The 71740-nt window shown below is 45.7% G+C and overlaps 2 protein-coding genes and 1 non-coding gene across 6 annotated transcripts; 1 reads left to right on the forward strand and 2 right to left on the reverse strand.

Annotated features, from left to right (window-relative positions):
• Window positions 1-3117: 3117 nt before the first annotated feature.
• snrpe (small nuclear ribonucleoprotein polypeptide E) lies at window positions 3118-10166 on the reverse strand. Its single transcript, XM_038820406.1, has 5 exons — window positions 10022-10166; window positions 8333-8359; window positions 7855-7917; window positions 6802-6880; window positions 3118-3340 (listed from the first exon to the last, which is right to left on the reverse strand). The coding sequence occupies exons 1-5, from the start codon at window positions 10073-10075 to the stop codon at window positions 3285-3287; spliced, it is 279 nt and encodes a 92-aa protein (XP_038676334.1). The 5' UTR covers window positions 10076-10166; the 3' UTR covers window positions 3118-3284.
• A 4029-nt stretch (window positions 10167-14195) lies between these two features.
• Window positions 14196-48382, reverse strand: zc3h11a (zinc finger CCCH-type containing 11A). Of its 4 annotated transcripts, none has more exons than XM_038821029.1 (19): window positions 48269-48382; window positions 44686-45151; window positions 43699-43894; window positions 42735-42854; window positions 41315-41438; window positions 39821-40036; window positions 38291-38404; window positions 37186-37269; window positions 36914-37042; window positions 35020-35118; window positions 34333-34428; window positions 28496-28561; window positions 27278-27610; window positions 25323-25535; window positions 23038-23147; window positions 20875-21187; window positions 19412-19584; window positions 18148-18221; window positions 14196-17332 (listed from the first exon to the last, which is right to left on the reverse strand). In XM_038821029.1, the coding sequence occupies exons 3-19, from the start codon at window positions 43750-43752 to the stop codon at window positions 17077-17079; spliced, it is 2574 nt and encodes an 857-aa protein (XP_038676957.1). In that variant the 5' UTR covers window positions 43753-43894; window positions 44686-45151; window positions 48269-48382; the 3' UTR covers window positions 14196-17076. The 4 variants fall into 4 exon arrangements, with proteins under 4 accessions (XP_038676957.1, XP_038676958.1, XP_038676959.1 ...); XM_038821030.1 differs by having other exon boundaries at window positions 44686-44902; window positions 48269-48366; XM_038821031.1 differs by lacking the exon at window positions 48269-48382 and having other exon boundaries at window positions 37186-37266; window positions 44686-48032.
• Window positions 48383-48905: 523 nt separating this feature from the next.
• trnak-uuu lies at window positions 48906-48978 on the forward strand. The gene has a single exon. It is a non-coding gene; the product is annotated as a tRNA-Lys (tRNA).
• The last annotated feature ends 22762 nt before the right edge of the window (window positions 48979-71740 follow it).

Here is a 71740-nt window from a genome sequence, read left to right on the forward strand (position 1 = left end):
AAATAGCAGAGGGACTGAAGGCTATGCAGTCGGGTAACGCCCTGGGTCCGGATGCGTACCCAGTGGAGTTTTATAAAAGGTTCTCTGGGATATTGGGCTCACTGTTGCTGAGGACATTCAATGAGGCAAGGGAACGTGGGGTGCAGCCCCTGACGATGCCACAGGCCACTATCTCATTGATCCTGAAGCGGGACAAGGACCCGGAGCTATGCGGGTCCTATAGGCTGATATCCCTACTAAATGTGGACGCCAAACTGCTGGCCAAAATCTTGTCCTCTAGGATTGAAAACTGCGTTCCGGACGTGATTGGGGAGGACCAGTCAGGATTTGTTAAGGGTAGGCAGTTGGCGGCCAATTTAAGGAGGTTATTAAATGTGATTATGACGCTCCAGAAGGTAGGGACGTGGAGGTAGTGGTCGCAATGGTCGCAGAGAAGGCATTTGATCGGGTGGAATGGGAATACCTGGGAGGTACTGGGGCGGTTTGGATTTGGGCGGGGCTTCATTGACTGGGTCAGGCTGTTGTATCAGACTCCCGTTGCGCGAGTACGAACAGGTCAACATCGGACTATTTCAGGCTGCATCGAGGGACGAGACAAGGATGCCCCTTCTCCCCAGTACTGTTCGCGTTGGCCAAAGAGCCGCTGGGGGAAGCTTTCGATACCTAGGCATTCAGGTGGCGCGGGAATGAGAACGGCTACACAAGTTAAATTTGGCCCGATTAGTAGACCAAATGAAGGACGATTTCCGAAGGTGGGACGTGCTTCCGTTGTCACTTGCTGGGAGGGTGCAGTGAAAATGACAGTCCTCCCGAGATTCCGCTTTGTGTTTCAGTGTCTCCCCATTTTTATTCCACGATCCTTCTTTAAACTGGTCAATAAGGTGATCTCTGGCTTTGTATGGGCAGGTAAGACCCCGCGAGTTAAAAAGGGGATGCTAGAGCGGAGCCAGGGTGCGGGCGGGCGAGCTGGTGCTGCCGAACTTTAATTATTATTGGGCAGCGAACGTAGCCATGATCAGGAAGTGGGTGGTGGGGGGAGGGTCGGTATGGGAGCGTGTGGAAGCAGCGTCATGCAAGTTGGGAGGAGAGATAGAGGATGGTGTATGGGCAGACGCGTTGAGTAGAGTCAACGCATCCACATGTGCCAGGCTCAGCCTGATACAATTTAAGGTCGTCCACTGGGCCCACATGACAGCGGCCCGGATGAACAGGCTATTTGGGGTAGTAGATGCGCAAAGTGTACGGGAGGGTCAGCGAACCATGTCCATATGTTCTGGGCATGCCCGAAGCTTAGGGGATTCTGGCAGGGGTTTGCAGATGTCATGTCCAAAGTGTTGAAAGCACGGGTGGCACCGAGTCCAGAGGTGGCGATTTTCGGCGTGTCAGAAGACCCGGGAATCCAGCAGGAGAAATAGGTAGGCAGACGTTCTGGCCTTTGCTATCCTGCTAGCCCGAAGACGGAGACCTGACTAACTGACATGGCTAGCTTTCTCTCTTTGGAGAAAAATCAAGTTTGCCTTGAGGGTCAATATTAGGGTTCGCCCGGAGGTGGCAGCCGCTTGTCGACTTATTTGGGGAAAATTAACCGTCAGCAGAAAGTGGGTGGGAGGGGGTTAGCTTAGTTTAGAGTAAGGGGTTAGTACATTAAGGTGGGACCTGTAAGGGAGGAAGACGGCTTTTGCACTATGTTTACATTTTCATGTGCATTGTTTATTTTGTTGTTGTAAAACCATAAATACCTCAATAAAATGTTTATTTAAAAAAAAAATTAGCATTAGCAGTATACAGAGTTGGGAAGCACGGTGGTGCAGTGGTTAGCACTGCCGCCTCACGGTGCCGAGGTCCCAGGTTCAATCCCGGCTCTGGGTCACTGTCCGTTTGGAGTTTGCACATTCTCCCTGCGTTTGCGTGGGTTTCGCCCCCACAACCCAAAGATGTGCAGAGTAGGTGGATTGGCCACGCTAAATTGCCCCTTAATTGGAAAAAAACAAATTGGGTACTCCAAATAAAAAAAACTGTATACATAGTCAAAATTATGTCTAAACTATGGGGAGCAAGGCGATTCATGCCATTTTGTGAAATGAAGTAGTTATGCCACAAATAAAGACGGTGCCCACCATTTTTAATGACTGTGGATGAAACATTCTAAATTTAGAGTACCCAATAATATTTGGAAATGATCTATTTGGTTCCGATGTTTGGATGTCAGACAAAAGAAAAAACATATATGCCCTCACAAGGTGGTGAAATTCAGACCATCATTTTTGGTTTTTTTTGGTTCCATGAAATGAAATGAAAATCGCTTATTGTCATGAGTAGGTTTCAATGAAGTTACTGTGAAAAGCCCCTAGTCGCCACATTCCGGCACCTGTCCGGGGAGGCAGGTACGGGAATCGAACCGTGGTGCTGGCCTGCTTGAAAAGCCAGCGATTTAGCCCAGTAAGCTAAACCAACCCCTGGCATCTTATCCAATTTATGGTGGATAATTGGAAATTATAGCAACATAAGAAACAGGAGCAGCGAGCTCCTTCAATTTAGCCCTTCAAACTCACTCTACCATTCAATAAGATCACGGCCGATTTGTTCCTTTTCGACCTCCACATTCCCATCTACCGTTGTTAACCTTTGATTAATTTGCCGAACTATAACCTTTCTAACCTCTGCCTTAAAAAAACTCAATGACCCCACTTCCAGCACCGTAACAAAACTGAAGTAAATGCAATTGTTTCGATCTTATGCTCAATTCTGGGCAGCACGGTAGCATAGTGGTTAGCATCAATGCTTCACAGCTCCAGGGTCCCAGGTTCGGTTCCCGGCTGGGTCACTGTCTGCGCGGAGTCTGCACGTCCTCCCCCTGTGTGCGTGGGTTTCCTCCGGGTGCTTCGGTTTCCTCCCACAGTCCAAAGATGTGCGGGTTAGGTGGATTGGCCATGCTAAATTGCCCGTAGTGTCCTAAAAAGTAAGGTTAAGGGGGAGTTGTTGGGTTACGGGTATAGGGTGGATACGTGAGTTTGAGTAGGGTGATCATTGCTCGGCACAACATCGAGGGCCGAAGGGCCTGTTCTGTGCTGTACTGTTCTAAATTCTAAATTCAATTGTGATAACATGGAAGAATCATTGGTGATAAGTTTTTTTATTTCAGAAAATCATTACTGTGGCTCGGTCAGTACAAAAACACATTACAACTTAATCTGAGTTCCAACAACCAGTATCCAAAAGGCGATATAAGACAAGTTAGTTATTTGCTATAGTGTATAGACAATCAAATTCCAGTGAATCCATTCTTAACTGTGGACACTCTGTAGTAAGGTGATGTTGTCCCCTTTCAGCATAACACGGCCTGAAAGAGAGAACAACCTTTGGTTAAAACAGACAACCGCTTCAACACAGGAGGCCATTTGGCCCGTCAAGCCTGTGCCAGCCCCCTTCAAGGGCAACTTAGTGCGCCTCACTCCCCCACCCTTTCCCTGCATGCCTACAACTGTTTCCCTTCAGCGGCTTATTCAATTTCCTTTTAAAAGCCACAATGAATACATCTTCACAACCCTTAAAGGTAATACATTCCAGATCATAAGCACCTACCGTGACAACATTTTTCCTCATGTCACGGTTTGTTACTTTGCCACTCTAAATATGTCCTCTGGCTATAGTCATAGAGGTTTAAATAATGGAAACAGGCCCTTCGGTCCAGCTTGCCCTTGCCACCTAGTTTCTTGACCAGTACACAAATAGGAACAGTCTCTTTTTAAGTAATCAAACAATCCCAAGGTGCTACCCCTGGACGTCTGTCTCCAGATCCACTAACTCAGAACAACTTGGGAATCAAAGCTGGCAAATGTAGTCTATGTCAACTTGGGTCAGCCGGCTACAGCCTCTACACCCAAGACAGAAGGCCGTGGATTCAAATTGTCCTCTTAAAATTCAGCACAAAATCCACTTTTCAAAGACTGGGCATTTTTGGAGCTGCATTCTTACAGATTAGATGTTAACCGATAGGTGCCATAACGGCTTGTCCCAGACATAAAAGATCCCATTACACTACTTGAAGAGCAGGAAAATCTGGCCAGCCGTTCATTCTCAATAAAACAGTGGTTGAAGTACTCAAAAGAATTTGTTGGGACAATCCAAAGGTGCTAAAAAGCACTATGTGAATGGATACAGTCAGAAGTTTTACAACACCAGGTTAAAGTCCAACACATTTGTTTCAAACACTAGCTTTCGGAGCGCTGCTCCTTCCTTTCATCTGAGGAAGGAGCAGTGCTCCGAAAGCTAGTGTTTGAAACAAACATGTTGGACTTTAACTTGGTGCTGTAAGACTTCTGACTGTGCTTACCCCAGTCCAAGGCCGGCATCTCCACATCAAGAATGGATACAGATAGCAACCATTAAAAAAAATGCTGAACATTAGTGCAAAGAATAGTTCATAGGACTATTGTGTAAATTTAGCAGACATTTTGCAGTAAGTTGAAATCCCACTTGCTTTGAGCTGTTTTTAACTACAATTGAGAAATGTGGAAATAAAAAAATGACTAAGATACTGAAGTGCTTCACAACACATCAACCTAACTGACTGTAAAGGCTTTCTGAGAACACTACACAGCAAATGAGGCAGGCAATCTGCTTATGGTGTGGTAACCACGTTAAACCAGTAAATCAGAAACCTTTCTCTGAACAGTGGCATGGGATTATTTTACCTGAACAGGGCAAATGGGGCTCAGGTTAGTGCCTCACCCCAAAGGTGGCACCTCACACATTGCAGAACTCTCCCAGAACCCATGACATTTGAACATTGTAATGTCCTAAATTGGACAAGTAGGATTTGAACCCCCAGCTTCTGACTCAGGTGAAATCGCTACCAACTAAGCCAAGCTGATAAATGATTGTGAAGTGGAAGAGGTGTTAATAAAAGACAGAAAGCTGGAAGTGACAAGCGAAAGGACTTCTATTTCAAGTCATAAAATTTAGAATTAAGACTAACATCAGCCCATTATAGTTCCCATTTAGCTGCCTGGTAAAGGCAATGATTCAATAAGCTTTAAATATCAAAAGTGGCCGACATGCATACTTCATTAAGTATCTGTGAAACCGTACCTGCTGTAAAGGTACACTGTGTACCATTGGGTAGTTATTAATAAAGTATTTTCGATATCACTACATGCTCTAGTTGAACGACAAGTCGAATTAACATTTTGGCAGGGCAACACAATCAAATTTCCACAATTCAAAAGATAAAATACACCAAACTTTCTAGATGAATTAATTAGGATGGAGTATTTTTTCCTCTTTTGTTACAATTTACCCAAGTAACTCATGCTTATGGTAGATTTTCAGTGCACTGCTGCTGCCTACTCTCCCTCTTCAGCACTTGTGGCAGAGACGGCCACGCCATTGTGGGATGGTTTTAACACAAGAGTTGACCACCATAGCACAAACCATTGTAATATGAGATGGAAGGCTGCCACTTTAATGTCTAGTGCCTTGAGTAAATGAGCAGAATGTCAGTGGACTATTTAACATTGCTGGGAGTGCAACACAATCAGACCCAAACCTCTAACATCTTTAATTCCTGTCTGAAGTTATCAATCAGGAGCAGCAAACCTAGCAGACTTTAGTATTTTGCAGCCTTCAGGAATTGAAACGAACTGTAACTATACTGGCTGTGGTTGATTAATTTTAAATGTTTTCCACTTGGTGCATTTACCGCAAAGTTACGCAGATCTATTGATGTAGCTTCAGACATTTATTCCGTTGCAGCACTTTAGGGGGTGGCACGGTGGCTAGCACTGCTGCCTCACAGCGTCAGGGGTTCGATTCTGGCCTCGGTTGACTGTCTGTGTGGAGTTTGCACTTTCTCTCCGTATCTGCATGGATTTCCTCCGGGTCCTCCCACAGTCCAAAGCTGTGGTCAGGTGGACTGGCCTTGCTAAATTGCCCCTGGTGTACAAAAGTTAAGTGGGGTTACAGGGATAGGGTGGAGGCATGGGCCTAGGTATGGTGCTCTTTCTCCTAACTGCAATCTAACACAAGCTCACCTTAATTGATTCCTTTTTCAGAAGGATGAAATCTCAGATGCGCCAATGAGAATTTTGGTGGAAGAAAGCAGAGGAAAGAGAGTGCCTGAGAGAAAAACCCATCTTGGCCAATTTAAAATAAGGATAGGTGTTTCATACACAATTTGTTCCAACTGTTCATTAATAAAATAAAGATACACCACCGGAGGAGCAGGGTCATATTAACCATATTATATCAATGGACTAGTAATCCAGAGGCTCAGGCAAATGTTCTGGGGACATGGGTTCGAATCCAAACATGGCATCTGATCTCAGCGATGGCAATCATAAAAGATCATGTAGTTCACTAATGCTCAATAGGGGAGGAAATCTGGGGCAGCACGGTGGCGCAGTGGGTTAGCCCAGCTGCCTCACAGCACCGAGGTCCCAGGTTCGACCCCGGCTCTGGGTCACTGTCCGTGTGGAGTTTGCACATTCTCCCCGTGTTTGCGTGGGTCTCGCCCCCACAACCCAAAGATGTGCATGCTAGGTGGATTGGCCATGCTAAATTGCCCCTTAATTGGAAAAAATGAATTGGGTACTCTAAATTTATAAGAAAAAGGGAAGGAAATCTGCCATCGTTAAGTGGTCTGACCTACACTTGACTCCAGCCCCACAACAGTGTGGTTAATTCTTAACTGCTGTCTGATATGGCCTAGCAATTCACTCAGTTCAAGGGCAATTAGTGATGGGCAACAAATGCTGACCTTGCCAGTGATGCTCACATCCCATGAAAGAATAAAATACTTACCCAATGGTTTTCTTGATTTTGATTTCATGTGAATTTCCTCTGCATCGTCCAAAACAAGGTTCATGTATTCATCAAAGCCCTAAAGTTGAAAAAGACACTTTTTTTTACTTTCTACAACCTCTCGGCCTGTCACTTGCCAAGCTCAGGGTAGAGGATAAATCACAAACCAGGATCAAAATTCACAATAACCTCAGACTAAAAAGGTATCAGCCCTGCACCAGAGTTGTGCAACATAAGACTCCTGTAGCTAGAATATAGACTCAGCAAAGACCTACAGAAAAGATGTTGGAACAAATTCTTACTGTGTGCAGTATGTCTTTTCTTATTTACACCCCAATCAGGTGAATAGTCAGGTATTGCGGTGATAGTTAAGTCAAATGTTGCACTCAGTATGCTAACCTTGAATTTTACTATTGTTGGGATCACGCCCCACAACTCCCTTTTTTCCACGGAAACTGAAAACCAATAGCTTGCCTAAAATATACAAATAGGATCATTTTTTTTGCAATTGGTTGAGGGGAATATTTACCAGGGCCTCAGAACATTGATCTTCATGTTGTACCATAGTATCCAATTTTCACTGCAACAGGCAGTCAGCACAGCAGTTTAACATCTCACAAAAAGGATGATGGCAGCAATGCCGATTTCAGGCACTACCCAAGTCATTGATTACACAAAATACAAAAGCACAACTGTACAGGCTCAAAATAAAAGGTAGAAATCTACTAGCAAAGGCAGAGAAACCACAAATTAATGCTCCATGTTTAGACACTCAATGCTTGCTGACTTTCTGCACCTTTCTACCAACGCTGCCTTGCAGGCAACTTCTAGAAGGCAGAAAAAAAAAGTCCTTTCAAGAATATATCACTTGATGCCAGTATGAGGTGAGGCTGTGCGCTTGGATCACTGGGTCAGGGGATGGTGGTGACAGTGGTTACATTCACTTGGTGCAACTCCAGACTTTCTTGCCAGCTGCCTGCCAGAAGAGCCTGTTCTGCCTTCCACGCTCAAATTAACAGCACATCAGGACTACAGCTTAAATTTCATACTTACAATTATACACCCTTCTATCCTCATGTTGACTTGTTCATACAGCCATACTTGGATCCTGGATCGCTAGAGTAAAGAAAAAGGTATTTTACACTCGGAACATATTATTGAAAAGATATTTGAATCCCTGTTTGAATAAAACAGCACCCCTGAACAGTGCAGCGTTCCCTCAGTAATGAACTGAAGAATCAGTCTGGAATTTGGCTCTGGAATGGAGTTGGAACTAATGACGTCTACCTCAGAAAAGAGGGTTGCCATGAAATCAATATATAAACTGATTCAGTGTTTGCTGAATTAATAATCCAGACTCGAAACATTAGCTCTGTTCTCTCTCCACAGATGCTGTCAGACCTACCGAGATTGTCCAGTATTTTCTGTTTTTGTGTCATTAATAAGCTGCATTTTTACATCAGGTTCAACAATTAAGTATTAATAAAGGTCTAATTATGCAAAAGACTAAAATTAAATAACACATACTTACATTTTGAAGGTACCTGAAAATAAGATTCTGTTGCATTTCCAGTCAAGGAACAAGCACATGCAAGTTATACAATAAACATCTCTGGACATACCTAATGCACTCTCTACAACCAGTCCGTAGCATGCTTACCATCTGGATGCAATTATGTAACTGCTACCTCTAACACAGCACGTGAGCCATCTTGCTTATAACCTTCCCCCAAACGGCTATTATTCATATATCTCAAGTGAATGGTGGCAACCTATTCGACTAAAAAGACCATCACAAATTCACTGCTACCCGAACCGAACATTCACAGACACACATTTCCAGAAGACATTCCCGAAGATCAGATCTCCTTGCCCAAAATTAAATTCAGCAGTTGTGTCTAAGCCTGGCATTGGCCAAAGTCAGCAAAGTAAGGGTGTTCCTGATTTGTATTGGATCGCCACTCTACCACCTTGGTGAGATACTTCCCAGAGAGCTAAAATTTAATAATGCCTGAACCCAATCTGGCTTATAGCTTTAGATTTGGTATGTTTAAAAACTTTCCTATCTAGCAACTCCAAGTCCACATTTATCACAAAAACTGCCCAAATAAATGTGTCAACAACATAGAAACTTCCCAAAGAAACGCATGAATACCAAGTACTAAAATAGGTGGGAAAGCAGGCAGTGAAGAGGAGATAAAAGATTTGCAGATGGATATACATGGACTAAGACATTGGGCCAGAATTTGGCAGATGAAGTTTAATGTAGCTAAGTGAGGTGTTATCCATTTTGGCCAAAAAAATAGAAAGGCAAATTATCTAAATGGAAAGCAGATTCAAAATGCGTCTGGGCAGAGGGATCTGGATGTCTTTGTTCATGAATCCCAGAAAGTCAGTATGCAGGTACAGCATGTAATTAAAAAAGCAAATGGAATGTTGCCGTTTATTGCAAAAGGATGGAGCATAAAAGTAGAGAAGTGTTGTTGCAATTGTATAGGGTGTTGGTGGAACCATATCTGGAGTATTGTGGCAGCATCAGTAAGGAGAGAAAAGAGCTAACGTTGAGTCCAGATGACCCTTTGTCAAAGCTTTGATAAAGGGTCACCTGGACTCGAAACTCCACACAGACAGTGACCCAAGCCGGAATCGAAGCTGGGACCCTGGAGCTGTGAAGCAATTGTGCTATCCACAAGGCTACCATGCTGCCCAATGAGATTAAAACATTTGGCTTACATTCGCTGGATTTTTGAAGGATGAGAGGGGATCTGATAGAGGTATATGATACTAAAAGGGATTAATAAAGTAAACGCAGATCAAATGCTCCTCCTTGTAGGGCAATCTAGAATAAGGTGTCACAAAATAGGCTGAGAGGCGGTAGATTTAGAACTGAGATGGGGAACTACTTCTCGCAGAGGGTGGAACTCGCTGCCACCTGGGCCTCCCGCCACCCGACTGAACATGTCCCAGATCATCAGCCCCCGTCTCAGCCTCAACTATTCACCGCGGAGCTGGGGGTCTGTGAACAAAAGAATGTTAAAAGCACCGGCTTCGACCGAGCTGCCAGAGACAGGCGGCCCTGAGGCCGGGATGGAGCGCGAGGCCCCGGGTCAGGCACGGGGCCCGAGGTCGAGGCTTCTGAGGCCCGGCTTCAATCCGAACCCCTCCTCCCGGCTCGCGTCCATCCCCCACTCCCGCGCCGCCGCCGCCGTGTGAAGGATACGATGGGCTGCACCATCACTTTCTGCACTTTCTGGACCTGCCCTCGGTACGCCATGTCGCCGGCTCCGTTCCCCTGCGGCTGGCAGCTAGAGAACAAAATGGCGGCTGGCGCCTGCGCGCGCTCCCGCCCGCGCGGGGCAGCCTGGGAGCGGGGCGCCCAGACCCCGCAGCCGCTGCCATGCCAACCAGGTGAGGGCGGTGCCCGGGGGAGCCCCGCCCCCTGGCGCTGGGCTCCAGGTGGCCCAGGCAGCAGCTGCTCGCATCAATCTTCAGGACACTCGCTCGGGATTTTCGAAAAACATTTTTTTTGTTAATTTTCTTGACCAGATATTGAAACTGGGGACAAAAAGTCTGATAGTAAAGCAATCTCCAGTTGGGTTAGTTTTTTAAAAATATAAATTTAGAGTACCCAATTCATTTTTTCAATTTAAGGAGCAATTTAGCGTGGCCAATCCACCGACCCTGCACATCTTTTGGGTTGTGGGGGTGAAACCCACGCAAACACGGGGAGAATGTGTAAACTCCAAACGGACAGTGACCCAGAGCCGGGATTGAACCTGGGACCTCGGCGCCGTGAGGCAGCAGGGCTAACTCACTGCGCCACCATACTGCCCTCCAGTTGGGTTAGTTAATAATAGAATCATAGGGACTTCCGGTGACGGCGGGCAGGAGGCAGCCGCACACTGGAGGGCTCCCGCTCAGGAATAGAAATTTTGGGGTTTTAATGCCCGGTCCCAGGGGCAACGGAGGCTGAAAAAGCTGTAAGAAGGCACAGGGAGGAGAAATGTCCAGGCTTGGGAAAAAAACGGCCATGAAAAAGGGGGTTAATGAAAGTCCACCGGTGAGTGGAAAAGTCAGCACAGGAACTGCCTGTAAGGAAAGCGGAGGCTGGAGCACCAAGGGAGGCCGCATCGCTCACAGCAGAAGAAATGATCAAAGTGATGGTTACAGAACTTGAAAATCAGTTCACAAAGCACATGGAAGTGATGAAGAAGGAGATGGGGACGGTATTGAAAGTGCTGGTGGAGGAGGCGATTGCCCCGGTGAAGGTGGCGGTATCAATCTCAGCGGCGGATGTGCGGGAGCCAGGTGAGACACTGAAGGAAGTGGAAGAGGTATTATCGCAGCACAGTGATCAACTCACCTTGATGGGGAAGGAGTTGCGGAAGGTGACAGAGACCAACAAAGGTCTGCGAGCCAAAACGGAAGACCTGGAAAACAGATCCAGGCAGCAGAATCTGAGGATCGTGGGTCTGCCCGAAGGGGTGGAAGGCCCGAGGACGATGGAGTATTTTGCCACAATGTTGGCAGAGCTATTGGGGGAGGGGGATGATCCCTCTCGATACAAACTGGATCAGGCTCATCGGTGGTGGAGGCCTATACCAAAGGTGAGTGAGCCGCCAAAAGTAGTAACTGTGAGTTTCCGTAGGTACAGTGTGAAGGAGAAAAACAGGAGCGGGAGGTGCAGTGGGCTGAGCTGGTATACACATATACCAGGACTTTACGGTGGAGCTGGCAAGGAGGCGGATTGCCTTCAGCCGGGTGAAGAAGGCACTGTACATCAGCAAGGTGCAGTGCGGCATAGTGTACCCAGCTAAGTTGAGGGTGACCTACAAATCCAAGGACTTTTATTTTGGGACGGCGGAAGCGACGGAGGAATTTGTGAAGGCAGAAGGACTGTGGCAGAATTGAGAAATGGTCATGTACCGATGTAGCCTTATGTACTTTTTTTTTTTCACTGCGTGTCGGTGTATGTACTAAATGAGTCAGGACTGTATGTGATTTGGAGCAGAACTTGCAGGCAGGGGGCTTTTCCAGGCACCTGCTGCCCTTGTCCTTCTAGGTGGTAGAGGTTGCAGGTTTATAAGGTGCCGTCACAGAAGGCTGAGTGTCGGTTTAGCTCACTTGGCTAGCCAGCTGGTTCATAGAATCCCTACAGTTCAGAAGGAGACCATTCGGCCAATCAAGTCTGCATCAATCCTTTAAAAGACCACCTTACCCAGGCCCAATCCCCCCAGCTTAATCCTAAAATATTATTATTATTAAAAGGTACCACCGTTTCAACTTCACCGGAGGTGTGGTGACTTCAGGTTAAATCACCACCAGTCAGCTTTCCCCCAAATAATAATAACCTTTATTAGTGTCACTAGTAGGCTTACATTAATACTGCAATGAAGTTACTGTGAAAAACCCCTAGTCGCCACATTCCAGCGCCTGTTCGGATACAGAGGGAGAATTCAGAATGTCCAAATTACCTAACAGCACGTCTTTCAGGACTTGTGGGAGGAAACGGAGCACCCGGAGGAAACCCACGCAAGCACAGGGAAAACGTGCAGACTCCACACAGACAGTGGCCCAAGACGAGAATCGAAACTGGGGCCCTGACGCTGTGAAGCAACAGTGCAAACCACTGTGCTACCGTGCCGCTCCGTAAAGGAGAAAGCAACCCATGATCATCTGGGACGATGGCGACTTTACCTTGCCTTTGGTGAGTTGCTGCAGTGCATCTTGCAAATGGTACATACTGCTGCCACTGTGCCAGGATGTTGTGCAGGCTTACTTAGTTTTGGATGGTGTCTTGAGTGTTGTTGGAACTGCATTCATCCAAGAAATAATAATCTTTGAGTGTCACAAGTAGGCCTACATTAGCACTGCAATGCAGTGTGGGCAGCATGTGGCACTTGTATGTGGAGAAGGTGCAGACTCCGCATAGACAGTGACCGAAGCCGGGAGTCAAACCCAGGGCCCTGGTGCTGTGCAACAGTGCTACCGTGCAAATGGTGAGTAATCCATCACACTGCTGCCTTGTGGACGACAGACTTAGGGATGTTACTCTTCAGAATTCCCTGCATCTCAACAATTCTCTTGCAACAATAGTATTTATACGGCTAGTCCAATTCAATTTGTGGTCAATTGCAACTCCAGGATGTTGAGTGAGGATTCAGTGATGGTAATGCCATTGAATGTCATGAGATGGTTAGATTTTCTCTCGTTGGAGATGGTCATTGCTTGCCCTTTGTGTGGCACAGCTGTTACTTGCCACTTTTCAGCCCAACCCTGAACATTATCCAGTCTTGCTGCATATGGACATGAACTGCTTCAGTATCTAACGAGTACCAAATGGTGTTGAACTTTGTTCACAATGATTGTACATCCTTACCTCTGATGGAGGACGGTCAACAATTCCGACCTTGGGTGACTGCGTGGAGTTTTCATGCTCTCCCAGTGTTGCATGGGTTTCCTCTAGGTTCTCCGGTTCCTCTCACGGCCAAAGATGGGCAAGTTAGGTGGATTGGTTATGCTACATTTTCCTTAGTGTCCAGAGATGTGCAGGTTAGGTGAGGTTACGGGGATAGAGCAGGGCAATAGGCCTAGGTAAGGTGCTCTTTCAGATGGTCGGTGCAGCCCCGATGGACCAAATGGCTTCCTCTTACACTGCAGGGATTCTATGGAAACAGCTGAAAATAGTTGGGCCCAGGTCACAATCCTGAGAAACTGCTGCAGGAATGGCCTGGGACAGAGATGATTGACCTCGAATAACCACCTTCCCATCTGCTCGGTTTGGCTCCAACCAGTGGAGACTACCCCATCCCTTAATTCACATTTTTGCCAGTTTTGCTAGAGCTCCACGATGTCACACTCCATCAACCGCTGCCTTGATGTCAAGGACACTCAGGAAAATGACATTGGGATAACTCAGTCTGGACCTCAGAATGGCAGAGCAGGTTCAAGTGGTCATATCGCCTTCTCCTTTGTATGAATAGGGAAGAGGTTTGGAATAGGGTAAAAATCCCAACGTCTGTTTCTCCTCGCATATGGTAATGTAGTGTGACATTGTGATTTTCCAAGTACAGCGGGACTACGCAAAGTCCAAAGATGTGCAGGTTAGGTGGATTGCCTATGCTAAATTCCCCTTAGTGTTCAAAAGAGGTTAGTTGGGGTTACGGGGATAGGGTGGAGGTGTGGGCTTGGGAAGGGTGCTCTTACCAAGGGCCGGTGCAGACTCGATGGGCTGAATGGCCTCCTTCTTCACTGTATATTCTTTGATTCTATTATAAGCGATCAGTTAGAAAAAGCAGTGACCTGTTCTGAGCCACATTCGCGGTTTTATCTGTGACTTTTTCCTAGATCTTCCCACAGATCCAAGGGTGTAGAGTCATAGCAAACTGCACAAGTTGAACAATATAGTCCTTTTATTACAAAGAAAATGTTACATATTCAGTGTTTACATACACTCATAAATAAAATCACCCAGTAGGATGGATGCATGTCTGAAACAATAAACTGAAAGAAAAGTACAACATAGAAGTCAAAAGGGCACAAGAGCAGAAATATTAGAAACACAGACTATCTCAAGTCCTAAACACACAAATTCTATTAGTCAACCTAAATGCAGACCATAATTGAACAAAACAAATATTTTACAATGTTTCATAAGAACATATTGATAGAATTGCCTCTGCAGAATACAAACAGAGAGGCTGCTTTAAAGAAGCAACCTAAGTATTTTACAGGACAGCAACTGCTCTGGAACGCGATGCTGCATTTGCGTAGTGACACATGCTTCAGTGAAGTAAAATACATATGCGGTGTTTTTCAATCATCTTTAAAAACATTTGTTCTTTCTCATCAGCCTTTGAGACATGTGTGGAGTCCATCATATTAAGGTACAGAAAGCCGACGGAGAAAGTTCAACCAGCAAAGTGATCTTCATGATCACAACCAGTTCACTTATTTCTCTGGTTTCCTGTATTACCAGCAGCTTAAAAGGTCTGCTTTGATGCAAAACAATCAACAGCCCATGGATTTTAAGGGGACTGCAGCACGAGAGCTTTCATACTGTTTATTCCCAGTTCAGGATCATGTTTACAGTGACTCTACAGTGCAGAACCTGCTGCCTTTGAACAGAGTTTCAGAATTATTTCTGGAGTGCAAAGACCTGGAACTGCAGTGTTCTGGCTGCAAACTTGTAATTTGCTGCTAATGGGGCGAGAGAGGAGGGGAAAGTGAGATATGGAAAAGGAATAATCCATTTGAGGCAGACATCAAAAATTAAACTATATCTGCTGAGCAGACAGTGAACCCTTTAACTTAAGGCACTACAAATATACCAGGCTTGGAAACAACTCCCTGAAGTGAATGGAACCACTTTATCTAAACCGCTCTGACTACAAAGCTCTTGCACACCATGGATATGCTTCAATGTGAACAGGCCTTCACCAATGAATCAACTGACTTTGTTCCTTGCAAATCTCTTCAAAGTTCATGTCCAAAATCCCGCAGGAATAGATTTTCTTCAGCTCTACCAACCCGTCATGCGGTGATCAGAAAGTCAAAGATTGACTTTGGCACTCCATGTAATCTGATCCAATTGGATTGCTATAGCAGATAGTTGGCTCCACAGATAAACAACAGCACAAGCACACTTAACACATGAACACTGCACATTTTAGGAGTCCTTAGGATATTCATCTTTCAACATTATGTTGGAAAGAACAGGTAGTCTAGTTACCCCTAAAGTTACCACATTGAAGCTTCACTTCCTTGGGCACTGTTGGATTCTTCATTGGTAGCATCACTGAGTCACTGACATAACTCTGGTCATGTCTCCTTCAAAAGGGTTCAACTTGCAAACCCTCGATCTTCCAGCATGTTATGTGCAAAGGATAATACACAAATGTGTCAAGTATCTCTTCAAAACCCAGCATAACAACCAATGTGGCATTGAATACTTTTGTTAGTGACAGGTTATTTCTCCCCCTCCGCAAGCCAAGCTTCCAACTGCATCTCCAATAAACACCAGTGTCATATAGCTGCCTGCGTTCATTTAGCTGGTTTTTACTTTCAGGTAACTTATGAGTACCCATGATTTCTTAAACTTGCTGTTGTACCACAGTCAGTGTGGCTGCAGTGGATTATACAAAGTAAAACCAGCTGATCCACTCCCATGGAATAGCCTGCAAACACCCAATTCTTCTACTTGAAAACCTGTATGTTCGGGCCGGAGCCTCCGATAATTTGGTCACAAGTACATGGTGTGGTGCAAGATGAACTTGGGACAATGATGGAAACATTTTAACAGTGGACTATAAACTGCTTGCCAAATATATATATTAAGAGATAAACATTATCTATGTAACAGTGATGCAAATTAACAGGGTACTAACTGTCCAGACACAAAGTCAGAACCGCCTGGGAACCAAAAACATGCAAGCTTCTCGAACTGTTAGAATAAATTTGAAGCGGTCCCAGTAACATTCACAGATTGCATCATACAGTTAGTTTGCAATGGGTATCCTGGGCTCAGACACAACATTTACCCCCATTTCAAAAATGCTTAGGAGCCCTGAAATGCTGATTTGTGTTATCTGACAATCTGATTAAATGCTAAATTTGTAATCATCTTTTGTAAGCACACACCATCAGCCCTTATGTACAATCCAAAGTTATCTTTTAATATAAATACCTAGGCTGCTCCATATACTTTCGCTTAGCCGTAGGCTAGGAATTGCTCTACATATAAAATAAACATGCAGAGAACTAGCCTTAATATCCTTACTGTTGGCAGGTGAGATAGGGACAGGTGGATGTCCCTACCAAGGAGCCATGGCCAAGAACAAAAATATTACAAAATAAGGACCAATGCAATTATCACTGTTCGTTGGTTATGGTCAAAGTCTTTGCATCAAACCCGACAGAAATACATCTCCAGCTGATAATAGGCTGTCTTACTGGGTTTTCTTCAAACGGTAAATTCAAAGGCAGGATAATAACGCACCACATTTTTCACTTGTTTTTGGGATGGCTTGGGGAAAACGTGGCCAGCAATCATAAGGTTGTAATTAATCAGTTAAATCAGTTGGTCGTAATACCAGCATGTGTTTAAAACAGATCTGGCTTCTGTCTGTACACGGTATGCAAACGTGGCTCCGTTTACAGCTTTAAAAGTACAGACAGCTCCAGTTGAATACAAAATGTAGGCCCAAATTAGTCTCCGTTTATTACGCACAAAGTTCCATTTGAATCAGCAGGTCCAAAAAATGTTCAGCAAGTCCTTCAGCTGTCAATCATTTCAGACAGTTCCAGCAACAAGTCATCCTCATCCTTTCCAGGGTCCAGGTCAATTTCTGCTTCAAGTTTATCATCTGAGAATTCTTTCATCAGCTCTTCAAAATCATCCTCAGCTGGAATAGTCTTGGATGCAGGAGAACTCAGGTTCCAAGTTTTAGAGGGCATTTGGGGAGGGGTAATGTTTTGGATCTCTGTTTCCGACGTACCAGTCGGTTTGCTTTGTCCAGCAAGATTAGCGTTCCTGGAAAGAAAGGAATAAAGTCAACTGTTCAGAGAATTACATATCTATTTTTGTAACTATCATTTAAATCGCTCCTCAAAGTTTTAAAACTCGAACTATTGACAACAATCTTGGAACTACAATAGTCATTTGTTGCCACACAGCCTCCTCAGAGAGGGGTTAATTCTGCCCACCTATCCCATCAATAAGCTGCTAAATGATATACAGCATCGAGAATCTTTCCCAAATAGCCATTCTTCCAGCCTGACTCTTAATAGTAAGCATTAAGAAGCAAATCGACTATGGTATAATTCTGGAGAATCTCCACTGCACCCCTTTCAAGGCCAATATAATCATACTTAGTGTCTAGGACTGAGTGTAGTACTTCAAGTCAGTGTTTGACCAAGGCATTGTGCAACTGAAGCATCACTTCCTTTTCACTCTGGCTCCCTTGAACTCTGTTAATTACTTTCTGCATCTGCACACTGGCGTGGTGATCCGACCAGCTTTCAACCTCCCCAGTTTCTAGTCTCTTGAAAGTAAATATTCAGATCTGCCTTTATTGGAGGATTCGCACCCCCCTATTGTACTCCATCTCACAATGTTGACTACTTGCTCCACTCTGTTTCATAGATAAATGTGAGCTCTTCCCTCCTACATTCTTTCCATTGCTTTCCATTCCAGTCTTGCCTGCAAGTTGCTCAATTGTACTGACATGCATTCGGGACTGTGCCAGGGTGCAGCCCAGGTATCTTTTTTTTTTACAGGATTATGAAACCTTTGAAGGATTATTGCTTTGAAACTTTTTATGCAAGATAATGAGGCTGAGACCTCACCTTTCCGTGGATCTTTCTGGCACCTGCAAAGTCGGGGAGTTTACCTCTTCTCCCTGAACTGGTGATGCTGTAGACTGGAAGACACAATATGCAAAAGGTTACAATGGTGTGTATATAACACCCCCTTCAGAGGCAGAACAAACATTTATTATGCCAAATAAAGTTGATGGAAAGGTTCTTATAGGAAACAACTGGAAAGCTTCATACAAATCACACCACAGGAAAAATTCTTTAACAAGGATCACCACAGTTTAGGAGACGTTGATTATCCTGGAGTTCAGAATGTGGTACAAGGGGAATAAATGGGATTGGCGCACTCAGGCAATACACCAATAAGTGCCGGCTAACCGTGGGTTACAGCACAAGGGCTCATTTTGCCCACACCATGTGGTAGAATAGTTAGATATATGCTACTACATTGGACTCGCTTTGCCCACAGCATCAGGAACAGCAGTTAGATAGATGCTATTAGATTGCATCCAAAATCCTTCCACTTCTACCAAAACATCGAGCAAATTCCTCTACAGGGTGCACACACTCGTGGATGATGTGACCATGCAGCCCTGATCACCTAATGCATGCTTTTAAAAGGGTACAGAAATTAGTTGGCTGTGGGGGTCCAAACCTTTTTTTTTTTTTTCTTTCTTTAAATTTAGAGTACCCAATTATTTTTTTCCAATTAAGGGGCAATTTAGCGTGGCCAATCCACCTACTCTGCACATCTTTGGGTTGTGGGGGCGAAACCCACGCAGACACGGGGAGAACGTGCAAACTCCACACGGACAGTGACCCAGGGCCGGGATTCGAACCCGGGTCCTCAGCGCCGTAGGCAGCAATGCTAACCACTGTGCCACCGTGCTGCCTGTGGGGGTCCAAACCTGAGCCCATAGTCAGGAACGTGCACGTTAGCTGCGAACAAGCCTCTCCAATTTTCCCAGCCTACACACAATGCTCAGTCACCCCAGAATCGCAGTACATTATATTACATGGCAGAAATAAAACCAGATTTTCCTCTCTGGCATCGTCATAATGCAGTGACCAGTGCAGCCCGTGATCCATAGAAGTTACAATGTACTTCACATTGGGAAAATAATTCTCTGACTCTTCAGGAACTGTTGAGATGTCCGCTCCTTTGTTCATTTTTGATGCAGGGAGGTTTTCCAATTGTCCAGTTAATTAGAGCCGTTCTTTAGCCTGTCCCATAAAAATTATCTGAAATGTGACAGCATCATGTACATAAAAGGTATCTGTAAAAGATTCTTACTGTAATGATCTTCCCTGCTGTTGTCTGCTTTGTCAGATCAGTAGTTACGGTGTTGAGCGGTTTAACTGCCATAATGCTGGAAGGATGGCTGTCAGGGGATTTGCGTTTCTGGCTGAGCCTCACAGGACAAGAGTTCTTCATGAATGATGGCTTCACGTTTAATTTGGGTTTCACTGTAAAAAGACAGCGCGAGATTAGAGAGCCATGGAAGTCAGAAAATACATTACCATAACTAACCAAATTAAAATTATTCATTAGAAACTAATATAACAGTCTTTAACACCCTATGTTCTTTTCAATAATCCATCAATATATTAAAAATTACATCAGTCTTTAGCAGGAACCAGTATCCAGCTTCCAGCACAGCAAGCTCAGCTAGCTTCAGCAGTCCAGTCTCTAGATACATTACTGAACTTTCCTTCATTTGTTTCCACATGGTTCCCCAATATACACGCTCCATGATCCATCAACTCGTCAAGACACCACCCCAATAAAAGGCGATTCCAGGTGCGAGTCGGAAAAGTTGAGTAATAGGTTAAAATTGACCTGGAATCAGGTACGTGGATACAGAGGAAGCTGCTGCAAAAAGGGAGCAATATGGTTGGGGTGATAGAAACTGAAAGAAATGAGAGATGCTAGAAGAGAAACAAGCAAATATAAAGCACAAAAAAGAGGAAGCAGGAAAAGAACATAAGTCTTAAGAAAAAGCAAAGCCAAATTTCTTAACGATGAAAAAAAGAAATTCAGAAGTTGTGAAACCCCAAATGTTAGATAGGATTTGACAGAGTGTCAGCAAGTAGACACAATTTCAACAAGAGCTCCATTACAGAAGCTTTGCTATCGGTTGCTGCTGTCAGCTAGAGATTGCAGAGTCATCATGGAGAATCTTTGCCAATATCAACTCTTACCCACTAGCAACTGAGTGGAAATATTTGGCGTGTACTCATCACTGGTGCCTGGAGTCGGGACAAGACGTTTAGTGGCAGGCTCAGAAGATTATCTCAACATAACTTCTGAATTAGAATGAATCGCGGATCAAACTTCCCAAAAATGTCAGCCATATAAAAGGGCCGTTAGGTGCCGGCAACACAGACAGCGGTGACTCAAGGTGAGGAACACGTCAAGAGAGAAATGCAGCAAGTGCACCAACTAAACCTTCTGTTGAATCTTCCAGCAATACTAGAAGAAAGAATTGAGACAAAAATATGTATTTTTTCATGCATCACTGAATTACATACGCATCTGTATTGAGCTCCTATGATCATTTTTGAAGTGAGGGAGGAGAGGAGGAAGAGATGACATGTTACCAAGTGCTTTTGCTTGAACAAAAAGAACAGCATATTTACTAATATGCTAGAAATCAGCGTACTGCATCACTATCAACTGCAAAAGGAACGGAGAAGCAGGCTAAGAGCATGCAGAAGCAAGCGACCACATGTAAACAAAAATACAAAGATACAGACCTTTCAGAGCAAATGGGTGTTCTGCCACTTCAGGTTTGGTAACAGCCAGCTTCTCTTCTGCCTTAATGGGCAGTTGTTCAGCCAAGAGACGGTTGATTGGTTTCTGTTCTGCTGAGGCTGCAGGCTGATAATTCTGCTCGGCAGCCTGGATCTCACAGTTCATTTTGTTTACAATGGCCTCTTCTCCCAGCGGAGTTTGACTCAGCTGTTCCGCGGTTTCCTGCAGCCGTCGAAGGTGTTTGTCCTTCAGTATTTCTTCAAAGCTTTTAACCTGCATGTTTGTAAATCTTGGACAGTCCTTTCCATTTGCAGGCTGCAAGAAAAATGGACAGAATTACATAGAATGTATAGCATAGAAACAGGGCATTTGGCCCAATCAGTCCATGCAAGCACTTATGCTTCATTCAAGTTTCTTTCCATCCTTCCTAATCTAAATCTACTATTGCAAACATCTCTCATATGCTTGTCTAGACTTCTCTGAAATACATCTACACTACTCGCTTCAATACAATTCCACATTCACACCACTCTTTGGGTGAAGAAGCTTCTTCTCAATTCCTTATTGAATTTCTGGATGACTATCTTATATCGATGTCCTGTAGTTGTGCTCTGTCCCTCAAGATGAAACATTCTCACTGTACCAACTCTCCCAAAACCTTTCAGAATTAATTTAATAAACTTTATTAGGTCACCCGTCATCCTTTCCTGATATGTATATCCATCCACTTCTTTGGAATCATCCATGTAAAGTTTCTCTGCACCATCTCCCTCTATATCCTTTTAAAAATATGGTGACCAGACTGCACACAGTGAACTATGTGTCTGGTCTAACCAAGGTTCGATGCAGCTTGAGCATAACTCCCCAACTTTTCAATTTAATTCCTCCAGAAACAACAATAATAAAAATGATGATCTTTATTAATGTCATAAATAGGCTCAGATTAACACTACAATGAAGTTACTGTGAAAATCCCGTAGTTGCCACACTCCGGCACCTGTTCGGGTACACAGAGGGGGAAGTCAGAATGTCCAAATTACCCAACAAGCACATCTTTCGGGACTTGTGGGAGGAAACCGGAGCACCCAGAGGAAACCCACGCAAACACGGGGAGAACATGTAGACTCCGCACAGTGACCCAAGCCGGGAATCGAACCCGGGTCCCTGGCGTAATGAAGCAACATTGCTAACCATTGTGCCACCGTGCAATGCCTTGTGCTTGGTTTGCTTTGAAAACAAAAGCCTTATTAACCGGCATTGCTATTTTTACTGATGTGCATGTCTCGATCCCTTTGCTCCTCTACCCCATTTAGATTCTTATTTTCAAGTAAGACGTGACCTCCATTTTTCTGATCAAAATACAACATCTCACAATTGTTGAAATTTATTTGTCAATTATATTCAGGATTACTTCTCAATCTGTGCTGCTGTTCTCTCTCAAAATATTCTCCTGCGTACACTTTCTGTCATATCTCTAGAATTTACTTGCAATTTTCTCCATGATTGGACTCCAGCCTGGATAGAAGAACAAGTACGAACTGTACTGAATGTACAATCTTTTTCGCCCCCCACTTTTATAAATTTAGTGTACCTAATTTATTTTTTCCAATTAAGGGGCAATTTAGTGTGGCCAATCCACCTAGCCTGCGCATCTTTGGGTTGTGGGGGCGAAACCCATGAAAACACAGGGAGAATGTGCAAACTCCACAAGGACAGTTACTCAGGGTTGGGATCGAACCTGGGACCTCGGCACCGCGAGGCAGCAGTGCCAACCACTCTTCTCATGAGAATCTCCTCTTCCTTAAAAAAAATATTCAAAAATTTTATTTCAAAAAAATATTTACTTCAGTTGCTAAGATGAAGAAATTATGTTTTTTTTAAATTTAGAGCACCCAATTATTTCCCCCCCCCCCCCCCCCAATTAAGGGGCATTTTAGCTTGGCCAATCCACCTACCCTGCACATATTTGTGTTGTGGGGGTCATACCCATGCAAACACGGGCAGAATGTGCAAACACCAAATGGACACTGACCCCGGGCCGGGATCGAACCCGGGTCCTCAGCACTGTGAGGCAGCAGTGCTCACCACTTCATCACCGTGCCGCCCCTTAGAAATGATGTTTAAAGGTCCATAGGATGCCTACTGTTCTAATGAATTGCACTGACCTTATTTGCTTCCATTGCCTTATTGGTTTCCATTGTGTCTCCTTGGGCGGCAACATCCATTGGTTGCATGTCTTTTGGTTCAATATCTGCCTTTTCCAACTTGACAGTTTCTGCAGAAAAGATAAAGTTCTAAATTCTCTTGAACACCTAATGCATAGAAATTAAAGTTCAGAAAAAAAGGACCTTTTGGCCCAAACGTGCAATATTGGTGGTCATTCTTTACATTGGGATTTATCCTAATCCCATGTCCTCACCTTGTTTCCCATATCCCTTTATCCCACTTTCCTTCAACCACCTAGCTGACCGGTTTAAAAAATGTTGACACGGTTGTTGTTTTAACCAGTAACTCCGACAGTGCATTCTACAATCTCACAATCCTGTGTGTGAAAAACAGCTCCCTCTCAATATTTAAACGTGTTATCAATGTTCCCTCATTTATTATGATCCTGGACCAGACCCCAACAGTGGTGAGGATACTGGACAGAAACACCAATATTTTATTTTAATTTAGTCAGACTGTGAGGAAAGGATACCTCACTGCAGGGGGGATTTCACGGAAAATAGGGATATGGTGTATTAAAACGAACTTTATTACTAACACAGTATTAAAATATCTTTAACACCACACAATAGCTTACAATTATCCCTTAAACAATGCTAATCAATACAGTGACACAATAACCCTTAACTGCTATCTTTATTTCCACTCAAACAACAAAATCATCTCTGGTCACAATCCACTTTTATATACAGTGAGCAGACTCAGGAATACTTGCTGTATAGAGATGTCCTGGATACTCCCCTTTAAGAGAGATGTTTTGAGACTGCTTAAAGAAAGACAGTTGAAAGAATAAAGCAGAATCTCTGGCTGTATTCTTCAGAAACCTTCTCAGCTCCTCTTCCAGCCAAAAGCTAACTCTGAAAACCTCAACACCTGACTGCTTCAGCCCCTAGCTCCTTCCATTCACAATATAATCTCATCAAGCTGAACACAATGTCTCTAATTATTCACTCCCCAGAGAACCCTCATAATATAAATCAAAGTCCATCAGCCCAAACTTTTAGGATGCTTTAATTGCACCACTGGCTCCAAAACACCTAGCTGTCTTTCAAACAGGGCTTCTTAAAACATAACTGCAACAGTTACACACTAACCCAGGCTTTTAACATATACACCAAATACATATATCTGAAATTCTTACATTTATCACACATTCTACACTACTCAACCATAGTCTGTTTCTATTAACTGCTGCAATAATATATTTAAATACTGCTCATCAAAATACACTGTAACTTCTGTTTTAACAAATCTTTCCAAGTCTTCCAAGACTTGCACCATAACATGCACCATAGTGAACCTGCTCTGTACCCATTTTATTATTTTTTAAATAATATAAATTTAGAATACCCAATTATTTTTTTTCCAATTAACAGGTAATTTAGCGTGGCCAATCCACCTAATCTGCACATCTTTGGGTTGTGGGGGTGAAATCCACGCAGACATGGGGAGAATGTGCAAACTCGACATGGACAGTGACCCAGAGCTGGTATCGGTGGGACCTCGGTGCGCACTGCGCCACCGTGCTGCCCTCCAGTTGGGTTAGTTAATAATAGAATCATAGGGGCGGGCGGGAGGAAGAAAAGTATCTAATATACTTTGAAAGCTACGATGGAATCTGCTTCCGCCAATCTCTCAAATAGAGCATTCCAGACCGGCGTAAAATAAATGTATAACTTTTCCGCATGCCGCCTTTGGTTCTTTTGCCAATTCCTTTCAATCGGTGTCCTCTGGTTCTCAACCCTTCTGCCAATGGAAGGTTTCTCCCATCTACAATGCCCAGAGCCCCCTCGTGATTTTGAAATATCAAGTGTCTGCTCAGCTTTCTTTTCTCTAAGTGGCAATACCCTTAACAATAATATTTATTGTCACAAGTAGGCTCACAGTAACACTGCAATGAAGTTACTGTGAAAAGTTCCTAGTCGCCACATTACAGTGCCTGTTCGGGTAGAATTCAGAATGTCCAAATTACCCAACAGTACATCTTTCGGGGCTTGTGGGAGGAAACCGGAGCACCCGGAGGAAACCCACACAGAAACAGGGAGAACGGGCAGACCGTACAGACAGTGACCCAAGCCGGGAATCTAACCTGGGACCCTGGCGCTGTGAAGCAACAGTGCTAACCACTGTTCTACCGTGCCGCCCAGACGGAGCACTGGAATATAACTGCAGTGAGAAAGTTGACACAGGGGATGCATATTAAATCAAAGTTCAGTATTTTCACCTGCAAGTTTACTGGTTCTCAGCAGTTTCCTCCGTGTAGGCAGAGTCTCATTCTTTGGCTTCTCGCTCTCTTGTGGCGCTGAGAGACTCTCCTGGTTCTCCTGCCTCCGCAGTGCCTTCTCACGTCGAATCTCTTCAAGAGTTTTAATTCTTACTTGTTCCAGTGGCTTTGGATCTGTTAGAGCTTCATCAGGGGATGCCTTTCGACTTTTCACTGGAGTAGACAACACAGATTAACAAGGGTGAAATCTAGGAAATTCAAATGCTCGATAACAAAAATAATCACGAAGAAGCAAAATATTCCAGGTGAAGCATTCCTGAAAAACACTTAAGCAAACAGAAAAATAAATAGCCACGGAAAATGGAGTCTGAATTTGATAATTAACCATTTACAGTATAACATATTAACTGCGCACAGGCAGACATGAGTTACAGGGTACCAAAGGAAGTTCTCCAGATTATATTTATATGGTATCTTATCACAACACTAAATAGCCAACATGTATTCATATCGTGCTTTAATGTAGTAAAATGTTCCAAGGAGCTTTGCAGTAGTGTTATCAACCAACATTTAATACTGAGCCACATAAGGAGATAGTAGGGCAAAAGACCAAAAGCTTTGTCAAAGAAGTGAGTGTTAAAGAGTGTCCCAAAGGAAGAGAGAGATCGAAAGGCGTAGAGCGTGACTTCCAGAACTTGGGGTCTTGATAGTGGAAATGACAGCTACCAATCATACAATGATTAAAACTGGAGATGCTCAAGATGCCAGAATTGGAGGAGCATTGACATCTGAGGGTTGCACGACTGGCGATTACAAACAACGGGAGGGGAGAAGCCATGGGGGGGATTTGAAAACAATTAAATTCTGAATCGAGATGTTTATTAAACTGGAAGCCAATGTAGGTCAGAGTACAGGTTTGATGGGTGACTAATGTTAGATGCAAGTCAGGACATAAGCAGCAGAGTTTTAGATGTCCTCGAGGGGAGTAGATGGGAGGCCATTTGAGTAGAAATAACTCTAGAAATATCCATGATATGGATGATGGTTTCAGCAGCAGCTAGACTGACACAGGGGCAGAGTTAGCCACATTTATGGAGCTGGAACGAGACGATCCTAATGACCGCAAGGACGTTGGAAGCTAATCTTGCAGCAAGATTATGAACAGTCTGTCTCAGTATCAGGCAATTGCTAAGGAGAGGTATGGGGAGAGTGTTTAAGCACCAGAATATGAAGTAGGGACCAAAGATAAAGGCTTTGATAGCAGGGGATTTCTGCTCATCCAGACCTTTATGTTGGGTAAGCAACATGACCATTTAGAGTTAAGGGAAGTTTTAAGGAAGTTTACAAGACAGCAATGGACAGCGGTAGTAGGAAGCAACGGAGATGTCAGTGGAGGGGGGGGGGGGTGTGTGAAAACATGGAGGGAAGCAGCCAGCTTGTTGCATGGTAAATATAGGCTGCCTGGTGATTCTCATTTCTCCTAAGGAAACTCGACGAAAAAATGCCAACTACACAGATTAATACAGACAGCTGTCATCTTACACTATTTTCAGCACCGCTTAATGGAAAGGGTAGAAAATTATGTGCTCATTTTGTTGTGGTAAGTGTAGTTTAAAGCAGAGAAACCACAGGGTGAAGGTAAATAGTGATGAACAGGTTCTTTTAAAAAAAATTAATTTAGAGTACCCAATTATTTTTTTCCCCAATTGAGGGACAATTAAGCATGGCCAATCCACCTGAACATCTTTGGGTTGTGGGGGTGAGGTCCACGCAAACACTGGGGAGAGGGCTGGAAATGTGCAAACTTCACACGGACAGTGATCCAGGACCAGGATCGAACGTAGGTCCTCGGCACCGTGAGGCAGCACTGTGCCGCTGGGCGATAAAAAGGTTCTGTTCTTTTTAAAATATTACTGGTTATTGGTTAGGCTACAATAATAAAGAAAGACACTCACCCTTGCCTTTTCCAATTCCAGGACTTTTTTCCTTTCTCGGAGCAGCTTCAGGATGCTTGATGGATAGTGTTTCCTTTCCAGTTTCTTCCAGGAGCTGCCCCTGCTTCTTCAGTAGAGATTCAGCGGTTGTTTTCACCCGTACCGTCCGAATGATTTTAGTTGCTTCCTCCAGCAAAGTGGAGGCTTGGGTGGGTTTATGAAGACCATGAATACCAATTTTGAAATCTCCATTGCCATCACCCTGGTCCCTCTTGGCAGCCTTTTCCCTGCGTATCTCCTCCAGGGTTTTCACTCTTACTTCTCCAGAGCCTTCTGTTTTACTTACAGGCTTTTCTGCAAAATGGAATTACTCTTGTTACCTACAATTCGCTTCAGAGTGCCAATCGAGAGTTGGATTACAACTGGGCAGAACAGGTAATCTGACGAAATGTAACATCAAGGCTGAGATAGACACATTTTTAATCAGCAGAGAATCAAGGGCTATGGGATAAGGCGGGAATGCAGAGTTGAGATCAGCCATGATCTCATTGAATGGCAGAGCAGACCCGAAGGGCCGTTTATTGCTGCTCTTGCGTCTCGTGGTTATGGTCATTATGCAAATATCCTGTGGATTTCTGCACTTGCCATGTGCGGCATCATTTTCTTCCAGAAATCTATAATTCTGTAAGAGACAGTGAAAAGGCAGTCTCTGACATGGGCAGAGTACAACAAATCATCCATCCCTATCAATAAAACAAGGTCACAGACTGGAACAAGAATTTGTCCAGTAAATAAGTAACAAGGTCAATTTGATAGTACTTTGCCATTCTGCCACTGCAAGTCAAACATTCACTATTCCTTAAACATTTGTCTGCTTTCTGGGCTAGAGACTACAGTGAGTGCAAAGTCCTATTTTTGTCCCCCGAATAGAAAATACACATTTTCCAAATGATAATTTGAAAACAAAATCAAGTTGTTTGCATATGCAAGGGTCTCTTTCTGTAAACTTGTACCGATCGACTAGCGAGGAGCACTTGAGAAACCTAGGACGAGTCTGCCTTATGGACGACAAATGTACAAGACAATTTACACAGGAAATAAAAATACATTGTTGGCCAACCTACCTCAGCAAGCCTCCTTCCATGACAGGCGATTCGGGGGCAAACAAACACTTTTAGGTATGACTGCCACAGGTACCGTTTTAAACTATTCAAGTGCACTTCACTTTTGACTACCTACCGTTTTCTGTTGTGGGAACCTCTGCAGGCAGGCCAAGCCTCTCCCTTATGGACCTGGGAGCTTGAACTGGAACAAACACAAAAGAAAGACACAGGTATTTGAGGGTGACTTAGAGCACTGGGAATCAGTAACCTCTAGATTGAGAATGTACAGGAATATCCACAGTAGATACATTTGATTTTATAATGACTGAAGTGCAGTACAGAGCACTGACCAGGCAGGTACTTTCAATCTCAGTCACATTACCTACAAGCCCAATGATGTTTATTTCAGAAAATTGAAAATAAATCCAAAGGCCACATTACTTGGTGTCATCTTCTCGTGGTTGCACAGAATAAAAAATGAGTATCACTCACATTCTGAATTTTGTGCAGATGGTTGGGGTGGGGTGCATGTGTGAAGAGAGAAAGTAGAAATGGGGGTTAGAACAAGAACAAAGAAAAGTACAGCACAGGAACAGGCCCTTCGGCCCTCCAAGCCCTTGCCGCGCATGCTGCCCATCTAAACTAAAATCTTCTACACTTTCTGGATCCGTATCACTCTATTCCCATCCTATTCATGTATTTGTCCATATGCCCTTTAAATGTCACTATCGTCCCTGCTTCCACCACTTCCTCCGGCAGCGAGTTCCAGGCACCCACTACCCTCTGTGTAAAAAAACTTGCCTCGTACATCTCCTCTAAACCTTGCCCCTCGCACCTTAAACCTATGCCCCCTAGTAATTGACCCCTCTACTCTGGGGAAAAGCCTCTGACTATTCACTCTGTCTATGCCCCTCATAATTTTGTAGACCTCTATCAGGTCGCCCCTCAACCTCCGTCGTTCCAGTGAGAACAAACCGAGTTTATTCAACCGCTCCTCATAGCTAATGCCCTCCATACCAGGCAACATCCTGGTAAATCTCTTCTGCACCCTCTCTAAAGCCTCCACATTCTTCTGGTAGTGTGGCGACCAGAATTGAACACTATACTCCAAGTGTGGCCTAACTAAGGTTCTATACAGCTGCAACATGACTTGCCAATTCTTATACTCAATGCCCCGGCCAATGAAGGCAAGCATGCCGTATGCCTTCTTGACTACCTTCTCCACCTGTGTTGCCCCTTTCAGTGACCTGTGGACCTGTACACCCAGATCTCTCTGACTTTCAATACTCTTGATGGTTCTACCATTCACTGTATATTCCCCACCTGCATTAGACCTTCCAAAATGCATTACCTCACATTTGTCCGGATTAAACTCCATCTGCCATCTCTCCGCCCAAGTCTCCAAACGATCTAAATCCTGCTGTATCCTCTGACAGTCCTCATCGCTATCCGCAATTCCACCAACCTTTGTGTCGTCTGCAAACTTACTAATCAGACCAGTTACATTTTCCTCCAAATCATTTAAATATACTACGAACAGCAAAGGTCCCAGCACTGATCCCTGCGGAATACCACTAGTCACAGCCCTCCAACCAGAAAAGCACCCTTCCATTTCTACTCTCTGCCTTCTATGACCTAGCCAGTTCTGTCTACACCTTGCCAGCTCACCCCTGATCCCGTGTGACTTCACCTTTTGTACCAGTCTGCAATGAGGGACCTTGTCAAAGGCCTTACTGAAGTCCATATAGACAACATCCACTTCCCTCGCTGCATCAATCAGCTTTGTGACCTCTTCGAAAAACTCTATCAAGTTAGCGAGACATGACCTTCCCTTCACAAAACCATGCTGTCTCTCACTAATATGTCCGTTTGCTTTCAAATGGGAGTAGATCCTGTCTCGAAGAATTCTCTCCAGTAATTTCCCTACCACTGATGTAAGGCTCACCGGCCTGTAGTTCCCTGGATTATCCTTGCTACCCTTCTTAAACAAAGAAACAACATTGGCTATTCTCCAGTACTCTGGGACATCACCTGAAGACAATGAGGATCCAAAGATTTCTGTCAAGGCCTCAGCAATTTCCTCTCTAGCCTCCTTCAGTATTCTAGGGTAGATCCCATCAGGCCCTGGGGACTTATCTACCGTAATATTTTTCAAGATGCCCAACACCTAGTCTTCGGGTTTGTCGGGTTCAAAAGGAAAGACGATTTATATATATAGTCCGAGCTGAGTTTCTGTGTTACTGCTCCGATGTTTAGATGGGGTGGGTGGAAGGAAAAGTTATCACCCATCGCGTAAGGATTTAGCAAGATGTTTGGGAGTTCTGCTTATAAACAGATGTGTCCTTTATCATTCCTACAGCTATTTTTCTTACTTATGGCACATTGATGAATTTGTTTCCCTCAGTTGCATCAACAAATATATCTCTATGTATCGCAATGGGAAAACAACTCTTATTTTCTTTAGTGTACACTTTTACAACAAAATTAAATACATTGAGATAAACTAACTTCCACCGTGCCTCCAAGAATATCTCTGCAATAGTACTTAATGTTACTATAAGGCTTTGCGGAAAAAACATTTCGTATCTCACAAGTGCTGGAACAATGATACAGTATGTTCCTTTCAGCTAGGGCCACTAATAATAATAATAATCTTTTATTGTCACAAGTATGAAGTTATTGTGAAAAGCCCCTAATTTTCGATTAAGATGTTATGATCATTAGAACGCCATTCAATACCTTAAAATGATATGGGGAAATTTCTACGGGGAAAGTTGCATTATCACACATGTAATACACTATTTGCTAAACAAACACACCCCCTTTAACACGTCATCAGGAAGATGAAGAATTCACAGCTCGTTTCATTTTAATGCTTTAGCCACAAATTAAATTGTAATTATTTTCACTTCTGAAACAGGACAGACCGGCCGGCATCGCCCAAGCACCTGAAATAGTCATACTCACATAATCATATCTTATAGATGCCCCAGATGCCATCACCACCATTCCTGGGTATGTCCTAGCCCACCGGCAGGACAGACCCAGAAGTGACCGCACTAGGTTATACGGTCAGGAGGGAATGGCCCACAGTCTCCTCAACATTAATTCCAGACACCATTATGACTCATGGCACCAAGCCACACATGGGCATGGAAACCTCCCTCCTCAGCTGATGAATTGGTACTTCTCCATATTGAACAGCACTTGGAGGGAAATGGAGGGTGGCAAAGGCACAGAATGTACTCCAGTTGGGGGACTTCAAATTTTCTCCACTAAGAATGGCTTGGTAGCATCACTAGGCTGAGCCCTAAAGGACATAGCTGTTAAATTGGGTCTGTGCAGGTGGTGAGGGAACCAAGAGGAAAAAGCATACTTTACTTTGTCCTCACCAACCCGCCTGCCCAAGATGTATCCGTCCATGACAGTAGAGGTAGTAGTGATCACCGCACAAAATCCTGTCTCCACATTGAGGATAATCTTCATCGTGTTGTGGGGCTATTCAGCCTGGGTTCGAACATGAACAAAAGACCTGAACTCCAGAAGTGAGATGAGAGTGACTGCCCTTGACATCAAGGTAGCATTTAACTGGATGTGGCAGGGAGGAGCCCTATAGCAAACCTGGAGTCAGTGGCAAAGCTTTCTACTGATTGGGGGAAAACCTAGCACAAAGGAAGATGGTTGAAGTTGTTGAAAGCCAATCATCGCAGTTCCAGATGATGATTTGATTTGATTTATTGTCACATGTACCGAAGGACAGTGAAACGTAATTTTCTGTGGCCAAGGGAACGTACACAGTACGTACATAGACAAAAAAAATAATCGACAGAGTACATTGACAAATGGCACATCAACAGTGATTGGTTACAGTGTGGAACAAGGGGCCAAACAAAGCAAATACATGAGCAAGAGCAGCATAGGACATTGTGTATACTGTTCTTACAGTGAACAGAGCCGTCTGAGGGAGAGTCATTGAGGAGTCTAGTAGGCGTGGGGAAGAAGCTGTTCCTATGTCTGGATATGCGGGTTTTCAGACTTCTGTATGTTTGCTGATGGAAGGGTCTGGAAGAGGGCAAAGTTTGGGTGGGAGGGATCTCTGATAATGTAGTCTGCCTTCCAGAGGCAGCAGGAGATGTAGACAGACTCAATGTGAGGGTGGCAAGCTTGTGTGATGCGTTGGGGTAAGTTCACCACACTCTGCAGTTTCTTGCGATCTTGGGCCAAGCAGTTGCCATACCAGGCTGTGATGCAGCCGGATAGGATGCTCCCTATGGCACATCTGTAGAAGTTTGTGAGAATCGATGCAGACATGCCAAATTTCTTTTGCTTCCGTAGGAAGTAGAGACGTTGTTGGGCTTTCTTGACTGTTGCATTAACGTGAGTGGACCATGACAGACTACTGGTGATGGTGACCCCCAGGCACCTACAGCTATCGACCATCTCCACTTCGGAGCCATTGATGCAGACCGGGAGGGGTCGTGCTACGCTTCCTGAAGTCGATGATCAGTTCCTTGGTCTTTCCGACATTTAGAGAGAGGTTGTTTTCGGTACACCATACAACCAAGTGATTTATCTCCCTTCTGTAGACTGATTCGTCGTTGTTTGAGATACGACCCACTACAGTCGGATCATCCGCAAACTTATAGATTGAGCCGGAGTTAAATCTTGCCACACAGTCGTGTGTATAGGGAATACAGTAGAGGACTGAGCACACATCCTTGCGGGGCCCCGGTGTTGAGGACTACTGTGGAGGAGGTGCTGTTGCCTATCCTGACAGATTGTGGTCTGTTGGCGAGAAAGTCAAGGATTCAGCTGCACAGCGAGCGGTCAAGTCCAAGATTACAGTTTGGTTATAAGTCTCGTCAGGATAATGGTGTTGAAGGCAGAGCTGTAGTCTATGAATAGCAGTCTCAAGTAGGTGTCTTTGTTGTCGAGGTGTTCGAGATTGTAGAACCAGGGAGATAGCATCTGCTGGGGCCAGTTGCGGTGGTAGGCGAACTGCAGTGGATCGAGACTGTCTGAGAGACTAGCGTTGATCCGTCTCATGACTCGCCGCTCGAAGCATTTCATGATAACAGACGTCAGGGCCACCGGTTGGTAGTCGTTGAGGCAGGCTACCTTATTCTTCTTTGGTACTGGTATTATGGTGGTCATCTTGAAGGAGGTGGGGACCCCGGAGCGGAGGAGTGAGGTATTGAAGATGTCTACGAATACACTCGCCAGCTGGTCTGCGCAAGCTTTGAGTGCTCGCCCAGCGACTCCGTCAGGGCCTGTTGCTTTCGCGGGTTCACTTTCAAGAAGGTAGCTCTTCCTCTGAGGCTGTAGTAGTGAATATGGGTGTGTCCAGGGCTGTTGGGACACTGGTGCATTGGCTGACTGCTCAAAGCGGGCATAAAACTTGTTCAGTTCGCCCGGTAGGGATGATCCAGCCCCATATATTCTGCCTGGCCTTGCTTTGTAGCCTGTGATCTCATGCAAGCAGTGATGCAACATTTATTAGTAGTTTTTAAAAATAAATTTAGTGTACCTAATTTTTTTTTCCAATGAAGGGGCAATTTAGCATGGCCATCCACCTACCCTGCACATCTTTGGGTTGTGGGTGTGAGACCCACACAGACACAGGGAGAATATGCAAACGCCACACAGACATTGACCATGGATCGAATCAGAGTGCTCGGTGCCGTGAGGCAGCAGTACCAACCACTGCACCACCGTTTCGCATTTTAAAAAATTGTTTGAGTGTTCACACAAATTGGCAAAGGCCAAGGCTTGGCGACTTCCTACACTCCACAGGTGGATTACTAAGTTTGCGAGAGGCCTGACTGTTGCCAGAGGCCTGACTGTTACCAGATGTGTCACCTTGACCTCTGTGTTACTAAGGCTACTCGTTATTCCAATTCTTCACTAACAGTATCAAGTTCAGGGTTAGACTGCAGCTGAATTAAGTCCTAACTGGCAAAGTGATTTCTGTACCTTTCTGTGCCAGCTCTTCAGGATCATCCTCAGTCATTATTTTCCTTTTGCCAAGTCTCTCGGAGAGATTGCGTTTTATGGCTGTTTCATTCTCAGCTTTAAAAATGAAAACAAAAACCTCATTGAAAATGGCATTTATGCAAAGTATACAATTCACAACAATGACAGTTAAGAAAAGTACCCATTTTGTCTCACTGGGAGTAACACCATTGGAGATGAACTTGACTGTATTAACGTTTTCACTGGAGATTTTCACGATAACTAAGACAGCAGGTTAAGCTGGAGGAAGTGGATGCAGAAAAACGTTTGTGGCTAAAATTGATCTGAAGATACCACATCCTTAAATAGACAAGTCAACTTATCCACGTCTCTAATGACACAACAATAAAGAACATCAGTAAGAACCCAGGGATTAACACTGCTATCCCATAACTATGACAGTGGCACAAATATCAAATTGTAGTGCTGTCTATGGGAGCTTACAATGCACAGATTGGCTATGATATATCCCAAGTCACAATAATGACTACATTTCAAAATTGTTTCATTAGCTGTGTGCCCAAGGTTGTGAAAGGTGCAATATAAATGTGAGTCGTTCTTTTTTTAGTCTTTCAGAGATGTGGAGACATTTGGAAATTTTCAAACACACAGCAACTGCTGGTGAAGAAACTGTGGAATGGAAGATACCTTTGACTGGGACGTCCTCCGGGTTAACCTTTGGCAACACTTTCTTTTTTCCAAGTCTTTCAGCAAGACTGCGTTTAAAAGGTGGTCCAGCTTCATTTACTAGAGGAGAAAATAAAATGAAAATAGGCATTCTTTCTGACAAATAATGCGCAAACTACCCGATTTTAGGTAGGCTTTCAAAAAGTTACACTACGTTTAACAGTGCCCCACACTTTTACGTCCAAAATTTTCCTCCAAATGCGACTGACCTTTTCATCAGCATCTTCCCTTTTGTTACTCACCAGCTGACCTTGTCATTCAGAAAATACGTAGGGGTATAGAGGTCCATATCACTATTAGGCATCAGCACCCAGACTGCTATGGAATTTAGTGCAGAACACACCCCAGCACATTTTGTGAATCTCATGTCCGAATGACATGAGTGCAATTTTCAGTGTTTATTTGTTAACACTAGTTTCCTAGGTATAGTTATTCTCTCGCACAAAGGGACTTTCAACGCATACAAGTAAAACTGACAAAGTATTTCTCCCCAAAAAAATGTGGTAGGAGAATTTTAACACTTTTTATTATCCGTTCATGGGATGTGGGCGTCGCTGGCTGGGCCAGCATTTATTGCCCATCCCGGAGGACATTTAGGAGTCAACCATATTGCTGTGGATCTGGAGTCACATGCAGGCCAGACCAGGTAAGGACGGCAGATGTCCTTCCCTAAATGACATTCGTGAACCAGATGGGGTTCTACGACACTCAACAATAGTTTCATGGCCACCGTTAAGACTTTTAATATTGAATACTGCTGACATTAAATCATAGCACTGAAGGAGCTGGTTTGGTTCATAGCCCTGCAATTATTTTAATTTAAGTATTTATCCAATTCACCATTGAAAGTTATTTTGGATCTGTTTCCACCGCCCTTCCATGTTGCGCACTCCAGGTACATCGCAAAAACGGAAGGTAACAGTTAAACCTCCACAGTGACTATGGAGCTGATTGCTCCACTGTTGGAGAACAAATTGGACAGCATGAATTTAATGACAGCTTCAAGCTTTTAAAACACAAAACATAATTTTTTAAAAATTCTTCAATTGGACGTGGGCATCGCAGGCAAAGCCAGCATTTATCATCCATGAACCAAGTGACTCGCTGGGCCATTTCAGAGAGGCAATTAAGAGTCAATCACGTTGCTGTGAGTCTGGAGTCGCATGTAGACCAGACCAGGTTAGGGTGGCAGATTTCCTTCTCTAAAGGGCAGTGAACCAGGTGGCTTTTTAATGACAATCGATGAGAAGTTTCATGGTCACCATCACAGATTTGCTTCCAACTCCAGATTTATCAATTGAATTTAAATTCCACCAGCCATTAACCTGGATTACTAGTCCAGTCACGTTGCAGTCACACAACCACTGCCTAATTAAATGCGTCAGAGGTGGCATGGCAGCACAGTGGTTGGCACAGTTGCTTCACAGTGCCAGGCACCCGGGTTCGATTCCAGCTTGGGTCACTGTCTGCGCGTTTTCCCCTGGCCTGCGTGGGGTTTCACCGGGTGCTCCGGTTTCCTCCCACAGGTCCTGAAAGACAGGCGGTTAGGTAAATTGGAGATTCTGAATTCTCCCTCTGTGTACCCGAACAGGCGCTGTAATGTGACGATAGGGGCTTTTCACAGTAACTTCACTGCAGTGTTAATGCAAGCCTACTTGTGAACCCAATAAAGATTATTATTATTATTCAAGAGTCCAGGTTTATAGACACTGTTAAAGTGGAATGCTCGTTGGTAAAAATATAGAGGAATGACAAAAACTAATTTATTTAATTAAACCCTCTTGCATCTAGCTAATGACAATTTACAAGCACTGCCATGAAACTCGATTTAATAATGATGAACTAAAACACTCACATTTCTTTGGAGATAAGGTCACCGTTCGGAAAATCGTCCTCACATTTTCTTTTTCAATGACTAGATTTTCAGAATTTTGCTCCACATTTTGGGCCTGTGCCACCAGATCTACTGAGGGATTATCTATGACTAGAAACAAAAGGGATAAAGTTGCACAATTACGCACAGAAGATGCAATTACGGTCTCCCGTAACACTAACGAGGACCTCTGCCAAACCCCCCAACACACATAAACAGAGGCAGCAAACCAAATAAGCAAGGGTGAGACTTACCCATTTCCTTCATTTTTTCCTTCATGAATTTCTTCTGTTTAATCTGCTCCAGGGTTTTTATACCAAAATCCAAATGGTCATCTGCTGACAGAAAACATGATCTTTACTAGTACAGCAAAATGAATCCGCACCCACGGAAAGAAAGGCCAGCTTGGTCATGAGAGATTGTATAAAGGGTGGAGAGGATGGGACGTGGGCAACATCTTTGCAATTACTGACATACCTCTGAAAAGTCCATTATTTTCCATATAGGTGACAATACTACCACTGAAGAAAATACAATTTTCTTGATGAAGCTTAACAGGAAAAACAATCTTTTCTCATCTAAATCTAACACTGCAACCCTCATTTCCCTTCATGAGGCAGTGGAAAAAGTTAGCTATCAAAGCATGTTCACTTGCACCCCCCCATTAGTTGGTTCAACATGTCACCTACTTGTGGTAAGCCCAAGAGTTGGTCTCCTTTTCAACTGCAGTGACAAACTAGAACTGTCCTCTCAAATATGAACTCCAGGAGGCCCTGGGTTTCTAGTTATTTCTGGGATTCTCTCAAATTACCTTTTTTTTAAATAAACAATTTTATTGAGGTATTTTTCAGCATTGTAAACAGTTACAGACATCAACAAATAGAAAGCAAAAAAAGGCAAAACTGCAAACATCCACGTAAAATCAATACTTCAATCGTACCATACTGCACCAGCCCTCTCCTCTCCCATCGGCACTACCCGCCAATTTATCCCTCCTACTCTACTCTAACCTCCCCCCACCACTGCTGACGCTCACTCTCCCGCAAAGAAGTCAATGAATGGTTGCCACCTTCGGGCGAACCCCTGTACAGATCCCCTCAAGGCGAACTTAATTTTTTCCATACCCAGAAAACTCGACATGTCCGAAAGCCACAACTCAGTCTTCGGGGGCTTTGAGTCCCTCCATGCCAATAATATTCGTCGCCGGGCTATCAGGGAAGCAAACGCCAAAACATCGGCCTCTTTCTCACCCTGGACTCCCGGGTCCTCCGAAACCCCAAAAATTGCCATCCCTGGACCCATCACCACTCTTGTTTTTAGCACCCGGGACATGATCCCCGCAAATCCCTCCCAAATTACCTTTCTTAACAGGGAAGGCCTGTCTCTTGGCTGAAAGAATGCGGATGCCATTCTGTTCCTCTGCAGTTGGAGGCTGCGTGTTTTTATTTTCCTCCCCTTCTTCAGAAAACTGATCTGAAATTAGAATGGAAACATTGGTGACTGTTCAGGATACAGTCCTGTCCCTCACACATTAAATAAATCACGTGAAATAAACCTCTGTCCCTTTACTATTTCCTTCACTTCCATGTAGCTTTTCTATCGCTCCCTAAGAGAGCCTTACTGGGCCATCAAATTTACTGCTAACTGTAAAGGATCTCTACTCCTGAAGGGGAATAAAGACCCATTGACCGATGGAGACCATTTTTACCTTCATATTGAAGAGTTGAGTGATGTACATAACAGGGCAGTTTGAGTACTGCATTTGCAAAAGACAAAAATAATAGAAATGGTTAACAGCTCAAAAACATGTACATGCAAAACAAAAATAGCTGCCAATGTGAAATTTTAAAATGATGCACCTGGCCTGACATAAAATGTAATGGTTCTCCTACTAATTTTAAGTTCTGCTATTCAGGACCGCAATGAAGCCATAGGGAGACGTAAATGGTGTTAACCAGCAACCAAGGTTACTGAAAATTGCTGAAGTAAAAATGGATTTAAATTTTGTTTTCATGAAAAAGGCACACAAAAGCACATTAGTTTGTATACTTAAGTAACATATTATGTTTTAGAAGGGAGGAGGATCCCCACTGCAACTGCCCAATTGACATTCTTCTCCATAAACGATTCAGCGAAGGTAGTAGCTAATTTTCCTGACTGATGTCTTATTTCCACCTTTTTTTTAAAAATGTTTTTTTATCGAGTTTTCATATTTTATATCCAACAAATTACAAATTATTAGAAAAAAAAAACACGCAAAAAATAACATGTATATTTACAGGTAAGCATCTTCATAGTAACAACTGTGGCCGCCCCCTTTAGCCGGCATACATATTTTACATTCCCCAATATGGCGGAGGCACGTTTTTTTCATTTCATTATAGGCATTTATTTACAATTTGGTTTTGGGCCTTAGCTAGCCATCAAACCCCCATAACGAACTAATTATATCATTGAGTAACAGAAGTAGATATTATTCTGACACTTAATTCCTAAAGTGCTACGGAAAAGGGCTCAGGATGAAGCACCAACAGACAATGAGCCAAGGACCCTCCTTGGGTACAGCACTCATGGAAGAGAATGAAGCTCAGTTCACAGAGCCAGAAAACCTTTGTCAAGACTCCAAGTTATACTGGAGAGAGGAACAGAAATGATTTTCCGAAAAAAACCTGAAACCAGTTTCACTTCTAATGTTAGTTAAAGGCAAAGCAGGTAATCTCCTGACTGAATTTGGGCTGTGATGCAAGACTGCTAATAATCCCTTTCGTCTATAAACTCTGCAAATCAAGGCGATCACGGAACTGTGAGACAATACCTTCAAAAGGGGAAGAGGAACGAACCTGCCACAGGCAGGAAAAGGCAGACACACTGCAACCTAAACTAGCTCACCGTCGTCATCTTCATCATCATCGGCAGCGTTGATAACCACAGGGGGGTGCGTGGGGCTTGGAACACTTTCTGTTGCCTCGAGCTTCATTACTCCTCGAACCTGAAGGGATGGATTAGATTGAATAGGGATCTTGGGCTGTTGCAACGGGTTCACAGGTAACTGTGGTAACATGGGCTCTTCAGCTGCTTCAGCCACCTCCTGCTTGGTTTGGACACCTGAGAAGAGGGAACAAATCTTTGTGAAAAACAGCCGCGACGGAACATTTAAGCACGGAATGCACAAAACACCTGTGGCGTGCAACCATAGTACAGACAAACAAGATTTTAAACTGGTAACAGTGCACTTTGGAGAACTATAGCATATAGGGCTATGGACTAAGTGCTGGAAAATAGGATTAGGATAGGCACTTGATGGCTGGCGCAGACATCACGGGCGGAAGGGCTGTAGAGCTGTGACTAACTAAAAGCAGCAAACATACAGTTTAACGACTTAAATTATTAACCAGGCATTTCAGGGACAAACATAATGAGACACGGCTAAACAACTTTCCATAAATAGATCAGAAAAAAAAACTAAGCACCAAGTATAAATAGAACAATCAACAGCATTTAGTTTTTGAATATGAAAATGTAAAATTTCAAATCTACCAGCCTGCTGTTATCCAGAGTTCTGAACTCCCCCAAATAATTTACGACCCATATATGTTTCACAAATTGCTGATATACACTAGCTGACTTACGAATATACAAACGAGGAGCAGGGCTGGGCCACTTGGCACATCGAACCTGCTCCACCATTCAATAAGATCCTGGCTGATCTGATTGTAACCTCAACGCCACATTCCTGCCTACCCCCAATATCCTTCCATCTCCTCGCTCAGCGGGAATCTGTCTACCTCAACCTTAAAAATATTTTAAAAGACTCCAGTCGATAGATTGCAAAGGAAAATAATCAAATGCAGATCATGGAGTAGTACGCAGAAACAGCCATAAGCTCAATCTCTCAGAAGCACAGATTTCTTCAGGAACAAGGCATTTACTTATACTTTTGCAAGTGAGTAGAAGAGAATACATTTCTAATTTCAAGTGGAAATTTCTGCTGTCTGTTGAAGGTCACCTCGTGTGATTTTGTCACAACTCACCAAATGAACTCCATGTGTTACTTCACAAAGAAGCTGTACCACGGCAGCTCACAGCATCAAATTAACAAAAATGGCTTGCAGGGTAAATTCTACGGGTCACCTTTCCCACTCTCAAGGTCATCCATACTCTGGGAAACACGTTTTGATACATTTCTTAGCCTGTACAACGAGGGTTGCCCGACACCCATCTTCATATTCTGCTACAGAGGGCCGAAGGGCCTGTTCTGTGCTGTACTGTTCTATGTGTCAATTGCGAGAAGAAGCACTGATAGAGTGCGAACTGGCACAGAAGGGCCAGACTAGATTTTTCAATGGACATGGAAAACAGTTAAGCACAGTCTTGCGCATGTACCTTTCGTAGCAGGGAAGAAGACTCCTTCAATGAAGCGAGGCATGCTGTGGCGGAAAGCACAGTTCAACTTTGTACACCCAGTGGGTTGCTTCTCCCAGTAGCAAGGTATTTCACTTCGCCTCTTCTAAAAAAAAGGAAACAGACAACATACTTTATTGTACTCCTCACAATAAAGTAACATCACAAACATTAATCTTATTGCAAATAACACGCTGACAACAGTCTGAACAGCACGGCTCAAGGGCATGCAGCTTCAGAGGAACAGGGCAAGAAAACTTGATAAGAGCGCTGTACCTCAGGGATCGGTGCTGGGTCCACTGTTATTTGTTACATATATTAATGATTTGGATGAGAATGTAGGACGCATGGCTAGTAAGTTTGCAGATTGGTGGCATAGTGGATAGTGAAGAAGGTTGTATAAGATTGCAATCTTGACCAATTGGACCAGTGGGCCGATGAATGGCTGATGAAGTTTAATTTGAATAGAGGTGAGGACATGCATTTTGGTAGATCGAATCAGGGTAGGAGCTACTCAATTACTGGTCGGGTGTTGGGGAGAGTTACAGAACAAAGAAATCTCGGGGTACAGGTTCGTAGCTCCTTGAAGGTGGAGTCACAGGTGGACAGGGTGGTGAAGAAGGCATTCAGCAAGCTAGGTTTTATTGGTCAGAACGTTGAATACAGGAGTTGGGATGTCTTGTTGAATTTGTACAAGACATTAGTAAGACCACACGTGGAATACTGTGTTCATTTCTGGTCACCCTATTATAGGAAGGATATTGTTAAACTAGAAAAAGTGCCGAAGAGATTTATGAGGATGCTACCAGGACTTGATGGTCTGAGTTGTAAGGAGAGGCTGGATCTTTTTCCCTGGAGTGTAGGAGGCTTAGGGGGTGATCTTATAGAGGTCTATCAAATAATGAGGAGCATAGATAAAGTTGATAGTCAACATCTTTTCCCAAAGGTAGCTGAGTCTAGAACTAGAGGTTTAATGTGCGAGGGGAGAGATACCAAAGAGACCAGAGGGAGAATTTCTTCACAGAGGGTAGTGAACATCTAGAATGAGCTGTCAGAGGCAGTGGTAGAGGCAGGTACAATTGTTTCCTTTAAAAAACAGTTGGACAGTTACATGGGCAGGGTGGGTACAGATGGATATGGGCCAAATGCTGGCAAGTGGGACTAGCTTAGTGATAGAAACTGGGCGGCATGGACAAGCTGGGCCAAAGGGCCTGTTTCCAGGCTGTAAACATCTATGACTCTTTAAGAGAGCAAAATTATACAAATAGAAACACCAGGAAAATTAAGGGTGTTAATATTACAGTTGTAACTTTGTACTCCTGCTCAGAAAATTCCTTCTATAGATGCACAGAACCTATCGGCGACATATCTTTACATGGAAGCTTCTCCATTGACGACTTACATCAATCTCCACGTGACGAAACTTGCAGACCTGCCGAAAGCAACGTCCTTCCTGCCATAAGGTACAGATGGTCTCACTACCAAGGGCTGCTTCACAGTGACGAAAAAGACAGTTATCCCCCTGTAAAGCAAAAGCAAATTTAATAAACGCACAAAACCTATTCCTGGACTTCATGTCTCATTAATACAAGCTGAGCTAATACTCCCTATTTCACTGATACTAACATACAAGTTCAGAACAAGGTATCAATAGGCTGTTGCTGTCAGTACACTTTCTTAATGCCACTCAAACAGTGAGAGGAAAGGCATTTTCTATGAAGTAGTTGCCATTTGCAGCAATAAAATTAGGTCAAATATATTTTTGTTGTGCCATCTGATTATGCAACACTTTGCTTTGGAACATTCGGAAATTTGTCAAAAACTAGTCTGCATTACTGTTGTTCAATTCTTGGGAGATAAATGTGCGACCATGCTCATCATTAACCATAAAATATATGTTTTATTTATTCAGTAGGGTACGCAAACTAGTCATTAGTCTAACTACCTCAGACTACTAGTCAATTGGAAGGTTGCTATTCGAGAAAGATACCAAAACGGAGTTTTGGACTGATCTTACTGGAATAATATTCTTTTAGCTTTCTTAGAATCCTCACAGTGCAGGAGGGTATTCGACCTATCAAGTCTGCACCGACCCTCCAAAACAGCACCCTACCCAGAACCAAACGCCCACCCTATCCCCGAGACCCCACCTAACACGGCCAATCCACCTAACCATCTTTGGACTGTGGGAGGAAACCGGAGGACCCGGGAGGAAGCCCACGCAGACACGGGGAGAATGTGCAGACTCCACAAGTCGAAACCGAACCCAGGTCCCTGGCGCTGTGAGGCAGCAGTGCTTCTGGTATATCGCATTGAGAACGGTCTGCTAACCCCCCAAAGACTCACTCAAAATGCTGCAAACCAACCTTGGCACATGTAGAATAAAAATAAAAGTAGCAATCGTCTCCTTGTTGAGTCATGGCTAGAGTATATCAGCTCCTCCCAAATCAAGCAAAGACTTTCACTGTTACTTTGTCCACACTCTTATCTGTTGAGTCGCAGAGCAAGATAGTCTGTCTAGGCGAGATGACAAGACGCTAGTCTTCTGGAACCTTGTCCACCCTTTATCGAAACCAAAAGAGAAACAAGATTGCAAAGTCGGTGAATTGCACAATACTGTCATGCAGTTACAAATAGTGTTCAAGTTGCACTGACTTCATTAATTAAGTAACCAAAGATCAAGAGCCACAAAATACTAAAGAGAATTTGACAAAAAGGGTTGGGTCATCAAAGACATACTACATGCAAGACATGTGTGTTTTAAACAAGAGTTCAGAGAGGGAAACAAGTGAATCAAAACCCCAGGCTCTTGCTAGATGGGCGGGGTAATCCCAGCTGGGGATTCCTGGTTTACAGCGGTTATATAATCAGAGGGAAAAAAAATCAAATGGTGCCGCACAAAAAGAGATTTAAAACACGCAAAACGATTATAATCTACAACAAAATGCAGAATAATCAGGAAGCCCAACTGAAGAAAAATGTATTTAAATGTTCCTTAAAGCAGGAGGACAGAGTAGGCATGCAACAGGTGGACAGATATTTTACATGCAGCATTTCAAATGTGGTGGTTAAATGCCTCAAATAACCAGTGGGATAGAGGGAGGCAGGACGGTGCCAGCTCTGAATGCCCATTATGAGCTGGTCTCAATCACCAGCCCAATCAATTACTGCGAGGGTATGTCAACTCTTGGGCTGAGTAGTTATTTGAATAACATGAACCAACGACAAAGATGGTTACTTGGGAGGGTGTCTTTAATATTTCCAATGTGCATGAGCACCATATGCTTACTGCAAACCAATGCTTCACCAGTGAAAGAGAGAGTTACCCTATTAGAAGGGGACAGTTAATGTACCTTCGAACGGTCAGCAATATGGGTGCTCTTCTTCAGGCATCCAGCCAAGGTGTCCCTGCAGGCCAACCAACACTGAATCCGTCAATTATGAATGGCTCAGTATCACCTCCATCTTCACACACACTGGGCAGAAATATTTGCGATCTGCATGCACAAAGTGCCTTAGAAATACTCTACTTGAAGGTGCTAGAATGAGTCCATCTTCTGCTCTGTTGAACTGCAGGAAGCCAGGGATTAAAAATCAACTCCGCCGATAAAGTTCATAACCATGTAGCCGGACTGCTGCTACACTTACAGCCGATGGAAAATACCCCATTCTTTCTACAATCTTCCAAGAGATTCCGCAGCCTTGATTGGCCTTGGATTGCGAATTTTTTTGTGTGTGTTTGTGTGTGGCGACAATTGGCTAACTTAATTAATAAAAAACACACACGGGTCCAACTCTGCTTCTCCAGGACATCTGCACCTATTGGAGGAAAGCACAAACAACCTCCCCAAATTTGTAAGCAGCGTCCCCGGCATGCTTTGGCACCCAACCCTCAGAAACATTTTCAATTTTCACTGGAGTATCTCCATTTGCAAACAGACTTTATACAACACACCCGGCAATAGGGGTATATGCCATTGCTGCCTAGACAACTCCTCTGAATGTGATCAACGGTTGGTAATCCCAATCAGTGTCAGGTAGTGAGCACTGGGATAAATAAAAAACGGGAACTGAACATATTCAGCCACTGTTCAGTGCTCACAGGCAGACTATCTTGGAGAGAATTTAAACTTAAGAGTTGACCCAGAGAGAACTCCTCTATCCTGTTCGATGTACCCAAGATGTCCACCAGCATGCCTGGTGGAAGCCTGACCATTGAAAAGTCCCGCAGCCTTTTCAGCAAGCGAAGACAGGACAGGTCTCCAGGTACAGCACCATTTCTGCTGGAACGGAGCTGTGTTCATTTTTGGCAGATGAAAGAGTAGAACATTGGGTTCCACTTGATAATAGAATCAAATATTCTCCTCAATGACCGCAGCTCATGATCAAACATCAACAGATCAGTGGATAGGGAAACAATGACATGCAAAAGGAGATACTGCAGCTTTAACACTAGGAAGCTTCAATAATTCCATTGCTAATACCCAGAGTTAGCTACAACCAGTTAGTTTTCAAACACAGTAAACAAAGCAAAACCAAATCTAAAATTAGGAGTTACTAACATTGCATTCAGAAGGAGCACCCAAACCATGGGTCCAGGCTGGAATTAGAACCAAACTGGACTGGGTCCAAAGAGAGGGAATTGGTTAAGCTGTGTCAAATAAATGGGTTACAAATTCTGCTGAAAGCAGTTTCACCCATTGACGAGAACAAAAGAAAAAATACTTTCAATTGTAACACATATAGGAATTGTCGTGTTAAGAGTGATTGGAGTGCTGAAAACGGATCAGTCATGACATCTGTGCATTGGGGCACAGAAGACCTGAAACACTGGCACTAATCAACCATTGATGCAGCAACTCATTCCACTGAAAAGTCTCAAAATGCTTTACACAATGCATTACTTTGACTTTTGGGGATGATTGCAAATGGAGAAGTCGGCACCCCGGGTCTCCATCTGAATACAAGATATATTTACAAACGGTGCAGCACCTGGTTACTTACTTGACATTCTGAAAATAGACCACGCTCGTATTAGTGTTCCCACAAGAATAGCTCCGTTACAGAGCTTCTCCCAGGCCTATTACCAGTTTGAGGGCTGGGCATGAGCGCTGGGAGCATAGATACTGGGTATGTATACTTTTTGATCAAAATAGGCAAAATGCCCATTTTAGAAATGACAGGCAAAAGAGGCATAATGCTCCTCTACGGTACACTGGCATTTATTTCCATCAATTGCCGATTGCGTTTTATTTTTTGTTTAGTTTTGTGCAAACAATTTGTTAACATATGGCGTTTCACACAGTTTGCAGTGTTCTACAGACAAGGGTACATTGACAGATTGGGATGACACAGGAAAAGGGCTTTTAATCACAAATCAAGGTTGATGCTGCCTTGTTTTCTGTGGACAATCATGCAAAACCTAAATATAGCCTGGGAAGGAGAGGGAGGCGACAAAGTTAATAAAACGCAATGGGACGATGTTCCCCGGTGCCAATTTAGTATTTTCTGAACTTGCGAAACAGTGTCATCTCACCCATATACCTCTATAATGCCAACCAAGAGAGGGGGGCATATCAAATGCTGAGTTTTAATTTATAAAAAAGAGACAAGTAATCAAAGGAAGCTCTGATCTGAATACTCCGGTTCAGAATTCCTCTTCAACAGAAACAAATTTTTGGCACCCAACTTCAAAAAATATTAGTGGAACAAATTTGAGGTATTGCAACCAACTCTGTTCAATTCAAACAGATGAAATATAAAGATTTGTGATCGCACCCCAAATTACTTGAAGTGGTCCCATTTACTTTTACCTGACAGCTAAATCATGGTTCACTCAATTGCGTGCCCTCTGCCATGCAATCTCACATGGCAGGAGCCAATTGAGGGGGGAACAGAAAAAGAGCCACAGTGGAGTCAAAGTGCCAGTAATAAAAGCCCTGCCTTCCATGTTAAGCTGCACAATTTGAAACAGGAAAAACATCAAGTGCTTACAAAACCAAGCCGCAAAAAGACAGAATGTTAAAAAAAAGTCCTGATGTGGGGATGCCGGCATTGGACTGGGGTGAGCACATTAAGAAGTCTGACACCAGGTTAAAGTTCAACAGGTTTGTTTCAAACACTAGCTTTCGGAGCACTGCTCCTTCCTCCAGGTGAAAGGTCCAAAAAAAGTCCAGCAAGTGCCCATCCTGAAGATGGGCCACCCTATCTTGAATCTAGAATCTTGAGAAATGGGAACGCTGGGACGGTCCTCTTTTGGCCCCATCAACCCAACTCAAGAGGAGCAAGGGTTGCATTTTTGCAGATCCACATCTCACCAGCCATGAAAGGGGTCTTTTTGCGGAGGAAATCAGGTTATCCCAGTGACAAAACCCAAGGGCAGAAACATCTCAGGGCAATGGGGAAATGGCCAGAAAAATGAGCATCTGCGAGTTTCGAATGTAAACTCTTTGTGAAGCACAGGAGGGGGTCCAGCAGCCAGGCTGAGCATTTATAAACTGTGGCTGGCAGCCTGGCATCAACACCCAAAAAGGGGCATGGGTGCCAGGTCAGATCCAAGTCAAGGTGGATCTCCTGCTTCCAGCAGGTTGACTGACTCTTGTGGGACAAAAACCATCTGATGCTGCAGATAGAAATAATAAATAATCACTTTAACTGGGAGAAAATAAACTTGAATAAACACAATGAAGATCCTCTGGTTAAATATTACCCCCAATTCCTGCAGCACATCGGCCTTCCCCTCTCTGTCTGGGCCGGCTCAGGCGGCCCCTGCGGCGGGCCGCCGCTTCAGGCGAGTCCGAGGCTTCGCTCCGACCGCCCGCGGCCTACCCGCTCCTCCATTCCGCTCACGCTAAAGCCGTCTAAAACCCGACCTTTGCGCCGCCTACTTTAGCACCTCGCTGACTTAACGGTTGTAAGAACGGTAAAGACCAGTACCAAGAACGGGTTTAGAGCCGCCAATCTGCGGCTAATCAAACCTCCCCGTCGACCGATCGCCGCTGCGCTGCCACCTGCCGCCCGGCGCCAGCAATAAACATGGCGCCCACCGGATGCGCTCCTTGGGGCTGCCAGCAGGAAACATGGCGCCCTCCGGTTGCACTTCCTGTGCGTCTGCCAGCGGGAAACATGGCGCCCGCCGGTGGCACTCCTTACCTCTGCCAGCAGGAAACATGGCGCCTGCCGGATGTGCTCTTGGCGCCGGCCAGCACCAAACATGGCACCCGCCGGTTGCGCTCCTTGTGCATCTGCCAGCGGGAAACATGGCGCCTGCCGGATGTGCTCTTGGCGCCGGCCAGCAATTAACATGGCGCTCGTCGGACATGCTGCTTCCACTTGCCAATAACAAACATGGCGACCACCGAACTATCACAGACAGTTTACTTTCCGAGCTCCCTTCAGATAAATTAAATTTTTTGAGGCCACTCGGAGTTTTCGACATTTTGTGGTAATATTTAGTTTGTTTAACACGCTGCTGCAGTTTTAGTGACTTGGGACGTTTAATAGAAAATATCAGTTAGTACCAATCACGTGGTGCTGCAGGCTCTAATAGCCGCTGAGCGTCTCCTTTTTCAGGGCCCGGATAGCTCAGTCGGTAGAGCATCAGACTTTTAATCTGAGGGTCCAGGGTTCAAGTCCCTGTTCGGGCGATCATTTTTCTTCCATCACTAATTTCAGCTCATTAAAATGACACTGCATTGATGCAATAATTTACAAAAAATATATTTTATTCAAGGCATTTTCATGTAAAGAAACAGAAGTTTAACCAAACAACCAAACAGCTTGAAGGACAAGGGTGATATGGTGCCTTTCATGACCAGAGTGCTCCGCAATGCCCTTTACAGTCAACTTCTGAAGCGTAACCATTGTTGTAGCCTGTATCCATTGGAGTTGAGAAGATTGAGAGGTGATCTTATTAAACTCATGCAGAACAAGGCCAGCAGCGCGCGTTCAATTCCCATACCAGCCTCCCCGAACAGGCGCCGGAATGTGGTGACTAGGGGCTTTTAAAGTAAGTTCATTGAAGCCTACTTGTGACAATAAGCTATTATTATTACTATATTCACGGCGTCCTATGCTGCTCTTGCTCATGTATTTGTTTTGTTTGGCTCCTTGTCCTGCACTGTAACCAATCACTGTTTGTCGATGTACCATTTGTACTCTGTTGATTATTCTTTTTTGTCTACTATGTACGTACTGTGTACGTTCCCTTGGCTGCAGAAAAATACTTTTCACTGTACTTCAGTACATGTGACAATAAATCAAATCAAATCAAATCACCCGACCTCACCCCTGACCCAGCTTAGCTGCTGTTGGAATACTCATTCAGGTCTTTCTTACCTCTAGACTTAAACTATTCTAAAGCACTCCTGACCAGTCTCCCACATGCTTCCCTCTGTAAACTTGAGGTGATCCAATACCCTGCTGTCCATGTCTTTTACTCACACTAAGATGTCTGTGCTCGCTGATCTACATTGGCTCCTGGTTGAGCAATGCCTCGATTTTAAAATTCTCACATTTTTTTCAAAAGCTCCCTCCGCTACGCTACTCCCTATCTCTGTTATGTCCTCCAGTCCCACAACCCCCTGAGATACCCATGCTTATTTAATTCTAGCCTTTGAGTATCACCAATTTTAATTACTCCATCATTGGGGGCTATGCCTACAACTAGGCTCCAACCTCTGGAATTCCTCTTAAAACCTCTTGGCCTCTCTAATGCTCGGTCTGACTTTAAGACATTCAATCAAACCTACCTCATTTTGTCATCTACACTAATAATGTCTTATGTGGTTCGGTGTCAAATTTTGCTTTGTAACGGTCCTGTGAGGTGCCTTGAGATGTTTAGGTAGCAGAGAGGTTAGCACAGCTGTTTCACAGCACCAGGGTCCCAGGTTCGATTGTCTGTGCGGAGTCTGCATGTTCTCCAGGGAGTTAATTTGTTTTCAGCTTGGGGAGATGACGTCATTGCTGGTTGGCGCTAATGTATTCAGACTTTGTAAGAAAGCTTTGGAGTTGAGTTCTGATCTGACTAACACTGAGTTCACAAGCAAGGTCTTTTGCATTCACAGTACTATACTTTAGCTAACTTGGCTTGCCAGCCGGTTTGTGATGCAGAGCAAGGCCAGCAGCATGGGTTCCATTCCTGTACCGGCTGAGGTTATTCAAGAGGTTGTTCAGGCCTTCTCAGTCTTGCCTTTCACCTGAGGTGTGGTGACGCTCAGGTTAAATCACCACCAGTCAGCTCTCCCTGTCAAATGAGAAAGCAGCCTATGGTCACCTGGGACTACAGCAATTTTATATTATCATCGCCCCCCCCCCCCCACTCCCACAATCCCTTAATCCCTTGAGTTTGAAGATACAGGCAGTCTTCTAATCCTGCCACATTTCATTTGCACCACTGTCGGAGGAGGAGGAGTCTGTGTCACTGCTGGTCCTGCCTGCAGATTTGGAACTTGTTTTAGCTTTTGGATATGTTTTCACCCTTTTCTTCCTTCATGTTGAACCGCAGCATGGTCAGTTTGGCAGTTGTGCTGGCTGGTGGTTGCAACCCTAAATTATTTCCCGTGGGCTGGATGAACGTTGCATGCATTTCCTTGTTCTTGCTTTTGCTTCTTCCACGTAGGTAGTGGCGATATCCTCTGTGGCACAAGATGAGCATTCCTGTGACTAGAATGAGGTTTAATGGTACGCCCACGCCTGCATTCCGCTCTCAGCAATGGATGGCTGCTACCCAGTTGCAGCATATTTTTGTGGCTTTGGCATGCTGGCTGGGAGTTGCGGTGCATGTTTAATGGTTTCAGTGTTGCTCTGCTGCACCACCATCGAGTCCGGAGGGTGAAGCCCGTTGGATTGCTGCTCGCTCACTTTTAAATCCTCCACTGGAGGCACCGTGGTTACTTCTGGGGTGGTTGGCTTGGTCGGATTATTGAAGCTTTTCCAGAACCTGTAACAAGAATGGACAAACCTGCTCTGCAAAGTTCAGAGCTGAAGTCCCAATAAGGATATTCGGGAACTTGCAGTTATGTATGATTAACAACAATGATATCCTCTACGATTTTGAGACAGTCCAGGGTTACACAGGCATCTCTGCTTGTGAGAGACAAAGGTTGGTTATGGATAACATGCATCAGCTCGAAGGTTTTTAAAAAACAAATTTAGAGTACCCAATTCATTCTTTCCAATTAAGGGGCAATTTATCATGGCCAATCCATCTAGCCTGCACATCTTTTGGGTTGTAGGGGTGAAACCCACGCAGACACGGGGAGAATGTGCAAGCTCCACATGGACGGTGTCTCAGAGCCGGGATTGAACCTGGGACCTCAGCAATGTGAGGCAGGAAGGCTAACCCACTGTGCCACCGTGCGGCCCTGCTTAAAGGTTTAATTGCCACCGTAACTTAGTGGTTCCAGGATTGTGCCATTGGCTGGAAGCTAGTTTCCTCTGGGTCCATAGCGGGGGGTTTAGTCTGTCGTTTGAAGCCATTGGTCTTTTAGCCACAGTTTTTTTGACCGCTGGCTCCTGTGTCAAATTTACAATTTGTGACCATTGACAGAAATGTCCGCATTCTGAAATGAGAAACAAATTTATTTGACCACACCCAAGAATACTGCTGTGTCTTCCATACTTGCAGTGCTGACCTCATATGGAAGATCTTTGGGCCTTCTGCTTTCTCAAGGTTTTTATCTTGCACTGTTTGCCATAGTGCCCAATCCTGTTGGATCGCTGAAAGCGTTGGGTGAAATGGCAGGACATTGATCTCGCCTGTGGGGGTGCTTTGCCGCACAGCACTGGCATGATGCTCTCCTGGCTGGTTCAGGTATGGCTTTGCAGCATGCTCACCTGCTTTTCTTCTGATGTTTTATTTGAACCTGAAGCGATGCTGTATATTAAGAGCCTTTTGTCGCCCAGTTCTGGAACTGCTCTGGGCCTTGGGTTAGTCCGAATTGACTTGAAAGTGTGGAATTCAAAATTTTGGAGACTACGTTCTGCATTCAGACCTTTCTGGATTTCAGGATGGTGTCGCAGTTCACTCAGAGACAGTGAGACTTCCTGCACCCAACAATCGTAGCGTTGTTCCCAACAACAGTGACAGTGTTGGTCTGAAACAAACACTGGTCGGGCAGCATGGTAGCACAGCACCAGGGTCCCAGGTTCAATTCCCTGATGGGTCACTGTCTGTGCAGAGTCTGCAAGTTCACCCCGTGTCTGCGTGGGTTTCCTCCAGGTGCTCCGGTTTCCTCCCACAGTCCAAAGACGTGCAGGTTAGGTGGATTAGCCACGCTAAATTGCCCTTAGTGACCCAAAAAAAGGTTAGGAAGGGTTCTTGGGTTATCGGGATAGGGTGGAAGTGAGGGCTTAAGTGGGTCGGTGCAGACTCGATGGGTTGAATGGCCTCCTTCTGCACTGTATGTTCTATATATAAACCTTCAACAATGGCTGCTTGGATCCATCACCCACAAACCTCCAAAGCCAGCATCCTACGTTTCTGACTTGTGAATCTGTTGAATTCCTCTGTCTCTCCCTGCCCTTCGCTGAGTTGAATAGTTACGACATGCACAAAATATTCATTCAACTCCTTCTCCAGGCCCCAGCAATGGGTTTCTCCCAAACTGCACCTTTGACTCTTATTATCCATTGAATCACTACAGTGCAGAAGAAGGCTATTTGGCCCATTGAGTCTGCACTGGCCTTTCCAAACAGCACTCTTCCAACAAACCTCCACATCTTTGGACACTAGGGGACAACTTAGCGTGGCCAATCCACCTAACCTGTACATCTTTGGGTCAGTGGGGTGCATCTGGGGGTCACTTAGTATGGTGGGTTTGATTGAGCTGTTAATCACTGAGTTACACCAGAGGTTAAACAGTGTCGGGGGCAGCACGGTGGCACAGTGGTTAGCACTGCTACTCATGGTGCGGAGGACCCGGGTTCGATCCAGGCCCCAGGTCACTCTTCATAATAACAGCTTATTGTCACAAGTAGGCTTCAATGAAGTTACTGTGAAAAGCCCCTAGTCGCTACATTCCGGTGCCTGTTCGGGGAGGCTGGTACAGGAATTGAACCTGCCCTGCTGGTCTTATTCTGCATTATAAGCCAGCTGTTAGCCCACTGTGCTAAACCAGCCCCTAAGTTTGCATATTCTCCCCGTGTCTTCATGGTCTTACCCACGCCCCCGAAAAGATGTGCAGAGGAGGTGAACGGGCCACGTTAAATTGCCCTTTAATTGAAAAAAAAAAGAATTGGGTACTCTAAATGAAATAAAAAAGAAAACAATACGTGATTAAACAGTGTCGGCTAAGTACTCAGTATCCAGGCAAGTAGCACGTCTTTGACTTTGAGACACTTGCAGAGACTCCCAGCAGTACAAATAAGCCCAGAGGAGGTTTAACCTCCCCAGGCAATTGTACTGCAGGTGCTTCAGGACTTCCTCAGGGTCCCAACATGGATCAGCATCTTCAGTTTTTTTTATTAATGTATATGAAACATTTCCCCAGCCCAATCTTCACACACCTCAACCATACAACAATAATCACCCCCCCCCCCCCCCCCACCCCCCCAGAATACCGCATCTGCCGACATTTTTAATTTTCCCCGAGAAAGTTGACGAACGGCTGCCACCTCTGGGAGAACCCTAACATTGACCCTCTTAAGGCAAACTTTATTTACTCAAGACTGAGAAACCCAGCCATGTCACTGACCCAAGTCTCTACACTCGGGGGCTTCGAGTCCCTCCACATTAATAAGATCCGTCCCCGGGCTACCAGGGAGGCAAAGGCCAGGACGTCGGCCTCTTTCGCCCCCTGAACTCCCGGATCTTCCGACACTCCAAAGATCGCCACCTCCGGACTCGGCACCACCCGTGTTTTAAGTACCGTGGACATTGTCTTAGCGAAACCCTGCCAAAACCCTCTGAGCTTCGTGCATGCCCAAAACATGTGGACATGATTTGCTGGGCTTCCCGTGCACCTCGCACACCTATCCTCTACCCTGAAAAACTTGCCCATCCTAGCCGCTGTCATGTGTGCCCGGTGGGCTACCTTAAATTGTATCAGGCTAAGCCTGGCACACGATGAGGAGGTATTAACCCTGCTTAGGGCATCCGGCCATAGATCCGCCTCTATCTCTCCTCCTAGCTCGTCCTCCCACTAGCCCTTAAGCTCCTCCACCGGAGTTTCCTCCGCCTCCGAAAGCTCCTGGTAAATATCCGATACCTTTCCCTCTCCCACCCAGGTACTGGAAACTACCCTATCCTGTATCCCCCGTGGCGGCAGCAGCGGATAGGCTGGTATCTGTATCCTCAGGAAGTCGGGCACCTGCAAATACCTAAAACCATTCCCTGCTGGCAATTCAAATTTATCCTCCAAAGCTTTCAAGCTGGGAAAGCTCCTGTCTATAAATATATCCCCCATCCTTCTAATTCCTGCCTGCTGCCAACTCCGGAACCCGCCATCCAGCCTACCCGGTACAAACCGATGCTTATTATAAATCGGGGTCCAAATCGATGCTCCCTCCACTCTCTTATAGCTCCTCCACTGCCCCCAGATCCTCAGAGCCGCCACTATCACCGGACTTGTGGAGTATCGGGCCGGCGAGAATGGCAGAGGTGCTGTTACCCATGCTCGCAGACTGGTGTCTTTACATGACGCCGCCTCCATCCACTCCCATCCCGACCCCTCCCCCACTACCCACTTTCTGATCATGGCTATATTAGCCGCCCAGTAGTAATTGCAGAAGTTGGGCAGCGCCAACCCACCCTCCCCCCGTCTGCACTCCAGCAACACTGGGCGATGGGTTATACTCGCCCACACAAAGCCCAAAATAATCTTATTCACCCGCTTGAAAAAGGCCTTAGGGATGAAGATGGGGAGGCACTGAAAGACAAACAGAAATCTGGGGAGGACCGTCATCTTTACGGTTTGTACCCTCCCTGCCAGTGAATACGGGAGCATGTCCCATCTCTTAAAGTCCCCTTCCATTTGTTCTACCAATCGGGATAGGTTTAACTTGTGTAGTACCTCCCTTTTCCTGGCCACCTGGATTCCCAGATATCGAAAGCTCTTCCCTATTGTAGTAATCCACGGGAGGCAGGAGTTCCGTCACCACACCAATATTTATTTACAATAACGATATTACAGGAGCAGCTACAAACAGTGCTGCTAGCAGTCCAGTCAACTTAAGACTGGCTCACAAAGCCTACACATGTGATTATATGGGACCCCTCAATGAGCTATCATTGAGGGAGCTCATACTCCAATTGGCCAACCAATAAAGCCAATTGGAGTTCATTACACCTATCATTCTAAGCGGCAGCTCTCCCAGTCTCTTCTCCTGCCCTCTTGTCTGGATCGCAAACATCTCGCTTTTCCCCATGTTCAATTTATACCCCAAAAAATTGCCAAATTCCCCAGGATTCACATTACTTCCCCCATCCCCTCCAACGGGTCTGAAATGTACAAGAGCAGGTCATCTGCGTAGAGCAAGACCCGGTGCTCCACCCCCCCGAACCAGCCCTTTCCAGTTCCTAGAGGCTCGTAATGCCACGGCCAATGGCTCTATGGCCAGAGCAAACAGTAACGGGGAGAGGGGGCACCCTTTCCTCGGCCCCCGGTTCAAAATACCCCGACCTCAGCCGGTTCGTATGCACACTCGCTACTGGTGCCTGATAGAGCAACCGCACCCAGTCAATAAAGCCCTCACCAAACCCAAACCTTCCCAGCGCCTCCCACAGGTAATTCCACTCCACCCAATCAAAAGCCTTCTCCACATCAATCGCTACCACCACCTCCGCCTCCTCTCCTTCTGAGGGCATCATAATAACATTTAGAAGCCTTCGAACATTGGCCTTGAGTTGCCTGCCCTTAACAAATTCCGTCTGGTCTTCCCCTATCACTCCCGGGACACAGTCCTTTATCCTTGTGGCCAGTATCTTAGCCAGCAGTTTGGCATCCCCATTCAGAAGAGAAATAGGCCTATGACTCGCATTGCTCCAAATCCTTCTCCCATTTCAAGATCAATGAAATCGCGGCCTGAAACATTGTTGGGGGGAGGACTCCCTTCTCTCTTGCTTCGTTAAATGTCCTCAGCAGCAGTGGGCTCAATATCTCTGAAAACTTCTTACAGAATTCTACCGGGTAGTCGTCAGGCCCCGGGGCCTTGCCCGACTGCATGCCCTTCAGCCCCTTGATTATTTCCTCAATCTCAATTGGGGCTCCCAGCCCCTCCACCAGGTCCTCCTCCACCCTCGGGAACCTCAACTGATCGAGAAATTGCCTCATCCCCTCCACCCCAGCCAGGGGTTCAGACTCACTATAATTTACTATAAAAGTTCTTAAACAACTCGTTCAACCCTCCTCTTTTCTTTACCTATCTCCCTGGCCGCCTCTCTTTTCCTGAGCTGGTGCGCCAATATTCTGCTTGCCTTTTCTCCGTACTCATAGATCGCCCCCCCTTGCCTTCCTCAACTGTTCCACTGCTTTCCCTGTGGCCAACAGCCCAAACTTCACATGTAACCTCCGCCGCTCCCTCAGTACCCCCATGTCCGGGGTCTCCGAGTATCTCCTCTCCAAATGGAGTATCTCCTCCACTAATCTATCCCTCTCAGCCTGTTCCACCTTTTCTCTGTGGGCCGGTATCGAGATTAATTCCCCTCTGACTACTGCCTTCAAAGCTTCCCAGACCGTCACTGCAGAGACCTCCCTGGTTTCATTTGTTCCCAGGTAGTTCTGGATGGACTTATTAACCCGCCCACAGACCGCCTCGTCCGCTAGCAACCCCACATCCAGTCTCCACAGCGGGCGTTGCCCTCTCTCCACACGAACCCGTAGATCCTCCCAGTGCGGGGCATGATCCGACACTGCAATTGCTGAATACAATTGCTTCGGTATTAGCACCCTGCTCAGAACAAAAAAGTTGATGCGAGAGTATACCTTGTGGACATGTGAAAAAAAGGAAAATCCTTCGCCCTCGGCCGTGCAAACCTCCTGGGTCTACTCCCCCCATCAGTTCCATAAAGCCCTTCAATTCCTTTGCCATACCGGCCTCCTCCCTGTCCTGGATTTTGACCGGTCCAATTCCGGATCAATGACTGTGTTGAAGTCCCCTCCCATGATCAGGTTATGTGACTCTAAGTCTGGGATCTTACCTAACACCCGCCTCAAATTCCAAGTCGTCCCAATTCTGAGCATATATGTTCACAAGTACCACTCACACCCCCTCCAGCTTCCCACTCACCATTATGTATCTACCCCCCTTGTCTGACACGATTCTCCCTGCCTCGAATGCTACTCGTTTGCTGATCCAAGATCACTACCCCCCCTGGTCTTTGAGTCCAGTCCTGAGTGGAACACTTGGCTAACCCACCCCTTCAATCTCGCCTGGTCTGTAACCTTTAGGTATGTCTCTTGTAGGATTGCCACGTCCGCCTTCAGTTCCCTCAAATGCGCAAACACGCGAGCCCTCTTGACCGGCTCATTCAGTCCTCTCACGTTCCATGTGATCAGCCTGGGTGTGGGGGCTTCCAACCACCCCCCCCCCCCCCCCCCCCCACCGGCTAGCCATCACCCTTTTTAGACCAACCTCGAGCCCGTGCCCACCGCTTCCTCGAGTCCCCATTCAGGCTGTCGCCGTTCCTAACTGCCCATTTGTCCCCTTTGTAACAGTTCCTCCCCTGTTAGCAAAGCAGTTCCCTCCCCAACCCTCAGCAACAACATTAAAAACCTAATCCTCCAAGTCGAGCTCGAGCTTAACATCTGTCCACCCCCCACTGCGCTTCCGAGTCAGTTGACCCATGTTGACTCGATAGCTCCCGCCCATGGCACCATGGAGTCTATCTCCCTATTGTACTCTCCTCTCTCCCCCCACATGAATAAACATTTTAAAAACATCACATTCCCCACTAAACAAACAGAAAAAAACAGTGAAGAAACAATCACTTTAGAAAAATAGTCACCCAAAAAGCAGAACTAAATTCAAAGCCCACCCCCCCCTCTAACAAGATCCCTGCAAGACAGATCAACCTTTAACCATCCACACAGCCCATTATTTCACATAGAGCTACTTAAATTTTTACAATCCAGCACCACAAATCACCGCCACAGTACTTCTCCAAGGCATAAGTGTCTTTTAATTCGCCTCCAGCTTCATTTCTTTAATAAAGGTCCATACTTCGTGTGGCGTTTCAAAGTACAAGTCCCTCCTGCGAGTGTGACTCACAGGCGGGCTGGGTACAGCATCCCGAACTTCACCCCCTTCTTAAAGAGGGTCGTTTTTGCCCGATTGAACCCAGCTCGCCTCTTGGCCAAATCCGCTCCCACGTCCTGATAAATGCGCAACTCACAGTTCTCCCACTTGCTGCTCCGTTCTTTCTTGGCCCACCGCAAAACATGTTCCTTGTCCATGAAACGGTGTAAACGTTCCACCATCGCCCTCGGCGGCTCGTTTGCTCTGGGCTTCCTCGCAAGGGCTCTGTGTGCTCTGTCCAATTCCAGGGGCCGAGAGAACGCCCCAGCCCCCCATCAACTTCTCCAACATGTCCGTCACATAGGCCCTCGCATCCGATCCCTCACTGCCTTCAGAGAGGCCAACAACTCTGAGATTCTGCCTCCTGGACCTGTTCTCCAGGTCCTCCAGCTTCTCCTGCATTCTTTTCTGGCGGTCGTTCACCATCCCCCACCTTGCTTTCCAGCAGTTATATACTCCTCGTGCTCGGACAACATTTGTTCGACCTCCTGGATCGCTCGCTAATGGGTTTCCTGATTCTGAACCACTTGATGAATCGAAGCCTTAATCAGGTCCAGCATGTCCTTCTTCAGCTTGGCGAAGCAATCCTCGAAAAACGTCACCAGCTGCTCCGTCGACCACTGTGCCGTCTCCCCGCGGCCCTTGCCCTCCGCCATGCTGTCCCGTGTTACCAGCTCTGCTTGCGTCTCCCTTATAGGACTTTGTCGTCTCACACGGCCACGTCTGGTCCAATTCTCCATCCAACGGAGGGGGATTTCTCCTTACTGTCTCACTCTTCACTACGTTATCCCATAAAATCCGGAAAAAAACCAGGGGAAAAGGTCCAAAAGTCCGTTACAGGCGGGAGCTATTAAATGAGCGACCTCCATGGCCGCCACCGGAAGGTCCATCAGCATCTTAAGTTAAGTACCGCACCGCTCCCAGTGATCTAGGCCTATATATTTAGAAACACACGAGAAATTATTAACATCACACAGTGAGCCCAAACTATTTCAGTCACCGCACCAAATGGAAGATAAAATATTTGCCATTTCAGAATTCGAGCTCTCTTTCTGTCAGTGGTTTTGTGTGGATTGTCTTGATTATAAATTAAATTTTTTGATTCTCTACATAGCACTTAGGTGGAATTCACACAAGGGCATGATTTGTGCCAACTGTTCTCTGCTGATGTTCATGGCTCACACAAATCTCCTTCCATCCTACTTCATCTAACCCTACTGACATACTCATCCTATCTCCCCCATTAGTTTATTGAGTTTCTCTTAGGGGCGTCGATCTATTGCTCTCCGAAGTTCAATGTGGTTTCTTTAAAAGTACGTGGAGCAGTTCACCACCCTGCCAGCAGTGGGCATCGCAGAGCTGTTGCTGAGGAAGCAGGAAAGAGATTTGTTGAGACGTATTTGTCATGCTGCTTTGCTGCGTTGGTCGCATTGACAGGAGTGCGCAGACTACAAATAAATATGGCTAAGACCTTCAGTGATGGAGGAAGGTGTATCATTAATGTTCCCTTTCTGCTCCAGAACCATTGGCACGCCCACCAGAGAAATAGCAAAGAAGGCGATATCAGAAGGGTTTTGAAAAAAACATCATAATTGGATGTAACGATTGGCTGTCCATCCCTACTTGCTCTTCAGAAGGTGGGGGGTGAGTCACCCCAGTCCATGCGGTGTCGCTACTTTCAAAGTACTTTTGTTTCTCCTGCAATGGTTTGATACAATTGAGTGACTGCTAGCTGGGCCATTTCAGAGGAAAATCCGACCATAATGTGGGGATTTACCCAGTCTGGGGTTTCACGTCTGCTATTAAAGGACAGCAGATTTGGTGGGGGGGGGGGGGGGGGGGGGGGGGGATTACTGAGCCAGATGTGTTTTGACAACAATCCAGGAGTTTCCTTGATCATTATCGCTGCTTATTTTGTTCCAGATTTGTTTGGGATGAGAAACTCGTGCCTGGAATTCTCTGGCCGTTGGGGTTCTCTCTTCCCGCCATCAGCGCACCCCCCCCCCCCTCCCCGGCCTGGGGGGTTTCCCAGCGGCGTGGGGTGGCTTCAATCCCATTGACAAGCGACGGGAGTACAGAAGACCGTCGCCAGCGAACGTCGCGCCTCCAAGAATCAGGCAACTGGGGAACTGCAGAATCCAGCCCGACATCTTTGCAGTATTTGTCCGTATTTCTAGCCCACTGACGTAACTGCTACGCTGGTGTGCCCCACGATGGATGGCTTGGCCAGTGCCAGCCAGGGAGGTGGGAGCGGGCGGAGCTGGGGGACCGGGGTGGTGCGCGGCGGCTTCCCTGAGGGCACTGGTCCGTGCCCACCTCTGACGCTTGTGCCCCACACCAGCAGCCTCCCACCCACCCAGCACACTCTGCTCCTAGCCCAGTCCATTCCTCACACCCTGCTGACAGAGCACCGAGACAGGTCAGAACGTTAGTGTACAGAGGTGTTTATTGTGGTATATACGTGTGCCTTGGCCCCTAACCCTATCCTATCCGCTGCATCCGTGACAACTGAAATGGTGTCTAACTTCCTGGCCTAACGGGCTCTAATGCTCTATCTAGGTGGTTCCCCAGTTGGTACATCAGGCATGGAGGCAGCTTGTTGTGAATCCTATCCGGTGATCTGAGTCCCCTTTGGCGGTCGTCCTCTGAAATGACCGGCCTGGAGTGTCCAGCGGTCGTTCTGGTGTCCCAGGTGGTGTGTTGTCACCATGTTCTGCCCGTTGCCCATCGGATGCGCCAGGGACAGGAGGGAGGTGGGGGAGGGGGGGATTCAGAGGCGCTGCAGTGTTCTGGCACCTCCCCTACGGGAGTCACTGGCACAGGCTCATCACCTCCTCCTCCCTTGGGGTGCTCAATGCCCCCTGGGCCATCCTCCTCATCGGTCTGCACTCGCCTCGACCAGGGTCTCAATGCTCGCAACAATGAAGCAAAGGTACTGTGCCATGTCCCTCTGAGACTGGGCCACGTCCCTCTGAGACTGGGCCACGTCCCTCTGAGACTGGGCCACGTCCCTCTGAGACTGGGCCACGTCCCTCTGGGACTGGGCCATGTCCCTCTGAGACTGGGCCACGTCCCTCTGGGACTGGGCCACGTCCCTCTGGGACTGGGCCACGTCCCTCTGGGACTGGGCCACGTCCCTCTGAGACTGGGCCACGTCCCTCTGGGACTGGGCCACATCCCTCTGGGACTGGGCCACGTCCCTCTGGGACTGGGCCACGTCCCTCTGGGACTGGGCAACGTACCTCTGGGACTGGGCCACGTCCCTCTGGGACTGGGCCACGTCCCTCTGCGATGGCCCACGTACCTCTGGGACTGGGCCACGTACCTCTGGGACTGAACAATGTCCCTCTGAGACTGGGCCACGTCCCTCTGAGACTGGCCCACGTACCTCTGGGACTCGTTCAGGTCAACCAGCGCCAGGCCATTGGCTGCCGACATCCTTATCCATGACCCGCTGTGATTGGTCCACGCTGTGGAGCGCCGCAGCAATGTCCAGGTGGCCGTGGTACAGAGCACAGTGATATTACCACTACCCCACCATCACTCCCAATCACAATGATCTCAGGAATCCTGCCATGAGAGGATGAATGCGGAGGAGAACACTATAATTGCTTCAATTATTTACAAGGAGGTCCATCGGTTAGCAGTAATAGTGACAGTGTTCAACATATTGGAGAGAACCCCGGAATGAGTGGTAGGAAGCTCTGGGAACATAAGTATATGATTCACATAACACAGGGGCCCTCTGACACAAAGTACCAAGGATTTGATGAGCGATATCTCCTGGGTCTATCTAGACAGTTGGATATCTGTCGGAGTGCCCAGATCCCTTGCACTGCTGCTGTGTGAGTCAGGATTCCTGTATTGCCAGCTGTTGCTCTGCTGCGTGCCCCGACACGCGAGTCATAAAGAGGGGAACATCTGTGGGTACAAAATTATTGCATCTTTCTTGCCGATTTCAAGGAAATTCCCCAAACAGGAAACTAATCAAAAGCAGAGTATTTTCCTCAAGGGTTGCTCCAGATTAGAACAATAAGCATCCATTAAACATCGCAATATTCCTTAATATTCTATTCAATCAACCTTCCTCAGCTGCTGGTCTGGAATGGATGTTTTATAGTTAGATCTTAGCGAGCTTGACAGGGTAGACGCTGAGAGGCTCTGGTGAGTCCAGAGCTCGGGGTCACCGTCTCAGGATAAGCTGGCCAGCCATTTAGGACTGAGATGCAGAGAAATTTCTTCGCCCGTAGGGTTGCGAACCTTTGGAATTGTTGAATCTAAGACAGGTTCCGGGAGGATCACGATATCCAATCGGCCAATGGGGCTGGAACATGCAAACACAACCAACAGATGAAATCTAAGCACTGTAATCCTGCCACATCCGGCTGTGAATGGTGGTGGACAATTAAACAACTCACTGGAGGAGGAGGCTGCACAAATATCTCCATCCTCAATGATGGAGGAGCCAAGCACGTCAGTGCAAAAGACAAGGCCGAGGCATTTGCAATAACCTTCAGCCCAGAAGCCCCAAGTGGATGATCCATTTCAGTCTCCTTCAGAGGTTCCCAGCATCACAGAAGCCAATCTTCAGCCAATGTGATTCACCCCACGTGATCTCAAGAAACAGCTGAAGGCACTGGATACTGCAAAGGCTATTGGGGCCCTGACAATATTCCGGCAATCGTACTGATGACTTGTGCTCCAGAACTTGCCACGCGCCCCCCCCCCCCCCCCCCCCCCCCGACAAGCTATTCCAATACAGCTGCAACCCTGGCATCTACCCGGCAATGTGGAAAATTGCCCAGGTTTGTCCTGTACACAAGAAACAGAACAAATCCAACCAATTGCCACCCTCTCCGTCTACTCTCCATCGTCATCAACAGCGTTATCAAGCAGCACTTACTCAGCAATAACCTGCTCCTGGATGCTCAGTTTGGGCTCCGCTAGGGTCACTCGGCTCCTGACCACATTGCGACCTTGGTTCAGACATGGACAAAAGAGCTGAATGCTAGAGGTGAGGTGAGAGTGATTGCCCTTGGCATCAAGGCAGCATTTGACCGAGTATGGCTTCAAGGAGCCCGAGCAAAATTGGAGTCCAGGGGAATCAGGGGGAAAACTCTCCGCTGGTTGGAGTCATACCCGGCACAAAGGAAGATGGCCTTGGTGGTTGGAGGTCAATCATCTCAGCTCCAGGGCATCACTGCAGGAGTTCCTCAGGGTAGTGTCCTAGGCCCAACCATCTTCAGTTGCTTCATCAATGACCTCCTTTCCATCATAAGGTCAGAAGTGGGGATGTTTGCTGATGACTGCACAAAGTTCAGTATCATTCGCGACTCCTCAGATAATGAAGCAGTCCGTGTCCAAATGCAGTCAGACCTGGACAATATCCAGGCTTGGGGCTGACAAGTGGCAAGTTACATTCATGCCACAGAAATGCCAGGCAATGACTATCTCCAATAAGAGAGAATCTAGCCACCGCCCCATGACATTCAATGGCATTACCATCACTGAATCCCCCACTAACAACATTCTGGGGGCTACCATTGACCAGAAACGGAACTGGACCAGCCATATAAATACTGTGGCTACAAGAGCAGGTCAGAGGCTAGGAATCCTGCGTCGAGTAACTCATCTGCTGACTCCCCAAAGCCTGTCTGCCACCTCCAAGGCACAAGTCAGGAGTGCAATGGAATAGTCTCCACTTGCCTGGATGAATGCAGCACCAACAGCATTCAAGAAGCTCAACACCATCCAGAACAAAGCAACCCTCTTGATTGGCACCTCTTCCACAAACATTCACTCTCTCCACCACCGACGCACAGTAGCAGCCGTGTGTACCATCTCCAAGAAGGAACTCACCAAGCCTCCTTAGGCAGCACCTTCCAAACCCATGGCCACTACCACTTAGAAGGACAAGGGCAGCAGATACCTGGGAACCCCACCACCTGGAAGTTCCTCTCCAAGTCACTCACCATCCTTGACTTGGAAATATATCGCCATTCTGTCACTGTCACTGGGTCAAAATCCTGGAACACCCTCCCTAACAGCACAGTGGGTGTACCTACACAACCTGCATCACATGTAGCGGTGTAGGAAGGCAGCGCACCACCACCTTTTCAAGGGCAATTGGAGATGGACAAAAAATGCTGGCCCAGCCAGCGAAACCCACATCCCGTAAAAATTAATTTTAAGGAAGTCACTTTGCACTGTTCATACACTTCTTGCTGCCAGAGAAAGTTGAAAGAACATTTGTGGCGGGTGATTTAGTTCAAGTGAAGAATTTTGGTGCTGGCCCAAATTACGGTCGTGGCCAACACAGGTCCAGACAAGGTTGAGTTTCAAGGGAGAAAGTTAAAAAAAACACCTGGGGCTGGATTCTCCGCCAGCGGGATGCCCCATTTTGCCGGCAGCCCGGGGGTTTCCCGATGGCGTGGGGCTGCCCCACAATGGGAAACCCCATTGACTGACCCGCGCAATGGAGCATCCCGCCGGCGGGTGAGACAGAAATGTGGCACGGCGGGGCGGAGAAACCTGGACTACTTAAGGAGGAGAGAAACACACACTGACCTAACGGGACTACCTGGCCCCGGTAAACTTGTGAGTGAGATGAATGAGGATGAGAGTAATGCCACTTGAAATTAAATGAAATGAAAATTGCTTATTGTCACGAGTAGACTTCAATGAAGTTACTGTGAAAAGCCCCTAGTCGCCACATTCCGCGCCTGTTCGGGGAGGCTGTTACAGGAATTGAACCATGCTGCTGGCCGACTTGGTCTGCTTTCAAAGCCAGCGATTTAGCCCAGTGTGCTAAACAGCCCCTCTCAAACTCCTCGGTGGACGATCCCAGTATGGTTTCAGGGGGCTGGGGAAATTACTTGTATGAACAAACCTTCACCTACCGAGATTCAGCCCACTGAGGGCCAAACACCAGTCACCACTACTGCTGAAGCACCCGTCAGTGAATTGTATTGCTCTCAAAGGGCGAAGAAGTCCCCTGACTGATTGACCCTACAAGAGACTGTTTCAAGAGCTACCGGTTGTACATTTTTTGTAAATAGTTCCTTTGTAATTTGAGAATGTTAATTTGTGACTTAAAGGGGAGAGGAATGTGGTGGTATGCCCCTTTAAGGGGAGGTGAGTTCCCGGAGGGTCATGCGACTCAATTAGCCTATGATGTCAGAGGGTCATGTGATCCAATTGGCCTATGGTGCCGGAGCGTGCAAACCCTGTGGGCGGAACATGGGTTCCCTGCCATTGAGAGTTTGGAGACTTGCATCATGGTAGCTTTTATCTCAATCTCTGTACATAGTTTCTTACTTTAAAAAATCTTGCGTTCGTTAATTGTCCATCTATCAGGATATTACAGGCAGGCTGTATTATGAGGAAAGGTTGGACAGGTTAATCTTGTACCCACTGGAGTTTAGAAGAATAAGAGGGGACTTGATCAAAATGTTTAAGATCTTGAAGGGTATTGACAGGATGGATGTGGACAATCCAGAACTAGGGGGTCTCTGTTTAAACGTAAGGGGCCACTCATTAAAGACAGAGATGAGGAGAAATGTTTTTTTCTCAGAGGGTCGTAAGTCTCTGGAACTCTCTTCCTCAAAAGGCGGTGGAAGCAGAATGTTGGAATATTTTTAAGGCAGAGCTGGATAGATTCTTGATTAACTAAGGCGGGAGGGGCAGCACGGTGGCACAGTGGTTAGCATTGCTGCCTATGGCGCTGAGGATCCGGGTTCGAATCCCGGCCCTGGGTCACTGCCCGTGTGGAGTTTGCACATTCTCCCCGTGTCTGCGTGGGTTTCACCCCCACAACCCAAAGATGTGCAGGGTAGGTGGATTGGCCATGCTAAATTGCCCCTTAATTGGAAAAAATAATTGGGTACTCTAAATTTATAAAGAAAAAAAAAACTAAGGCGGGAGATGAAAGGTTATCGAGGGTAGGTGGCAATGTGTGGTTGAGGTTACAATCAGATCAGCCATGATCTTATTGAACGGCGGGGCAAGTCCCGAAAGACGTGTGGTTAGGTAAATTGGACATTCTGAATTCTCCCTCTGTGTACCCGAACAGGCACCAGATTGTGGCGACTGGGGGATTTTCACAGTAACTTCATTGTGGTGTTGACGCAAGCCTACTTGTGATACTAATAAAGATTATTATTAGATATAATGATAATTGCAGAGAATCAAGAGAGTGACAAATTATTTTATTACATCAAAGCATGTTTTGCTAATGGATGCAAAGTCCTTCCCCATTGCAAGATGGAGTCGTCAGGGAGCTTGAGAAAATCAAAGTCCTTTCGTATCATATAATATAAAATAAAAAAGGAAAGGTTGGAAATACTTAAAAGGTCAGGCAGCATCTGTAGAAAAAGAAAGAGTTAAGAATCGATGATCTTTCATTCAGTTTTAATATTATAAATGGCTGTTGGTCATCATACCAGATTGCGGTCGTTCTGGTGAACACATGTTAATTTTGTTACCTGTTTCAGTTAATTAAAGACTTGTGGGAGGGAACCGGAGCACCCGGAGGAAACCCACACAGAAGTGGGGAGAACGTGCAGACTCCGCGCAGACAGTGACCCAAGCCGGGAGTCGAACCTGGGACCCTGGCGCTGTGAAGCAACAGTGCTAACCACTGTGCTACCTGTTGCTCGTTGTGCTTTCCCTTAATTTGCTCTGTTTTAAATACCTTTGCTCAAGAGTCGCCAGGTATCTTTCTGATACCACAACAAGGTTCAAACCGAATATTGATCAATGACTCGATACACCAGTTAGTAAGTTTGAAATCAATGCACTTTAATTTACACACACAGTCGATTACTTATGCATAAACTCTACTCGCTAAACTACAACTACTACTAAAAGCTTATACTTAGCTTCGAGTGGCCCACTCAGACAGAGGAACAATGGCCGTTGTCCGGTTCTGATACTGTTGGCTTCGAACTGGTATAGAATAGTAGCTAGGAGCGCCTATCTCGTAGTGTGCGTTGACCTTAGACTTACTTGACTGGTGCTTGGCGGGCCTCTCATCGCTGAGAGCCAAATGCCAAGGTGAAGATGGAGAAGCTAAGAGTTCTCAAGAGCTTCTTAAGAGAGCGAACTGACCTTGGGGACTCTGCTTTATACCCCAAGGGGTTTCGGCCCTTCTGGGTGGACCTTGGACCTGGTCCCAATTAATTGGACCATGTCCCAATCGTTTGTATCGATTCTCTCCAATAACGGGGTCGTTCCCTGATCATTGGGCGGGCTCTAGGTAACCGTTGGCCTGCCTTTGTTTTAGCTTCCATTGGCGCCGGGAAGTCTGTCCTGGTACCGATTGTTTCAATGTTTCTTTTTGTCCCTGGAGATAGCTCATTACTATGCTAATGGCTTGTAGTTTCAGTTCTGTCTGGGTTCTGCAGGTTCCAATCCACAGGAAACCTTGCACCTGCTTGTTTTCTAGTGCTGTCCATTTTTCCCTGCACTCTTTGCAAGTATCCATTTTGGAATCTGGACGTGGCCACCCCAGGTGGCTACATACTATATCTGCCACACCAATTAAATTATGTGCCTAATGTATGGCACCCAGGGTAATGTTTTAAAGGCAACATTTACGTGATTATTCAGTAAAACACACAAAATAAAACCTTGAGTGAAAACGTAACTGAAAGCAAAAATCTGCCTCAATTCTTATCAATTCACCTCGAAACCTAAACAACAACTTAGACGAGGGACGACCACAAGTAGGTCTCTATTTCTGAGAACCAGGGCTTCTGTGCAGTTGCTCCCTATCGTGTGCGTGAGAAGCAAAGTGTGGTCAGGCAGAAAAGATCAACGATATTGCAAACCAATCTTTCACCAAAGGCAGTGCAAGCTCATGTCTGTCTATTCAGCTGTTTCTCAATTCTGACTCTACAGAAAGATCGTCAGTAGGGTTGGCAACTTTTTGTGGATGCGCAGCTCCCTGTGTCATCACACTGACCCCCTGCCATCTTCAACTCTGCCGTGCCATGACCCCCCCACCACCCCCACCCCACATTCCTGTCGTCCGACATGTCCATGTCTACCAATTGGAAAGAAAATCATTCATTACGTCATAAGATTCTTGACTGTTAATGAAGCAACATTTTTACCCATGTCTAACACTACTATTAATAGGAAGCACAGATTGTTTCTTTAAAAAAAAATTTAGAGTACCCAATATTTTTTTTCCAATAAAGGGGCAATTTAGCATGGCCAATCTACCCACCCTGCACATCTTTTGGGTTGTGGGGGTGAGACCCACGCAGACACGGGAGAATGCACAAGTTCCACACGGACAGTGACCCAGGGCCAGGATCGATCCCACAGCCTCGGGAACCGTGAGGCAGCAGTGCTAACCACTGCGCCACTGTGCTGTCCGACAGATTTTTTTTCTTAAAAGCACAAGTCATTAATAGCTCCTATGATATTTCTCCCAGGTTGCGCAAAACAGTGTCCTAGGTAATAATTCTTTATTCTTGGAGACTCCCTGGTAATTCTAGATGTTTTGCAAGTTGAACATCCGACAAAGGTAAACTTTCCATTTAAATGTATAATGACACAATGGAAAATGAGGATGATACGGACTCCCCAATCTAAGGGAATTTCCATGAAACACAAGTGCAGTACCACATGGGATAGAGCCTAATTGTCTTGGAATTCAGGAGCAGCAGTTGGAAATTCCAGCAGGTCATTTTTCCCAGAGAAAATGGAAGGGAAATTCCCCATGAATTTAGATGTGACCAACCAAGATTACATTCTGCAGACAGAGGCAGGAAACTTGCCCAACAGTAAAAAATAAAGCTTTGTGACTTGAAAAGTCTCTCCAGAGATTTGGTTAATCAGATCTAAAAGTGAAACTGAAAGTGAAATTTCTTCAATGAGTTGCAAGCTGATGGACAGAGCAACTGTTGAAGACCTTGAGAATCTGGATGAATTGGGGCTGGTTTAGCACACTGGGCTAAATCGCTGGCTTTGAAAGCAGACCAAGGCAGGCCAGCAGCACGGTTCAATTCCCGTACCAGTCTCCCCGAACAGGCGCCGGAATGTGGCGACTAGGGGCTTTTCACAGTCACTTCATTTGAAGCCTGCTTGTCACAATAAGCAATTTTCATTTGCAAGGATGATCTCAGTGAGATTGAAAGACAATAAAAATGATGAAAAGGCAAGGAGCTAAAATTTGGCTGATAAAATGGTAGAAGAGAGTTGGTGGGCCGAATGGTCCAGTTTTAAAAATAGATGCCACTTTTGTCCATATCCCTCCCCCAATTTGTGCGACCTAGGATTCTCCGCACCTTTCAAGTGGCAGGCAGCAAGGGAATGATAAACACCAAGGTAATAATTATACCTTGAATGGAGGAGGGCAGCATGGTGGCGCAGTGGTTAGTGCTGCTGCCTCATGATGCTGAGGTCCCAGGTTCAATCCCGGCCCTGGGTCACTGTCCGTGTGGAGTTTGCACATTCGCCCCGTGTTTGCGTGGCTTTCGCCCCCACAACCCAAAGATGTGCACGGTAGGTGGATTTGCCATTCTAAATTGCCCCTTAATTGGAAAACATGAATTGGATATTCTAAATTTAAAATAAAATGAATGGATGCAGGTTGGTTCATGTGGAAGAGCAGAGGAATTTATTTTTATTCATTCATTGGATGTAGCCAGCCATCATTTTTTTGCCCATCCCTAATTGCCCTTGAGAAGATGGTGGTGAGTCGCCTTCTTGAACCGCTGCAGTCCCTGAGGTGGAAGTACACCTACTGTGCTGTTAGGGAGGGAGTTCCAGGATTTTGACCCAGTGACAGTGAAGGAACGGCCGATATATTTCTAAGTGAGGATGGTGAATGGTTTGAAGGGAAAGCATCCAGATGGTGGTCTTCCTATATGTCCGCTGCCCTTATCCTTCAAAATGGTAGTGGTTGTCTTGTTGAAGGAACCTTGGTCAGTTCTTACGGTGTATCTTGGGCTTCGGTGGTGGAGAGAATTAATGTTTGTGATAAGAGTGCCAATCCAGCTGACTGCTTTATCCTGCTTTGTCCTGAATGGTGTTGAGCTTCTTGAGTGTTGTTGGAGCTGTGCTCATCCAGGCAATAGGAGGATGTTCCATCATTCTGCTGACTTGTGCCTTATAGATGGTGGACAGATTTTGGGGAGTTAGGAGGTGAGTTATTCACTGCAGAATTCCTAGCCTCTGACCTGCTCTTGTAGTTACCATATTTACATGGCTATTCCAGTTCAGTTTCTCATCAATGGTAACCCCCCAGGGTGTTGATTGTGGGGGTTCAGCAATGGTAATGCCATTGAATTTCGAGGGGCAATGGTTAGATTCTCTCTTGTTGGAGATGGTCATTACCTGGCACCTGTGTGGCACAAATGTCACTTGCCATCTTTCAGCTCAACCCTGGATATCATCCAGGTCTTGCTGCATTTGGGCATAAGCTGCTTCAGTATCTGAGTTGCGGATAATACTGAACATTGTGCAGTCATCAGTGAACACCCTCACTTCTGACCTTATGATGGAAAGAAGGTCATTGATGAAGCAAGTAGATGGCTGGGCCTGGGACACTATCCCAAGGATTTCCTGCAGCGATGCTCTGAAATTGAGATGATTGACGTCCCACAACCACAGCAATTTTCCTTTTTCCTAGTTGTGTCCCCAACCAGTTTTCCCCCGAATTCTCATTGACTCCAGTTTCGCTAGGGCTCCTTAATGTTATGCTCAGTCAAATGTTGCCTTGACGTCAAAGGCAGTCACTCTGAACTCTGGAGTTCAGCCCTTTTGTCCGTATTTGAACCAAGTCTGTCAGGAGGTCATGAGCTGAGTGATACTTTTGGAACCCAAACTGAGTGTCAGTGAGCAGGCTATATTCTTAAGCAAGTGTCGCTTAATAGCACTGTTGATGACTCCTTCCATCACTTTACTGATAATAGAGAGTCGACTGATGGGGTGGTAATTGGCTGGGTTGGATTTGTCCTACTTTTTGTGCACACCTTGGCAATTTTCCACATTGTCGGGTAAATGCCAATGTTGTAGCTATACTGGACGAGCTGGGCTAGGGGAGATGCAAGTTCTGGAGCACAAATCTTCAGTACTATTGCCAGAATATTGTCAGGGCCCATAGCCATTGCAGTATCCAGTGCCTTCAGCCATTTCATGATATCACATGGAGTGAATCGA

Source organism: Scyliorhinus canicula, chromosome 15 (assembly GCF_902713615.1).
Source record: "Scyliorhinus canicula chromosome 15, sScyCan1.1, whole genome shotgun sequence".
Lineage (NCBI taxonomy): Eukaryota > Metazoa > Chordata > Chondrichthyes > Carcharhiniformes > Scyliorhinidae > Scyliorhinus > Scyliorhinus canicula.

Excerpts from the sequence above, each read along its gene's own strand:
- snrpe (XM_038820406.1), bottom strand. The coding sequence starts at position 10,075 with ATGGCGTACCGAGGGCAGGTCCAGAAAGTGCAGAAAGTGATGGTGCAG. Across the intron at positions 8,360-10,021 it reads AAGTGATGGTGCAGCCCATC|AATCTTATTTTCAGGTACCT; the intron begins GTATCCTTCACA and ends GAAATGCAACAG. Across the intron at positions 6,881-7,854 it reads GGATAGAAGGGTGTATAATT|GGCTTTGATGAATACATGAA; the intron begins GTAAGTATGAAA and ends TTTCAACTTTAG.
- zc3h11a (XM_038821029.1), bottom strand. The coding sequence starts at position 43,752 with ATGACTCAACAAGGAGACGATTGCTACTTTTATTTTTATTCTACATGT. Across the intron at positions 41,439-42,734 it reads TTCGTCACGTGGAGATTGAT|AAGAGGCGAAGTGAAATACC; the intron begins GTAAGTCGTCAA and ends CCTTTTTTTTAG. Across the intron at positions 37,270-38,290 it reads GGCCTTCCCTGTTAAGAAAG|CAGATGACCATTTGGATTTT; the intron begins GTAATTTGGGAG and ends GTTTTCTGTCAG.